This window comes from Ictidomys tridecemlineatus, chromosome Y (genome assembly GCF_052094955.1).
Source record: "Ictidomys tridecemlineatus isolate mIctTri1 chromosome Y, mIctTri1.hap1, whole genome shotgun sequence".
Lineage (NCBI taxonomy): Eukaryota > Metazoa > Chordata > Mammalia > Rodentia > Sciuridae > Ictidomys > Ictidomys tridecemlineatus.
Genome location: NC_135494.1, coordinates 3049505 through 3121193, shown reverse-complemented (window position 1 = coordinate 3121193; position 71689 = coordinate 3049505). Strand labels below are relative to the sequence as shown.

Here is a 71689-nt window from a genome sequence, read left to right as displayed (position 1 = left end):
TGTCAGGCAGATGTAGCCCTCACTCCAAAGTTGCTTAGGGCCTCACTAAGTTGCTGAGGCTGGCCTCCAACTTGCCATCCTCCTATCTCAGCCTCCCAATGGCTGAATCCGTGGGATTCAGATTCCCAGCTGGAAAGTCAAACTCTAATGAAAAGGCACCTTGGGAATCTTCCCCTCAGAGTTTGCTGACTTCTCAGCCAGGTCCTTGGAGGTCATTGGGACTTAATGGGGAGACACCCAGCCAACCTCTTCCCCACCCTACTGATCTCCAATTAAATTGAAATCATCTTCTCCTGCATCCCATTTTTTCTCCTGATCCTCAGCCTGGGCAAATATTTTATTTCCATTTCTGTGTTGCCCTCCACCCTCCGGGATGATGATATGAGACATGATTCCATGGAAATTGGTGACTTTCTCTCCTACTCAGTTCATCACACTTGGGAAGAAGTTGACTGTGTGTCTCCCCATTAAACTCTTTCCACCCCTTTTTGAACTCTCCACGTCTGTGGTTTCTCCATTCCGTCCATGTCTCCTTCTTAAACAACAACGGACGCGTGTTGAGCCCGTCCATATGAAACCAAGATGGCCCTGTGGGGCGCCATATGCATTTTTTTTCTACTTGGATAAAATCGATTCTGAGCTCTTGGATGTGGATTCTGAGCTCATCAAGAGAGCTGAGCTTCCACCCTCAGGTCTCAGGGAACTGCCCTTCTGAGGCCGAGGAGCAGGACACATTCCATCGCTAACGAGAAGCATATGCTAGGATTGGATGACATCAGTCTGATGCTTGTGGGATGATGGGACTTTGAGATTTCAGTGATTTTTTTTTTATTTTTAAGAGGCTTGAAGCTTTTAATTTACACCAAAGGGAACAGATAAACGCGGATCTGAGTTTACTAATGAGAGTCTCTTCCTCTGGAGAGGCGATGACTCATAGGGACAGAGGGGGCTGGGGTGGTGCTGTCATGAGGGGACATAACACGGAGCCACGTTCATCTGAGAGAAAAATGCGATTATCACGTCTCCCTGAGGATCTTCATTTCCAGGGTGTGTGTCCGTCCCTCCCTCCGCCAAGCCGGCTCTTTTCACCCCTTACGGCCTCCCTGTTGGCGCCCCCATTAGTCATGTCTGGACCACAAACATTCCTTGTCCCGTCGCACCCTCGTACCCACCCCTCCTTCCTGTGTGAGGTGGCTCAATGGCATTCTCTTAGTCTCCATCTTCTGCTTTCTTCCAAGAACTCTACGTGAGTCCAGGAGCCCAGATGGCGTGGACATTTTTTAAAGACAAATGAAAGACCTTCTCGGACTCTCCCTAAAATGACCAGGCACGTTCTGGTTTCTCTGTCACCAGCGAATGCTTTCGCACAGGGATGACGTTCATTTCCCTCCAATGCCTATCTCCTGTCGACTGTTCCAGAAACCACCACGGGGTGCTCTCCCTAGAAACATGGTCATCGTCTCATTTCCAACCCAAGGACCATTTTCAACAAGGTTTCTTCTTGGAGTTGCTGCTCACCTGTGTCACCTCTCAGAAATCTATGCCACCCTGGTCCCCACGGTGACAACCTCTGCTCTCTTTCTCGCTCACCTGTTGCCCTTTGCGATCATTATTTTGATTATTGACATCCCTTCAGGTGCCTGTCTTGGTAAGAGCCAAGACTTGAGTCTTTCTTTTTCTTTGAGGGACTTGATTGACTTTCAGACATCTTCCACGCACAAAGGATGCCCACACGTCTCTTGCCCTTCTCCAGTGAGACTCAAATGGCCACTGAGGGGATGATTTAAATCTGACTCTGTCTCCTTGGAGACCCACCAACGTCAACCCATACTGACAAAGCCATTGGTATGATCCCGCCATCTTAGTCTGTTCTGTGACACTATAACAAAACATCAGAGGCTGGGCAACTTATAAAGAACAAAGGTCTTGACTTTTCACTATCCAGTCTTCATAAACTGTTTCCAGTTTATTCCTGCCTGTTTGTTGACTCGATGCTCTCTGAGAACAGTGGCAGGGAACACAGGGAACTGCTCTCCAACCCAATCTCCCCTTTAAGCTTTATGTCACAGAGTCCCCCAGATTCTTGTTGGGACTGTGCTACTTGGAGTTTCTTTCCAAGAATTCCTTGCAGGAAATCTCAGGCTATGACTGTTGTAGCAAAAGACCAGGAGAAGAATGGGACGGGCCTCTAATTCTCCCCCTACACACTTTGTTATAGAGTAGTTCTCACAGGTGCTGGGCTCTGAGCCTGGGAACAGAGATGGCATCCTTTGGCATAGCAACAATGACAGCAAAGTGTGACAAAGTCCCTGTGGAGGTCTCATTCCTTCCCCTTAAGAAAACTCTAGACCCAGTCTCACCAAAGATCGTTTGTCTCAGTGGAGACACGATCATCTAACTCCACCTTAATCACCTCCACCACCATCACCATCATCACCATCATCATTATCACCACCATGACCACCCTCATCATCATTATCATTATTACCACCATCACTGTGTCATTAACACCATCACCATTGCCATCATCATCACCATCATCACCATCACCATCACCACCACCATCACCATCATTATCACCACCACCATCATCATCACCATGAACCTGACCATATTTTCACCACCATCACCATCATCCCCACCATCATTACCATCATCATCATCATCACCATCATCACCATCACCATCACCATCATTATCACCACCACCATCATCTTCACCATCATCACCATAATAATTCCATCACCAACACCATCACCTCCATGATTATCGACTCCACCAACATCATCCTGACCACCAACATCACCATGATGTCCTCACAACCATCACCATCATCACCATCACCACCACCATCATCAACACCACCATCATCACCACCACCTTCACCATCATCTCCATGATCATTCCATCTCTGATACCATCACCTCCATCATCATAGACTCCACCAACATCATCCTAACCACCAACATCATCATGATGTCTTCACCACCATCATCATCATCACCACCATCACTGTGATAATTATCACCATTACCATTGTAACCATCACCACCATCATCATCATCATCACCACCACCATCACCACCACCATCATTATCACCACCACCATCATCATCATCATCATCATCATCATCACCATCATCACAACCACCACCACCTTCACCATCATCACCATGATCATTCCATCACCAACACCATCACCTCCATCATCATCCTGACCACCAGCATCACCATGATGTCCTCACCACCATCACCATCATCACCATCACCACCACCATCATTATTATCACCACCATAACCACCATCATCACCATCACCATTATTACCACCACCATCACCATCATTATCATCAGCACCATCACCATCATCACCATCACCATCACCACCACCACCATCATCACCACCACCTTCACCATCATCACCATGATCATTCCATCTCTGATACCATCACCTCCATCATCATAGACTCCACCAACATCATCCTAACCACCAATATCATCATGATGTCTTCACCACCATCATCATCATCACCACCATCACTGTGATAATTATCACCATTACCATTGTAACCATCACCACCATCATCATCATCATCACCACCACCATCACCACCACCATCATCATCACCACCACCTTCACCATCATCACCATGATCATTCCATCTCTGATACCATCACCTCCATCATCATAGACTCCACCAACATCATCCTAACCACCAACATCATCATGATGTCTTCACCACCATCATCATCACCACCACCATCACCATCACCATCATCACCATCACCATCATCATCATCATCATCATCACCATCATCACGACCACCACCACCTTCACCATCATCACCATGATCATTCCATCACCAACACCATCACCTCCATCATCATCCTAACCACCAACATCACCATGACGTCCTCTCCACCACCATCATCATCTGAATCCTGTAGTTAGCCACAATGTCCAGTTTCTCCATGGGGCCGCCCTCACCACCCCAACATGGCCTTCCAGTCTTCCACTTTTCCTGCCCATGTGCGGCTTCCATCCCAGGTAGGCACAGAGCTTCCTTTGTACCCCCCTCACCCTCCTTGGCCAGGGCTGGTTGTGCTCCTAGCCAGTCCCCATCTTGCTGGCCACCTCCTTGGATGACGGTAACCTCAGCCTCTCGGCTCCCCACTGGCTTTTCTGTTTTCTGCCAAGACCCGACCACGTGGCACTGGTGCGTGTTCTCCGGGGAGCGAGCAGGATGGAGTCAAGGCACAGCGGGGACCCTGGGAGCCCGTCCCTCTGCACGCCTCCATGTTCCCACCCCCTGTTATCCCTTCCAGGAGCCACACGCTGCAGTCTCCACATGGTGACGGATCCTCTGCAGGCCACTGAGGCTCCGCAGCTGCAGCTTGTGCAGAAACTGGCCGGGACGTCCCTCAAACTGTCCCAACTTGCTAATGAAGGTCCACAGGAAATGGACGATGATTCCCAAGACGTCTCGTGATCCCAGTCGCATCCTGTTGGGCATGTGAAAGTGGAACACGTCACTTCTTTTGCTCTTTTGTGGCAGGTGGGGATCGACACCCTGGTGTCCCACATTCCAGGCCAGCCGTCCACCACGGAGCCCCCCACCAGGCTGCCCTTCTGTTTAAGGCTCAGCTTTGCCACAGAAGGGTGACTTGCTCACAGTGGACATCCGAAATCTCGCTCTAGGGATTCTTTTGTGAAACAGGTGACAGTTTCTCTCTGCTCTCCAAACAGGCAAAACCAGGACTGCAGAATTCCCTCATTTCTGCAAAGAGACCTGTGGCTGGTAACTCTGGGGGAGTCTTGATGACAGCCTTCTACCTCACCATGGTACACAAGGCTTTGTGGATCCAGACCCCGTGGCCTTGCCATCCCAGCGGCTCAGGAGACTGAGGCAGGAGGATCACAAGTTGGAGGCCAGCCTCAGCCATTTATCGAGGTCCTAAGCAACTCAGTAAGACCCTGTCTGTAAATAAAATACTAAAAAAGGGCTGAGGTTGTGGCTTCCTGGTAAAGCACCCCAGGTTCAATCCCCAGCACCAGAAAAAAATAATAATAAGCAAAATAATAAATGGCAGGAAGAGCAAAATCTGGATGTCACAACACAATACATAACCAAGCTCATGCACCATGATTTTATTTTATTTTATTTTTTTAATTTAATTTAATTTAATTTAATTTTATTTTATTTTATTTATCAGCCCTTTGGGTGGGTAGCCTCTGAGCAAAACTCGCTCACAGGATCATTTCCTTTCTTTAAAAAAAAAAATAAGTGACTTATTTTCTCGGAGCCTATATTAATCATAGAAGGTGATTTTTTTTAAAAAAAAACAAATGTCCGAAAGAGATTTTTTCAGAAAGTCGTTGAAAATAGCAAGATGCATGAAAAATAGAGCTCAAATGTGTTTATTCTAGAAAAATCAGCAATGGGCGGGGTGATTAATAGCACCTGAATTAACAGGGATCCTGTCCGCAGGTGGAGCGGGCACAGCGCCCCCTAGCGAAGGCTCTGGTCATAGCACCGCGGTGACACGGGATCCTCTTTTTGGGATCCAGGCTCCCTCTGCAACAGATGCTCCCCGACGTGTCCCAGCTGCTCCGGGACCTGCAGATACTCCGGGTGCAAGATGGCTGGCAGCTCTGCAGTTTGAACACCCGTGATTTCCCCTCTTTTTCTGAGGATGCAGCCACACTGGAAGCTGTAGACCAGGGGCAGGGTTTCCTTCCTTCCTCCCTTTCTCTTCTTGGGTGCACAAAGAGGCTCTGCAGTTTGGGGGTCTGTGGCCGTAGTTCCCGTACGGAGCCCCGGGAGCCAGGAGAATGGGAGACCCACGTGGAGGGACAGGGACTTCCCGAAGCTCCGGGAGGGGAACGCTGGCCCCAGCCCAGCCTGGGCTCCTGCAGGCTGACCCTGATGGTACCAGGAGGGACAGCGAAGTGTTGTCTCCGTGTGCATTGGGCCCAGTTGTCCCTGAGGTGCGTGACTGTCCCAGGAGACTTTCAGCAATGTCTGGAGATGTTTGGGGGTGCCACACGGAGGCAGAGGGGGGCTACTAGTGGTGAAGCCCAGAGAGGCTGCTCCACACCCTGCAGCACACAGCACAGCCCACCCAGGAGAACCCCCAGCCCCAGAGGCCCACAGTGCAGAGGAGACCTGCAGGACAGAGTGTCTGTCCGTCCTCTGTCCACCCAGCTGTCACCTGTCTACAGTCTATCTATCTGTCATCTACCAATTCTGTCTGTCTGTCTATCTATCTATCTATCTATCTATCTATCTATCTATCTATCTATCATCTACCCATTCTGTCTGTCTCTCTGTCATCTACCCATTCTGTCTATCTATCTATCCATCTGTCCATCTATCTCTCTGTGTCATCTACCCATTCTGTCTATCTACCTGTCAATCATCCATCTGTCATCTATCTATCTTCTATCATCTATCCATTCTGTCCATCTATGTTTCTGCCATCTACCCATTCTGTCTACCCATTCTATCTATCTGTCTGTCATCTATCTATCTTCTATCATCTATCCATCCTGTCTATCTATCTATCTATCATCATCTATCTGTCATCTACCCATTCTGTCTATCTACCTGTCAATCATCTATTTGTCATCTATCATCTATCTGTCCTGTCCATCTATCTCTCTGTCATCGACCCATCCTGTCTGTCCAGGGGGCTCTCACACCCCGGGTGGGGCTGCTCCTGGCTCCTGGTGTGTGGGGCCCAGAGAGGCTGCTGCAGCTCCTGCAGCGCACAGCACGGCCCACCCCAGAGCACTCCAGCCCCAGAGGGCCCCAGAGGAGACTGCAGGACAGAGTCTCTGTCCATCATGCGTCAACCCAGCTGCTATCTGTCTATCAATCATCTGTCATCTCTCTATGCATTGATCTCATGTGTCTGTGTATCTGTTTATGTGTCTCTATGTGTCTGTCCACCCATCCATCCATCCACCCATTGAATCCATCTGTCCACTCATTCAGCTTCTCATTATCCATTGAATCTGTTTATTCATCCATCAGTCTCTTCGTCTATTCATTAATCCACCCATGGACCCCTCCATCGATTTATTCATCATCTACTAAATCTCTCTCTCTCTCCATCCACTCATCCACTGACCCATTCATTTATTCATCATATACTAAGTCTATGTATTGATCTATCATCCATTCAACTACTCATTCACTCATCCATCCATCTATCCATCTCTCCGTCCATCTACTATCCATCCATCCATCCATCACTCCATAAATCCCTGGGTTGAACTTATCCATTTACCTAATTGCTCCCGGGGGGCATTTCTGGAGACAGCCCCGGTCACTCCCTTCTCCTCTGCGTCTCTGCCCGGCTCCCTGGCCATCAGGCTTCCCCCAGCCCATCCCCCTGTCGGTCCAGCGCCCTGGGTGCCCCACACATCCTATCTGCTGGGTGCTGTGTGTCTTCCCAATTCCCCACACCCTCTCTGAGCCCCTGGAGGCTCTGGCTCCACTTTTCCATCTTTCCCCTCAAACTTGGCACGACGCTGGCAGGTGGTGGTACTCACTAAGTGTTTATCTAACCAAGTCACCACTACCCAGTGTCCTCAAGAACCTCTGAAGACAGAGCGACTCATTCAACGTGCAGATTTCGAATGCATAAGATCCCCTGTCCATCTTGGAGGGAGGCGGAATTCTTAATTCCGGCTCCAGAAAATTCTTCAAATTCCCTGAGCATAGCATGCGCAATCGCACGAAGGTCCCTGGGCCACCTTTGATCGGCCGCCGTCGCAAAGCATGTGGATCTGTTTTGGGGGCCAAAGAAGTCAAGGGTCTGATTATCATGCTTCCTGTGTACATATGTTTCTACGGGGGTCTGTGGTGCTTCGAGGTAAATTTTACTGATTTTTTTCTGGGGTGGTTGGAGCAATTTGTGTGTCTGATCCAATGACTTTTTTCCGATGGCTGCTTAGAAAAATCAAAATAACGTGACTTTCACTGTCTCTGCCAATGCTCCTGGTGATGGGAAGCAACCTACGATTTCCTAAAAAAAAATCATCAATTGAAATAAATCATATTTTTTAAGCATCTCGCATTGGGATAAGGGAGAGTCAAATACTCATATCATAATTTGCCTATTTTTAAAATGTTTGAATATGATTATTCAAACATTTTAAGAAAAAATTATAACATTGAATCTTAAGTGAATTTTTTAAGAAAAAAAAATTAAGAAAATAAAAATAATAAGGACATTTTGTGCAATGCCGGGAAGTCCAAATCTGATTTTTCTCTTAAAAGAAACAAGTCTTGACGACTTTTTTTTTTTTCCTAAGTTTAGAAACCATTCAGAATTCATGAGTTTGCTGTTTTGATCATGATTTTAAATCTCTTCCAGATTTCTATTCTTAGGCAAAAGAAAAAAAAAAAGTACGGCTTTATGCTTTTAGGGAGGAAAGATCAAAATAGTATATTAAATGGTCTCAGAAGAGTTCTCGTACATGTGAAAAAAAAAAGAATATTTTTTTCGAGTGAGTTAATAGAAAATAAATCAGAAACAGACGGCATCTCCCCGAGCTTATGTAAAGCTTCTGGGCTGGAGGAAATACAGGAGATAAACGATGAATGATCAAGGGGAAAAAATAACCATCCACCAGAGGGAAATGTTTCAAAGACCTCGACGTCGAGATCCGCTCGTCCGGACGAAAGTCACAACGTGGTGTTCGGAGAAATGATGCAATTATTATTAATTTTTTTTGCACAGGACTCAATGTGGATTGTGTCAATTTTGGGTGCTTGGTTGGAGAATCCAATGAGGGAGACGGCGACGGTGCAGCCACCATCGTGAACTAGTGAGAAAAACACCATTCAGTGACTCAAAACTCCAGGAATCCAGAGAGGAAGCCGTGTCTGAAACAGACAAATCCCCTTCACAGGGCAGGATCTCCCTTTATTTCATGGGAAATCCCAACGCGTGCTCAAGGTGACCGCTGCCCGGTCCCTCGCGAGGTACCACATAGAAGGAGGACGTCATCGGATTTGAGGTCACCTTGGCGTTACCCTTGGTACCTCAGAGGGGATGCTTTTGGTGCTCTTCGATGTCGGGATCGATGATAAAAAGGAGGACTGAGGGTTTACAGCATTTCACGGCGATCACCTGTCAGCGAAGGGCCGTTTTCTGTTATTGACAGCTGCGTAACAAACATCCCCAAAATATGAACAAGTGTCGGGAGCTCAATCTGATTGAAAGGAATCTGAGAGGTCTGAAAAGCAGATTTGAAATCAAGTCCCTTCCAACGGTGTCTTGCTCCAGTTCCCTGATCTCTCTCCAGAAATTGGTTCCCCTGATGATCAAATGTGGCTGCTCAAAAAAAAATGTCCACGTTTCCCACTGTCCCCGTCACCTACAGGAAAGCGGTCAATGAGCTCAGGCATCCCGTGGTGACAATGAGTGATGGCATTAGGCAGTGGCCTCTGTGCGCGTCATAAATGTGCATGTGTTTCCTGCAATTAAATTAGATTATTTTAATTAATATTGACAGAATGAAAAGACAACCACTTTGCTCAGCTTGCTCCCCAACATGCGGTAGTTTGGGGGGTTTCCTTGTCTGAGATCCTAAAAAAAGGAAGTTTCCCTCGTGATTGTGGGGAACTGGCCATTCAGGCTGGGCTCAGCAAGGTGGTTCTTCCGTAGGCCGGGTCTAGGATTTCTCCTATGCCGTGATGGCTTGCATGGGGAAGGGGGAGTCCAAGCTGGTCTCTCCACCCCTTGTGCCTTCCCATCAGGAATAATTGTCACCTGGGCTTCTCCTTGGTGGCTGGGCATCTCAGGGAAGCTACCTTGGCTTGTGCATGTGGCGATCTCAGGACTCTGAGCTGACGTGTCCGTGAATACACACTAGACCCTCGAATCTCACAGATTAGAAAAAGCTATAGGACCATGAGAGTATCACAAAAGGCATCACCTTGGAGGGGAGAAGCAGCCCTTGCAAGAAAGCAAATCTGCGACACCATTATCTTTGGATAAAACGAGCCACAGGGCAAAAAGACTTGAAAAACAATTGTGTCGACGATATATACATTTATTTAATCCTATATTTTTGCCACATGACAATTTTTACGTTACTTGGGTATTACAAAGGGTCTAGGGAAAATTGGGAGGACACAGGTGGATGTGCATAGATTACGGTTCAGCCACCATTTTCATCTCTGGGACCGAAGGACCTGAAAAGAACAAATTTAGGGGACAAAAAGTTTATTTGGGGCTCATGGTGTCCAAGGTCCAGTCTATGGTGGGCCGACTCCATGGCTCTGGCCCAAGGGGAGCAGAACAAGATGGCGGCAGGGCCTGGAGGAGGAGAGCACCTCAGGACAGGGCACCAGGGAGCAGAGAGAGCTCTGCCCACCAGGGACAGGACAGAGACCCCAAAGGCACAGCCCAGGGACCCCTCCTCCAGCCACACCCCACCTGCTGCAGTCACTACCCAGTGAGTCCATCCAAGTGGATTAATCCACTATTAGTCTACACCCAGTGAGTCCATCCAAGTGGATTAATCCACTATTAGTCTACACCTCTTACAACCCAATCATTTCACAATATGGCGGCAGGGCCTGGAGGAGGAGAGCAGCTCAGGACAGGGCACCAGGGAGCAGAGAGAGCTCTGCTCACCAGGGACAGGACAGAGACCCCAAGGCACAGCCCAGGGACCCCCTCCTCCAGCCACACCCCTACCTGCTGCAGTCACCCCCCAGTGAGCCCATCCAAGTGGATTAATCCACTATGAGTCTACACCCAGTGAGTCCATCCAAGTGGATTAATCCACTATTAGTCTACACCCAGTGAGTCCATCCAAGTGGATTAATCCACTATGAGTCTACACCAGGGAGCAGAGAGAGCTCTGCTCACCAGGAACAGGACAGAGACCCCAAAGGCACAGCCCAGGGACCCTCTCCTCCAGCCACACCCCACCTGCTGTAGTCTCCACCCAGTGAGTCCATCCAAGTGGATTAATCCACTATTAGTCTACACCAGGGAGCAGAGAGAGCTCTGCTCACCAGGGACAGGACAGAGACCCCAAGGCACAGCCCAGGGACCCCTCCTCCAGCCACACCCCACCTGCTGCAGTCACCACCCAAGTGGATTAATCCACCTATCTGGTTACACCTCTGATAATCTAATCCTTTCACATCCTTGCGTTGTCTCACACGTGAGCTTTTGGGGGACACCTTATATCCAAACCTTTACAGAATATAGCAAACACTACCCTATTCTGGATTTTGGAATTATGCCATGCTCTTGAAACCAGCCTCCTCATCTGGGAAAGGCTGACCACCTACGACCGTCTCCCTTTAAATCTATGTTTTCGTCAATTTGCAAAAACAGAGAAAAAAAATCCACAAGACAGAGAAAAGTCCCCAGAATAAACCCAACACAAGATCCAGAGGGCTCTTGATGGAGAAAAAAAAAATGGAATATTTTTCATTTTGCTTAGATCATCCTACATTTTTAGAAACACATCAGTCAGAGGAGGTCAAAGAGGCTCTGTGTGGCCGAGGGAGGTTGGTCTGGGTGCATTCAGAAGAGAATCTCCTCTGTGCACCGCGGAGTCTGCAGATTGGGGCCTGGTGACGAGTGAGCTCATCCCTCCTCGCATCTGAACCCACATTGCTGGCTCCAAGCTGGCTCCCCCCTCCACCGCGGGCTGCAGATGTTGGAAGGCTGATTTCCGCCGTGGTAGCAGATTTTAAAAATGGAAGCTCCGCTGCACATCTGGGCACCGGGTGTGCAGCCTGACCCTTCTTAAAGACGGGGTGCGTCAGCAATGGCTGCTGCTGATTTTTTGCAAAGACTTTCCTGGTTGCCTCAAGTGGAGTTCGGGGTGTCTCGGGGGTTAAGGCAGAGTCGAGTCCTTGATGGTTTTGTTTTTTTTAATTTCATGATGGTGCAAAATGGTACCCGGACTCTTGACTCTGTCTTCCCTTCCAGGAGAGGATCCAGTCGATTTCAGTCCTAGTGGACACTTTGGGACAAAGGAGACTTCTTATCCAGCTCCTGGGTTAATGCGGGAAAGTCCAGAGGTGAAATGATGGGGTTAGGAGAGGTGTAGACTCATAGTGGATTAATCCACTTGGATGGACTCACTGGGTGGTGGCTGCAGCAGGTGGGGTGTGGCTGGAGGAGGGGGTCCCTGGGCTGTGCCTTTGGGGTCTCTGTCCTGTTCCTGGTGAGCAGAGCTCTCTCTGCTCCCTGGTGCCCTGTCCTGAGCTGCTCTCCTCCTCCAGGCCCTGCCGCCATCTTGTTCTGCTCCCCTTGGGCCAGAGCCATGGAGTCGGCCACCAGGGACTGGACCTCGGACACCAGGAGCCCCAGAGAGACTCTTCCTCCTCTAAATGCTCATGTGTGAGATGGTGCAGGAACATTCAGAGGACTGAGTTGTGAGAGGTGTAGACTAATAGTGGATCAATCCACTTGGATGGACTCACTGGGTGGTGACTGCAGCAGGTGGGTGTGGCTGGAGGACGGGGTCCCTGGGCTGTGCCTTTGGGGTCTCTGTCCTGTCCCTGGTGGGCAGAGCTCTCTCTGCTTCCTGGTGCCCTGTCCTGAGCTGCTCTCCTCCTCCAGGCCCTGCCGCCATCTTGTTCTGCTCCCCTTGGGCCAGAGCCATGGGGTCGGCCACCAGGGACTGGACCTGGGACACTGTGAGCCCCAGATCAACTTCTCCTCCTCTAATTGTTCTTGTCAGGTCAATGGAGACCCTTTCTGCAAAGCTGTGCACATAGAGTCCGTGGTGTCATTGGAGAGCAAGGGACATTTCCACTGAGCCGTGCTGGGCTCGGGGACACTTCTAACAGAACTGGGAGGAGGGTTGGGGATGTGGGTGGTGGGAGCTGGTTCCATTCCTCGGGTCTACGAGTCCGTGGGACAGAAAACGGGTCGGGAAACTCACGAGGGTCCACACCACCGTGTGTCCTCCTTCCGCCTAGGAGTCTTGCTCTAGTTAGCTGACCCCTTGGAAGGCGTATCCCAATTTTCTTTTTTTTTTTTTTTTTTTTTTTTTTTTTTTTTTAAATATTTATTTATTTATTTATTTATTTTTTTTTTTTTTTTAAAGAGAGAGTGAGAGAGAGAGGGGGACAGAGAGAGAGAGAGAGAGAGAGAGAATTTTAACATTTATTTATTTTTTCTTAGTTCTTGGCGGACACAACATCTTTGTTGGTATGTGGTGCTGCTGAGGATCGAACCCGGGCCGCACGCATGCTAGGCGAGCGCGCTACCGCTTGAGCCACATCCCCAGCCCCTCCCAATTTTCTTATGTCAGTTCCACCAGTTGGTCATTCCAACTTCCCAAAGTTGGGCTTTTAGGTGGGACGGGGCTGATTGACACGGGCATGGAGAAGGGGCTCCCTGCTCTACCCTGGATCTGGAGCATCCTCCAAAGAGCATTGTGTTCACAGGTCCGTTCCCACCGTGGCCCTACTGGTAGGTGGTGAGACCTTTAAAAAGAGGAGCCTAGTGAGGGAGGAAGTGAGGTCACTGGGGGTGTGGCTGGGATGGGAACATTATGACCTCTGTCTCTTCTTCTTCCTCTCTTTCACCTCCCAGTCATTAGATGAGTGTTTTACCCCACCACCCACCATGATATGTCATCACGAGTCCAATCCAAGGGGACGCACCAGTCATAGGTCACTAGCTCTACAACCGAGAGCCCAAACCAACCTGTGGTATATATACACAATGGAATATTACTCAGCCATGAAGAAGGATGGCATTATGGCATCGGCACGTAAATGGATGCAGGGTGGAGACTGGAGACTACCGTGCTAAGGGTGATGAGCCAATCCCCCCAAAACCTGACACAGTCACCGTGGTTTGCAGGGACAGCTGCTGGAACCAGGTGCCTGTGGTGAAGGGCACGAACACATTTGCACGGGGGCTTCGACTTTTTCTGAGGGCACCTGTCCTCGGGGCTGCGTCCTCCCGTTGGACGGACCACGCTGCTCACGTTCTCCGGCTCCCTGGGGAGACAGAAGGGTGACAGGGTGTCCATCCAAAGACGATTTCTGTCTCCTTCTTTCTTTACAGACGGCATTAGCTGGAGTCATCTCTGTCCGGGATTCTCAGGAGGATCAGCCACTTATGTCCCAGACGGGGCTGGTCACAAACAGGTGGCACTTTCTCCTCAGCTCAAGGGACAAATGAGAGATCTCGAGGGAGCTGGTGGCTGGCCACCGTGGGGTGCTGCTGTAACCCCTGGTGATATGGGAGGCTGAGGCAGGAGGCTTGCAAGTTGGAGGCCAGCCTCAGCAACTTAGTCAGACCTGAGGCAACTTCAGGAGACCCTGTCTCTAGATAAAAAATAATTTTTAAAGGGGGGGATTTAGGGATGTGGCCCATGACCTGGGAAGGATTCAGACACGCAGGGCCCCGAGACGTCCACTAAAGAAACAGAGGATGGCATTCTCAGCTTTCCCAGGAAATACTGGGAACTGCCAAAGCCCAAGACTCACTATGTATTTTTTTTTGGTAACAGGGACCCTCGACCCCTGAGCCCCGTCCCCAGCCCTATTTTGCATTTTATTTAGAGACAGGGTCTTCCTGAGTTGCTCAGAGCCTCCCTTTGGCGGAGGCTGGCTTTGACCTCGCCATCCTCCTGCCTCAGCCTCCCCAGCCCCTGGGAGGACGGGGCACCTGTCACCAAACTGAAAGCCCCGGACATCTGGCTTCCCGCCTGCGGCCAATTTAGGTTTCACTGTCCCCCAGGGAGGGGGGGGGACCTTGTCTGGGGAAACCGCTGGCCCAGAGCCGGTTCCTCATCAGGAGTCGGGATGTGCCCAGAGGAGGCTGCTTCAAATCCACAGGAAAAAAAAAATAAAAAGAAGAAGAAAATCCACTAAAGGCTCAGTTTGGAAAGTGATGTCACTGCACTGAGCGGCCAAAGCTTGACGGAGGAAGTCTGGGTTTTTTTTTGCGATTATCGGATGCTGGGCTGATTTTCTCTGTCCAAGGGCAGGGGAACAAGACAGGCCCCCGCCATATATAAAAAAGCGAAGCCAATGTCCTGGGGCTCTGCATTTGTGTCTGCATTCACGAGCTCATTTTTTTTTATGCAGATCTTTAGTGGGGGGCGGGGATACTGAGAAATGCACGTGGCCTATTTTGCAAAAAGACCCTGAAACACACACATGCACACACACCCCCACCCCTACAGCTAAAGTTGAGCACGCACAGGATGAATCCTTGCAGATCGGCAGGAGCCATCATCCGGGTGCAAATAGTGATGTGGCGTGTAAATTCAGGATTCAGCAAGACACATTCACGTCGGCAAAGGTAGACACACGGTTGCTTGTCTTCCTTGCAACCCCGTTTCCGAGTCTCAATGTCTGTGGCTGGAGAATTCAGGATCTCAGCCGGGCTCCGCGGTGCAGGCCTGCGAGCCCAGTGGCTCGGGAGGCTGAGGCAGGAGGATCGCACGTTGGAGGCCAGCCTCAGCAACTCGGTGGAAACCCTGAATAAATGTCGTAGGGCACTGACTGCTCTTACCCAGGTAAACTGAATCTCAAAGGTCCTTTGTAAAGGGGTGTGGTTCACCCCCTCAAATTTATCATAGCCAACATAGAAACGATGGAGTTTTCTAATTGTTCAATTAATGTGCAGTTTGATTTTAGCCTTGCAGCTTTGACCTCCTTAGATACGATGGCACATTTACTTGCAATGAAAAGAAGAAAAATTCAAGTAGAGCTTGCAAACAAAACCTCCTTTGTGTGCAGGTAGAGACCGGGAGATGGGGACAGGGAGGAAGAGAAGAGAACCGTCCACCCCCAAGACCCCTTGATGGTTTCCGGGACCGTCGCGGTCCTGAGAGGCTGCGGCTGGGGTCAGCTGTCGCCTGCAGGTTTGCAGAGGATCCTGCCCAAGCCCAGGCTCTGGCCACCCCAGGAGCTGGCCCCTCCCGGGGTCAGCCCTGGCTGCTCCTGGGAGGATCTTCTTGCCACCAGGACACCCACTCTGCGGTCCCCTGGGTCCCCTTCAACACAGGAAAGTGGGCCCAGGACACAGCAAGGTCCACCCGCAGGAGGACAGAGCTCAGGTGAGCCGTGGCGTGTCCAGAGGGGCACAGCGGGGACAGCAGGGTCCAGTTCTTCCTGGAAAGCAGGCGCTCAGTCCTCATCCGTGTGGACGCAGAGGGCTGCGGGTGCTCTGGGGTGGGCCGTGCTGTGCGCTGCAGGAGCTGGAGCAGCCTCTCTGGGCCCCAGACACCAGGAGCCAGGAGCAGCCCCACCCGGGGTGGGAGAGGCACCTGGACAGACAGGATGGGTAGATGACAGAGAGATAGATGGACAGGTTGGATAGATGATAAAAGATAGATAGATGACTGACAGGTAGATAGACAGAATGGGTAGATGGCAGAGAGATGGATAGACAAGATGGATAGATGATAGATGATCGATAGATAGACAGGATAGGTAGATGATAGACAGATAGACAGATGGAGACAGATAAGGCAGAATTGGTAGATAACAGAGAGATCGATAGATGATTGATAGATGGCTGCTGGATGCTCACTGGGTAGGTGGATCTAAAGAGATGATAGATGAATGAATAAGTCACAGGTAGGTGATGGACGGGTAGCAGGCGGAGGTGGGTGACAGATGGGTGGGTGACAGATGGGTGGACACACCATGGAGATACACAGAAAGGTAGATATCTAGGTATGACATGAATGACCATATAAATGGGTGACAGATGGAGAGGTGGCTGATATAGATGAATGATGGCGAATGGAGAGATCAGCTACCCCCTCCAGCCACACCCACCTGCCTGCAGTTAATCCACTCAAGTGGATTAATCCACCCAAGTGGATTAATCCACTTGCTTGGCCACACCCCTCGCCATCTCATGATTCCACCTCCGAACCCTCTCCCAGGGTCCCATGCACGAGCTTTGGGGGTCCCCTGCCTTAGGTTAGGCTGGGGACGGAGTGGTCGGCCGTGTGCTGAGAAGGAGTAGATGCTGCACGCGCACGCACATGCACATGCACATGCACACACGCACAGGCACACGCACGCACATGCCGTCATAAAACCAGTGTCATGTGAAGAATCGGGTCCAGATGATTACGCAATGCAAACAAGAGCTCAAGATGGGTAACAGCAGGAGACTAAAAACGGATGGGCCTCCACTCTTGGCTCACAAAAGGCTGAATGGTTATTTTTTTTTTTTCCCCTGTGGTTTCGTGATGTCTTTCCTTAAATAGCGCCCGGCAGATGCGAGGTCTGTTTATCATTTCACCGAGGATCCGGGGCATCCTTTCACAATCCATTTCAGGTCCTGCGGAGGTGTTTCTGACCTGCCCGAAGCGGGAGGGCTTACGTGCTCTCGGCTGGGCACTGTGGTGCGCACCTGACATCCCAGCCACTCCGGGGAGGCTGAGGCAGGAGGATCGGGAGATGGAGGCCAACCTGGGCAACTTGGGAAGACCCTGCCTTCAAATAAAAATAAAATAGTCTGGGGATGTAGCTCAGGGGTGGAGGGCTGGCCAGGCATGCAGGGGTCGGTCCCCAGCCCTGGAGAAAGAAGAAAGAAGAAATTGTTGCAGGAAAACACAGAAAATCCCTCATTAGACATAATGTCTGACTTCCAAAATTGTCCTGTGGAGGCCGATGGTTATTTTCCAGGGCTGTGCGAGCGCAGCACACTATTGTGCTTTCCAGGAAGTGAAACGACCGTAGTTTGAGCTCGTAAAGACAGGGTCCATGGATGAAACGCAGGGAGCCCAGCTGGACCCGAGCTGGGGCTAAATAATAATTTTTTTTAAGTGTTAAGTGTCCCAGGCGGCCTTCGGGTTATCCCTAAATGCCTCACAGCCTGTGTTTGTACCTGTCCAACCGACCCCCATCTACACAGGGCTCTGCTGTCCCTTGTTTGTGGCCGGAGAATAATGTCCTCCTTGTCCTGGGAATGAAAGAGAGGCTGAGGCTGGGCGCGGTGGCCCTCAGCGGCCATTGCAGCCACTCGGGAGGCTAAGGCAGGAGGATGGCAAGGTCAAGGCCAGCCTCAGCCACTGAGTGAGGTCCTGTCTCAGAATGAAAAATGAAATAGAAATGAGTGCAGATGGGGCTCAGGTAAAGTGCCCCTGGGTTCAATCCCTGGTACCAAGAACTGAGTAAGTCAATAAATAAGAATCCTAAATAATGACAGAGGACAGACAGACCTGAGGGGTGGGACACGAGGTCCAGGGGACAGTTCTATCAACAGCCCCCGGTGCTGACCCCACAGCTTCCTTCCCCGAAGCCCTGGACCTGCAGCCCTGCCTGGCCTCCGGGCACAGCCTCCGCCACCGTCCTCACACACCACCTGTGACCTGCAGGGGACATGCAGGCGGGATACCATGTCCCTGAGAGGAGCCAGGGGACCCTGAAGGGGGGACTTGTGGGACCCTGACGCAGACCAGGTCCCGGGACCCAGGGGGTCGAGGCTCCTTCCTCCAACCCTAAAATCTGCAAGAACAGGTTCCACCGAGCACCAGGCAGCAGGGGCCAGGGGGACCCAGAGTGGCCATGGCCGTGGGGACTGGAGGGTCGGAGGTCACCCTGCTGTCGGTCAAAGTCGGGAGGGGACCTGGGCGGGGCTCTCTGGGGACTTCCCTGGGACCCCCATAAAACTGGAGGCCAGGAGGGGCACGCTGTCCCTGTCCTCTCTGAGAGGACCCCTCTGTCCCTCTCCACCCCTTCCATACGCTCCTGCCTGTCACTGTGATTGACAGGTGTGACATTTTTCTGCAGTGACTGCAAATGGCGAGGCTCAGGGTTTGCAGAGGGGCCTTGAAGGGGGGGGGAGTTGGGGGGCAGGGGGTGTTGAGGGGCAGGGCTGTGCTGTGTCGGGAGGCCGCGGAGTTAAGAAGGTAAATCTTGAAAGTTGGAAAACAAAGGTCTCATTCATCGCCGGCAGGAGGCTGCTGTACCGTGACAATGGCTGCTTTGTCCACCTGCCTGGGGGCCTGGGGGTGCTCTGCTCACAAAGGAATATTCTTCTCTGAACGCAGTTTGAGCCTGGAGTTGGGAAACTGCCTCACGTTGGAGAGAGAGAGAGAGAGAGAGAGAGAGAGAGAGAGAGAGAGAGAGAGAGAGAGAGAGAGAGAGAGAGAAAACACACATTAAACTTGTATTTTTCCAGACGTTCTCTGAGCTCATCCTTTGCAGGTTAACAATGCACCACACACACACACCACGGATTAAAAACCGGTGGTGTTTTCCCCCAATGCTGGAGGCCTTGAACACACTGGGAAAGTTCTACCTCTGAGCTACACCGCAGCCCTAAGCCTTACCCTAGTTGTGTTCATTGGGATTCTTACATCCTGAAGTTTCAGAGAAGTGAACTACTGTTTGTTTGTTTGGGGAAACACACACTCGCGCACACACACACACACACACACACACACACACACACACACAAAGCTTCCCCTAATTCTTCACCTTAAGGTCGTATCATAAGAGGTCAGCCACTCGGGACGGCAGATGGAGGATTTGTCCAGGTGGAGCTCACTTCTGTGAGGGAAGGGGAGGCGTCTGAATGAATACGCTCAGTGGTTTTGCGATTTTCTGGGACATTTCCTTTCATTCAACAGTGGCCTCGAGGTCCAGTGTGGCTTGAGTGTGCATCTGGCCAATGGGAGAAAGGCAAATCCACTTTCAATAAAATATCCCTCCCCTGATATGGGCTCGGGAATGGCCAACGGGAGGTACGTGCTGTGACAGAGAGAATGTGGGCGATTCTTGCTTTAGAGACGTCCTGGTTGCAGCAAAAAAAAAAAAAAAAAAAAAGAAAAGAAAAAAAAATGTGTGAATTTACAAGAATTTGGAAAACTCAGTTTTTATTGAGATCTGTTTAAAAAAAAAAAGGAAAGAAAGAGATGGTATGTCTGTGTTGATTGGCATGTGTCTGTCGCTATGATTTTGATCTCAAAAATCCCCCCCGCAGGGCTCGTGTTGAAGGCTTGGTCCCCAAGTTGGAAGGTGGTGGAGCCTTTAAGAGGTGGAGCCTAGTGGGAGTAAGTTAGGTCATTGGGGGCGTGGCCTGCAAGGGGCTATTGGAGACGTGGTGGTGGAAGGTGGTGGAGCCTTTAAGAGGTGGAGCCTGGTGGGAGTAAGTTAGGTCATTGGGGGCGTGGCCTGCAAGGGGCTATTGGAGACGTGGTGGTGGAAGGTGGTGGAGCCTTTAAGAGGTGGAGCCTGGTGGGAGTAAGTTAGGTCCTTGGGGGCGTGGCCTGGAAGGGGCTATGGGGGCGTGGCCTGGAAGGGGCTCCTGGGACCTCTGTCTCTTCTTCTTTCTATCTTTCCATTCCTAGACATTACTTGGACAGGTTTGCTTGAGCACATGTTGTCACCATGATGTGACCCCAAGGTATCGTCTCCATGAAAATGGAACAAAGCCACAGCTAATTCCTGTTCTGATGCTGGTCACAAATGCCCCCTGAATCACCAAACACCAGATTCTGTTGAAGTAGAGAGAAAAGAGAGAGAGAGAGAGAGAGAGAGAGAGAGAGAGAGAGAGAGAGAGAGAGAAACCACAGGCGTCCCTAGCGACCGACACATGTTCCACAGATGTCCCTGGGGATGTGACAACGGCAGGGTGCCAGGAGTGGGGATCCGGGTGCAGGGGGAGAAATAAGTTCATGAGGGGCGAGGCACCCTGTCCAAGCACAGGACTGGGAAGTTACACCCCATGGATGTGGGACATGTCCAAAGGCACTCGACTGTCACGCACAACCGAAGAGAAGAAATTAACAGACTAGAATGGACCAGGTCATTCTATGACAGGGGTGGAGAACACAGGAGGCAGAGACTGGAGTTTAATGTCCTTGAGGTTTCGTCCACCTGCATCGTCCTCTTTGGGGCCAGCGGATTGGCCTGGAGGACCATTTTGGTGGCCCCCCCATCAGGAGGGACCCCACTGCGACACCCGCTCTCTGCTGGGGAGGCTGAGGGAGGAGGTTCAGCCTCAGCAACGTGCTGAGCAACTCAGGGAGACCCTGTCTCTGAATAAAATCCAAAATAGGGCTGGGGATGGGGGGGGGGGGGTCAGTGGCCCTGAGTTCAATCCCTGGTACCAAAAAAGGAAAAAAAAAATTAAAAAAAAGAAAGAAATCATGATTTCTGGTTGTGTTGGGAATGGCTCCACACAGAATGAATAATAAGCAAAAACAAAGCAAAACAAGACTTCTAAAACACGTGTTCGTATTTCCACAAGATTTAAGTCGCTGAAGGTCACTTTCCCAGTAAGAACGCCACACGTGTCTTGATCCATGATGGTGCGGACATTCACCCTGCAATATGGTTACCCCGGCACCGATGAGCTGGGCACGGTGGTGCACCCCAAGAATCCCAGCCACCTGGGAGGCTGAGGTAGGAGGATCGGGAGATCGAGGCCAACCTGGGCAACTTGGGAAGAGCCTGCCTTGAAATAATAAATAGTCTGGGGATGTAGCTCAGGGGTGCAGGGCTGGCCTGGCATCAGGGGTCGATCCCCCAGCCCTGGAGAAAGAATTAAAAAAGAAATCATTGCAGAAGGGGTCACCATGGGTGTGACTCAGGTGGGGGCGTGGCCACAGTGGGGCGTGGCTAAGGCGGGGGTGTGGTTACAGTGGGCATGATTACGATGGGCTGGTTATAAACAAGGCGTGGCCTCTAGGGGTGTGGCCATGGTGGGGGCGTGGGTATGGTTAAGGCGTAGTTACAGTGAGACCTGATTAGGATGGGGCTGTTTATAGCAGGGCGTGGCCATGGTGGGTGTGGCCATGGTGGGGGCGTGGCCTCATTGGGGCGTGGTTATGGTTAAGGTATGGTTACAGTGAGACATGATTAGGATGGGGCTGTTTATAGGAGGGCGTGGCCACTGTGGGGGCGTGGTTTATAGTTAAGGCGTGGTTACAGTGAGACATGATTAGGATGGGGCTGTTTATAGCAGGGCGTGGCCATGGTGGGTGTGGCCATGGTGGGGGCGTGGCCTCATTGGGGGCGTGATTATAGTTAAGGCATGGATACAGTGAGACCTGATTAGGATGGGGCTGTTTATAGCAGGGCGTGGCCATGGTGGGTGTGGCCATGGTGGGGCGTGGCCTCATTGGGGCGTGGTTATGGTTAAGGCATGGTTACAGTGAGACTTGATTAGGACGGGGCTGTTTATAGGAGGGCGTGGCCACTGTGGGGGCGTGGCCTCATTGGGGGCGTGGTTACAGTGAGACATGATTAGGATGGGGCTGTTTATAGCAGGGCGTGGCCATGGTGGGGGCGTGGCTTAATTGGGGCGTGGTTATAGTTAAGGCATGGATACAGTGAGACCTGATTAGGATGGGGCTGTTTATAGCAGGGCGTGGCCATGGTGGGTGTGGCCATGGTGGGGGCGTGGCCTCGTTGGGGCGTGGTTATGGTTAAGGCATGGTTACAGTGAGACATGATTAGGATGGGGCTGTTTATAGGAGGGCGTGGCCACTGTGGGGGCGTGGTTACAGTGAGACATGATTAGGATGGGGCTGTTTATAGGAAGGCGTGGCCACTGTGGGTGTGGCCGTGGTGGGGCGTGGCCTCAGTGGACGTGGTTATGGTTAAGGCGTGGTTACAGTGGAATATGATTAAGATGTGTCTAATTATGCTGGGGCGTGGCCACAGTGGGCGTGGTTACGGGACTGATCACAAAGGTCTCAGTTAAGGGGCGTGGTTATGGGGTCCCTGCTGAGACTGGGGACTTCCCATGTGTCCCCACGATTTGGTTCACGTTGACTTTTTCTGTTGCCTGACTGTTTAAAAAGACTTGGTCATAGAGATAAAGGTGAAGATGGGCACATTCTTTAAATTACAAAGTTTCATTGTCATCAAGAATAGCATCTTTAAACATTTTTCCTGTTCTTTTTTATTTCTCTATTTTTTGAGGGGGTGGGGGGTGGTTGGACCCAGGGGTGCTTAACCACTGAGCCCCATCCCCAGCCCTTTTCATTTTTGAGACAGGGTCTCACCAACTTGCTTAGGGCCTCGCTAAGTTGCTGAGGCTGGCCTCCAACTTGTCATCCTCCTGCCTCAGCCTCCTGAGCCGCTGGGATTATAGTGGTGCACCACTGTTCCCACCCATCTTCATCACTTTTAAGTGCTTAGGCCACTGTGCTTAAGAATATTGTTAACTGTCGTGGGACCGTCCCTACCAGAGATTTATAACTTGTAAAACTGGAACTCCTAATTCTGTATTTTCCCTCTGCCAGCCCCTGTAACTACCCAATTCTAGTTTCTGTGTCTGAGCTGGATGACTCTGCAGACCCCCTATGAGTGGACTCACGCAGGGCTTGTCCTTTTGTGTGAGGCTGGTTTCACTGATCATGAGGTCCTTGGGCTTACCCATCCTGAACCCAGTTTCCAAATTATCTTCCTTTTGAAGGCTGCATAATATTCCATTGCATGGATACACCGCCCTGTATTTATCTGTTCAGTCAGACACAAATGGGTTGCTGTGTCCTTTGGGCTTTTTTTGAACTGCAGCTGTCAATAAAACTTAGCTGGGACCATCCTTTACAAACCACCTACGGTTCCTTTGTGCATCCTACGCAAAAGAGCCACTGTGTCTTGCCAAGATGAAAACAGTTACCAGCTTCTGACCCCTCATTCGACCCCAGCACCGACAGAACATGGTTTCTCAGACAGAAGCAGAGGAGCCGATTCAGATTTCTTAAAAGATACAAAGTTTTTTTATTATTATTATCAAACAAAACCTGGAATCCATAGTATTATTCCATAAATTAGCGGTAAAATTTTCCTAGGGCCTATATATATATATATATATTTACACACACACAAATCACAGTGATTTCCTTTGTGCAATGCATCGGTGGGATGAGAAACAGGCTTTTGGAATTCCTCAGGAGGATCTGGGATCCAGCGCCCTGCAGGGTGCACGCGCCAGATCTGCAAAGGGTGCACCGAGGACCTACGCGGTGGGCACAGGACACAGCGCACACACTCACACACACACACAAAAAAAGACTCAAGCTGTAAGTCGTGCAGGATTGCAAAAAAAAAATAAAATAAAATTAATATCCAATGACAAGATCGGCCTGCGGAAGGGCTTCCCATCCCACCCGTTTAAATGCACGTTGTAGAGTGATTTTTTTTTTTTTAACTTAAATAACAGACCCCTCCACAAAAGGATCGAACTGCACGGTGAACAGAGTTTACAACATGAAAACTTATTAAAAAAAAAAAAAACACCACACACACAGGGCGTCCTCCTGTTCTCAGGAAGGAGGATCCCGGGGGGACACGAGACTCAGTGGTTTTTGCAAAAGCAAATTCGACAGGAAAAAAAAAATGTGGACATGCTCAGAAAAGCACTTTGTCGACCCAGTGACTTTGACAGACGTGGGCTGTGGGGAGGGGGCCCATCTGCAAGTCCTGGGTGTGGTGCCCCCCCCCCCCCCCCCGCCTGGGCCGTGAAGGCTTGGGGTCCACTCTGAACAGTCCTGAGCCGGTTTCACAGTTGAAATGGTCCCAAAGGTTGCAGGCAACGTGGGTGACGCCGGGGGCGTTTTGAAACAGTGAGTTGGGATCACCTGATCCTGCCAGTTCATAAATCACAAAAGAAAAATAAATAAATAAAAAGCAACATCTCCCCTGGGCCTTCTGCAGACACAAAGTTGCACGGGTTTCATTTTGACTCTCGGCACCCGGATGAGGTCGGATGCCCATGGGGAAATTTTGCAAAGAGAAATCCCCCACCGAGTCAGCTCTTTGGGGATGAGATGAAGCAGGGGTTCCGTGCGCGTCACTGGGGTCAACGACATGGGTCTCTACCCCGGTCCTTAGACAAGGCACGTGCCCCTCGGGCTTCTGTCAACGTTGGCGGTAACAGCGTCCCCTGCTGCTGGATTTCCTCTTAGTGTCTAACTTGCTCTGCATCGTTGGGGGCGCTGACTGCAATCTCATGGATCCTGCACATTGGATTTTTTTTTTTTCCCAGTATTAAATGAGTGGATAAAAAAATAAATAAAATAAAAACCTAGACAGGTGCGGAAGCACCCACCTGTCGTCCCAGAGGCTCGGGAGGCTGAGGCAGGAGGATCGTGAGTTCAAAGGCAGCCTCAGCCAAAGGGAGGCCGTAAGCCACTCAGGGAGACCCTGTCTCTAAATAAAATGCAAACTAGGGCTGGGGACGGGGCTCTGTGGTTTAGCACCCCTGAGTTGAATCCCTGGCACAAAAAATGAGGGAGTCCCCAGGACTCATGTGACCAGGTGCCATTTGTTACCGGGTTCACAGGGGACACTCCAGGTACACAGGCAGCTCTGGCTGATTTATTTCTAACAGATTAATTATTAAATGAATCAATAGATTGAGTCTGGGAGGCAAAGGCCAGGGAGGAGACATTATCTTCTAAGTCCGGAACCTTCTCTGATGAACCGTTCAGAGATGGGGGCCGAGCGTGGAGCTCAGGCACAGCGGGTTCAATCCCCCAAAGGCATTTAAAAAAAAAAAAAAAAAAAGGAAAATCGAGATTGCATTCCAAAACTTTAACATATCTCCGGCTGCTCCAATCCGCACCCTCTCCGTTTTGCATTTCCAAAGTCTAAAGCATCCAGAGAGAAAGTCCCATTCGATTTGGAAGAAAAAACTCCATAAATATCTATAAAATGCATAGACGGAATTAAGGGGATTTTTTTTTTTTTTTAAAATGCATCCGTCATAGACTTGAGCTTTGTCTCCGAGGCGACCCATTTGTTTTTCAAAGGATTTTTAAAAGCTGAAAAGAATAGGCTTGGCCAAGGAGAAGCCCTTACACGCGGGCACACACGCACGCACACACGCACGCACACACTCAGGCACGCACAACCTGTGGTTACGAGCCTGCGGGTCTGGTTGCAAGTTCTCGAGTCCAAGAAAACCACCCAACTGCACAGTAGAAGCACAGCTGCTAACAGGTTACGATTAAAAACCCCCACAACCCGTTTCCTGCGGCGCAGGAGAAGGTTCCAGTCGCTTCCATAATTGCCCCGTCCGTGAAATCTCAACTGCCCCCCGACCTCTGTATACAGTTGGGCGTCCATAAGTGCACAAAGTCCTCCTCGCACCAAGAGAGCATTTCTTCGGGGCTGACGGAGGTGCAGTTCTTGGTCCTGGGCAGGCTGACGTGTTCCTGGCAGCAGAGGGACAAGGGATTGAGTTAGGGTTTGAGCACAGCTGGACACGACTCCTAGTTATCGCCTTGAGAATCATAGAAACGTCTCCGTTTCATAGGTAACAAGGCAGGGCCCCCAAGTCCTCTGTCCGGTTTCAGTTACTGTGGTGCAAAGGTAGTAGTGGAAAATTCCACAGAAAAAACGTTCAAATCATCATGTGCCAATCTGGGCAGCGCCCTCTGGTGTTCCACCTTGGAATAGCAACTCCGCCCAGTGTTTCCACGCTGTATGTGCTACCCTCCCTTTAGTTACCTCGTAACTTTCCTGATGACCAGACTGGACGTCACGGTGGTACGACAGTGCAAGTGACCCTCGTTTTAGTTAATAGGGGTCCCAAATTTGATGGTGACACAGGCCATATTACTACAGTATCATGCTGTAACTGATCTGCCTTACTTAGGGTTCGGCACTTTCTGAAGTTGAGCACCAAACGCCAGTCACGGAACATAATCCCGTATGTATGAGCAATGATTGATATTTAAAAAGAAAAAGGAAAAAACAATGACCTTTAGAAGCTCAATGAAATAGATTAGAGATCATTTGGGGGCCATCTCAGAAAAACCTCAAGAATTCCATATGGGGTAGTCGTACTTTAACACACGCACACACACAGAGGAAAGGGACTCAAAGGAGCTGTTATGGTTTGAATACAGGGTGTCCCCCAACAGCTCCTCTGGGAGACAGTATTCATAGGTGAAATGATTGGGTTATGAGAGTTAAAACCTAATCAGTGGATTAATCCACTTGGATGGGCTCACTGGGTGTAGACTAATAAGTGGATTAATCCACTTGGATGAACTCACTGGGTGGAGACTGCAGCAGATGGGGTGTGGCTGGAAGAGGGGGTCCCAGGGCTATGTCTTTGGGGTGTCTGTCCTGTCCCTGGTGAGCAGAGCTCTCTCTGCTCCATGGTGTAGACTAATAGTGGATTAATCCACTTGGATGGACTCACTGGGTGGTGGCTGCAGCAGGTGGGGTGTGGCTGGAGGAGGGGGTCCCTGGGCTGTGTCTTTGGGGTGTCTGTCCTGTCCCTGGTGAGCAGAGCTCTCTCTGCTCCCTGGTGTAGACTAATAGTGGATTAATCCACTTGGATGGACTCACTGGGTGTAACCTAATAGTGGATTAATCCACTTGGATGGACTCACTGGGTGGTGACTGCAGCAGGTGGGGTGTGGCTGGAGGAGGGGATCCCTGGGCTGTGCCTTGGGGGTCTCTGTCCTGTCCCTGGTGGACAGAGCTCTCTCTACTTCCTAGTGTAACCTAATAGTGGATTAATCCACTTGGATGGACTCACTGGGTGCTGGCTGCAGCAGGTGGGGTGTGGCTGGAGGAGGGGGTCCCAGGGCTATGTCTTTGGGGTGTATGTCATGTCCCTGGTGAGCAGAGCTCTCTCTGCTCCATGGTGTAACCTAATAGTGGATTAATCCACTTGGATGGACTCACTGGGTGGTGATTACAGGCAGGATGGGTGTGGCTGGAGGACAATGAGGTCCCTGGACTGTGCCTTGGGGATCTCTGTCCTGTCCCTGGTGAGCAGAGCTCTCTCTGCTCCCTGGTGCCCTGTCCTGAGCTGCTCTCCTCCTCCAGGCCCTGCCGCCATCTTGTTCTGCTCCCCTTGGGCCAGAGCCATGGAGTCGGCCACCAGGGACTGGACCTCGGACACCATGAGCCCCAGAGAGACTCTTCTTCCTTTAATTGTTCTTTTCAAGGGTTTTTGGTCACAGCAGCAAAAAATCCTGACTGAATCCTGTGATCCTGGGGGTCACACAGTCCTGAGCCAAACGCTCTGCCTCAGTCATCATTCTGATGATCCCCAATTAGCCAGCGGAGACACCCATTCCCTAAACCCACAGAGTGAGGGCCAAACCCTGGGTGCACTACGTTTTTCCCCATATACACGTACCTATGAGAAAGTTTGATTTATAAATCAGGCACAGTAAGAGACTGACCATGACTAATAAAATACACCGTCAAACGAACATATTCCAAATAGAACATTCACGATAATGCACCCCAATGCAAGTTTTATTCCTGTCGTCCATTTTTTTCCTAAAATACCCTACTGGACGGTGCTGTCCCGACTTCTTGGGCTGATAAGATGCCTACCCTGTAAGAAAAAGTCGGGGAATGATGCAAATGTTCATTTCTGTCCATCTGAAAACCAATATGGCTGCTAAGTGACTAACGGGCAGGTAGCATATACAGGGTGGATACACGGGACAAAGAGATTTTTCACATTCCAGGAAGTCGGTCCTGAGATTTTTGTCACATGAGCCAAACAGGGTGCAATTTAAAAAAAAAAAAAAAAAAAAAGTGATAATTTATAAATTGTCATTTTCTAGAATTTTCCTTTTTACCTTTTCAGACGGGTGGTCCCCGAAATCTCAGAGGGTGATGTGTCACATGAGGGAGACCCGGTCTGGCTTGGCTTCTTTGCTTGAGCCCCGGCGGATGACGGAGGTAAGCCCCCCCATTGGATAAAGGCTGATTTACCCACAAAAATAAAGACCCACCTTCCGGAAGTGTGCGTTCCTATCCTCAGAAATTCTTGAAGATTTCCAAGTCTTTTTCCGACACCGGCGAAGTCGTCTCACAGTCGTTCTCAGAGTACGTCTCAAAGTTGGAGGTGTCGCCATCGCTGCCTAACTTGGGCACGATGGGGGGCTGCGGGAGGTCAGCCACAGTTAGGTACGGGGACACGGGGACACTGTGCATATCATTTCTCTTTTCCCTTTCTGCTATTTTACATAGAAGTGGGAATGGACGTGAATAAGATGGACAGGTTTCCAATGTTCATGGACAGCAGAGTCGGGTTTCCAATGTTCATGGACACGGACGGCTGGGAAGTAAAGCGAGGCCCTAAGCTGCTCAGGGAGACTCTGTCTCTAAATAAAATACAAAATAGGGCTGGGATGGGGCTCAGGGGTTAAGCACCCCTGGATTCCAGCCAGGGATGAATGCATAAAGAAAATGCGGTACATATGCACAATGGAATATTATGCAGCCAGAAAGAAGAATGGAATGATGTCGCTTGCAGGAAAAAGCAAGGAACCGGAGGGCATTCTATTAAGGGACATGAGCCAGGTATGGAAAGACAAGTGCCCCGTGTTCTCTATCATATGAGGGATCTGGAATAGTCAACCAGAAACCAACAGAGTGGTTTTACAGAGGTTGGGATCACTGCGTTCTGTAAGGAATGTTCAGAAGAGAGTCACCTTCAGCTTCCTCTGGGGGACAGCGTCCCAGTCCACAGCGCGGAACCACCGGTGCTGCTTGACGTCATTGGCGCCATTCTGCAGGAGGAAGGGGCACCGTCAGTGTGTCAAGTGTGCAAACACACACACCTCATTATCCAGAGAGTAAAAGACACAGCGAGGCCCTGAGCCGCTCAGGGAGACCCTGTCTCTAAATAAAACCCTAAATAGGGCTGGGGACAGGGCTCAGGGGTCGGGTGACCCTGAGTTCAATCCTTGGTACCAAACAACAAAAAAAAATATGGAAGAATTGTTGGGGACCTCAAGGTGTAGTGAACAAAGGAGTCTCTTTCTCAAAAAAATTTAAAAAATTAAAAATAAAACCAGCATGTGAGTTTTAATGCAACGATTACTTCACACAAATATCCACATCTATCATGGCCCTGCTCATAGTCGCTAAGAGGTGGTCATGGCAGAAACATCCATGGACCAAAACACTGCTGTCCATCGAGACTGTGGAATAGTACTCAGCCATGAATAAGGAAGACATACTGGGATAAGTAAGGATGAGGCCGAATCCGGAGAACATTGCAATAAAATAGAATAAGACCCAAAAGGTGACGCTTTCTTTCTGCACGTCCACACATTCGAAGGGCCAGAACAGGGAGATGCTACCAACTAAAGTAAAAAAAAAAAAAAAAAAAAAAAAAATCAGGTGTGCAATTGCTTAATGCAAAGAATGATCAGAGATCATGCAGCAGGGTAATGCGGCGCCTCTGTTCAGATGTTCCTAATGATCTAAAGGGGATCTAAAGGCTGCTCCTAATTGGGAATAGTGGAGTCCAGGCACAATGGCGGACGCTTGTCATCCCAGCGACTCGGGAGGCTCAGGCAGGAGGAGCGTAAGTTAGAGGCCGGCCTCAGGAGCTTAGCAAGACCTTGTCAATCTCAAAATTTTTAAAAAGTAATAAATAAATAATAATCAATGAATTAAATGGCTGAGGTTGGGGTCAGTGGTTCCCCTGATTCTAGGGGGGAAAAATGGGCACACGGAACTGGATCAATGGGTACGTTCAATGGGTTTTGGATTCTCTTCCCATCAACTGGACCAGGAAGTCAAAAAGATGAATAATGACAGGAAAGTCGCGATGGCGTGTCCTGGGCCTTGGTGGGTGCCCATTCGTGAGGGAGGTACGGACCTTCATGTTGCCCAGGCGCTTGGTCCTGTCCACCACCAGCAATTTCTTAATGAGGTCTCTGTTTGGGGAACAGAAAACAGAATCAGTCAACACGCACCATCTTAGGGTCACAGAGAGAGCAGCTACCTCAAGCACATGATCATGGGGACCCCATTCTCTGGCAAAATTTGTCACCATTGTCCATTCTTCATGTGCCTAATGATATCCATGTATTTCAGGTGTGACAGAAGTTCCCCCAGGACTGTTGCACACGGTGGAGACTGTGCAATCTTCTAACATTAGCTAGGACACTGGGACTAGGTCAGAAGAGAAATCTCTGCTCTCCAAAGCCCAGAAGGCTTCCGGGTCTAGGCTGCAAATCGCACCTGTCCCTACTGCTGGGAAATGTCAGTGGCAGAAGATCAGAGACACTGGGGGATGGTAATGCTGTGCACCCTCAGGAACCACGGGAGCCCTCTCTGGTTTCAGAACCTGAAACCACAGGCTGATCTCATAGAGCACTTGTGTGCTGTAGGTCTCAGATGCTCTCAAGACATGATTGACAACCTGGAGAAGTATTTAAAACCTTGAAAACTCTGCGTCCATTGGCCTCTAGGTCCTTATTTTTATTCTTCTCTTATTTTTTTAGTGCTGAGGTTTGGACCTAAGGCCCCTCAATCCCTGAGCCCCGTCCCCAGCCTTATTTTGCATTTTATTTAGAGACAGGGTCTCCCTGAGTTGCTTAGGACTTCCCCTGAGCTCAATCCCTGCCAGCAAAATTTTTAAAAAATAAATAAAAATAAGAAGAAACACCCTGTACCGAGTGGGGCGCTGGGTACTTACTTTGTGCTGAAATCCAAATACCTCGGGAAATCTATCCTCCCTGCGAGAATTTTCTGATAGATGCCAAAGGGGTTGTCATCAAAAAACGGGGGGAACCTGTAGGAAAAAGAAGTGTCTAGTTATTTTATTTTATTTTACTTTTTGCACATGGAAATCATGGTGTGTGAAGAGACGATGCAGTCCAGGTGGCTTTTCTCGGACAGAATGCGGGGTGCCCATCTGTCTGGGAAGGTCCCCGGCAGAGGACACCGCCTCCCAGGGAAGGTCCTGTGAACCAACAGCACTTTCTAGATGGCGCTTGCAGGTAGCAGAGATCTGGTTTGCAAGGTGACATGTCCTGGCCCCCAAATCTGGTTTTGCTAATAAAGTTTTATTGGTACCGATATATGCACATTCAGTTAGATAGAGTCTGTGGCCAGGCCCCTTCATGGGTGGGATCCTCTGAATCCATGAGCCAAAAAAAAAAAAAAAAGAAAAAAAAAAAAGAAACCTTTTTTCTTTATAATCATTGTAGGTATTTGTTATAGTAACGGAAAGCTGACAAACACACCAAACAAAGTTGGCTGTTGTGCAGGAAAGCGGCAAGATGCAAATATAAACATGTAAATGTGCTTAATAAGGAATGTACGGCTAGATCTCGGTCATCAGAGGCTCCAGAAGCACAGATTCAGCAACTCTGCACAGAGAAACTGCATCGGGACACCACTGTAAGAGGCAGGTCCTGTGCACATCTTGACCCCAGAACCTGTGAGTGGGACCTGGTGTGGGAACAGGGTCTCTGCAGAGGTCATTAGTGCAGAGTCCTGAGATGGGCTCCTCCTGGGTCAGGGGGCCCTCAGGCCATGGCCGTGTCCTCCCAAGAGACAGAGGAGGGGACACAGACCCAGAGGAGGAGCCCCGTGGAGACGGAGGCAGAGACTGCAGTGAGGGGCCACCCGCCCAGGGCCACCTGGAGCCCAGGAGCTGAAGAGGCAGGAGGAGCCTCCCTGGAGGCTGTGGAGGGAGCTCAGCTGGGGACCCGGGTCCAGCCTCCACCTTGGAGGGTGAGGAGGATCCATTTCTCTTGCTCCTGGGACCCTCGGCTGAGCCAACCTGTTACAGCAGCTGCACAGACTGATACCCACACTGCACCTGCTCAAATCCATTACAGAGAAATGAAATAACAGGGGCTCGGTGCTAAGGAGCCCCTCGGTTCCATCCCTAGTACCACAGTTTAAAACAAAAAAGTCCGTCCTCATGTGGGTGGGTGGTCCCCCAAACAGAAACAGGACTCAGGACCTGGGGACCCCAGTGGGTTGAAAACCCTGGGGGCTGGAGCCTCTCAGGCCACACGGGCCTCAGTGCATTGGTCAGGAGGGACAGTGGGCTGCGGATCTGGGGGAGCTGACCCTCGGGCAGCAGGGAGTCCTGAGTTGTGCTGGGCGGGGACGGCTTGGGCTGGGGTCACTCAGGAAGTCGGAGGAGAGGGCTGGGGAGGACTCAGGGGACCAGAATGATGGCGGGCAGGTAGGTAGGTGACAGATACGCAGGTCACTGATGATGGGCAACCTGTGTGACAGCTGGAGACACCCAGGGGAAAGAGAGATGATGGGGGTGAGAGAGAGACACAGACGTGCAGAGAGGGGACAGGCAGGTGATGACGGTGACAGACAGCAGAGGAGCCACAGGGAGACACACACGGAGGGGAACCTGGGCACAGATTATGTCACTTTCATTCCACGTGATCATGATGTAGACACAGAGACAGAAAGCAGATGACAGTACAGATGGACAGGAGTTGGGCACGGACAGAGTCAGGTGCAGAGATGTGCAGTGGGAGGAGGGGCCCTGCACATGATTGACAGGTGGTGGGTGGGTGGATGGATGGATGGATGGGTGGGTGGGTGGGTGGATGGGTGGACGGATGGACAGATGGTGGATGGATGGATGGGTGGATGGATGGGTGGATGGGTGGATGGATGGATGGATGGGTGGATGGATGGGTGGATGGATGGGTGGATGGGTGGGTGGATGGATGGATGGATGGGTGGATGGGTGGATGGATGGATGGATGGGTGGATGGATGGGTGGATGGATGGATGGGTGGATGGATGGGTGGATGGGTGGGTGGATGGATGGATGGGTGGATGGATGGATGGGTGGATGGATGGGTGGATGGGTGGGTGGATGGATGGATGGATGGGTGGATGGATGGGTGGATGGATGGATGGGTGGATGGATGGGTGGATGGGTGGATGGATGGGTGGATGGATGGGTGGATGGGTGGGTGGGTGGGTGGATGGATGGATGGATGGGTGGATGGGTGGATGGATGGATGGATGGGTGGATGGATGGGTGGATGGATGGATGGGTGGATGGATGGGTGGATGGGTGGGTGGATGGATGGATGGGTGGATGGATGGATGGGTGGATGGATGGGTGGATGGGTGGGTGGATGGATGGATGGATGGGTGGATGGATGGGTGGATGGGTGGATGGGTGGATGGGTGGATGGATGGATGGATGGGTGGATGGATGGATGGGTGGATGGATGGGTGGATGGGTGGGTGGATGGGTGGATGGATGGATGGATGGGTGGGTGAATGGGTGGACGGGTGGACGGATGGACGGATGGATGGATGGATGGGTGGATGGAAGGACAGGTGGATGGGTGGATGGATGGATGGATGGGTGGATGGATGGATGGGTGGGTGGATGGGTGGATGGATGGATGGGTGGATGGTGGATGGGTGGGTGGATGGATGGATGGGTGGGTGGGTGGATGGATGGGTGGATGGGTGGGTGGATGGAAGGACAGGTGGATGGGTGGATGGATGGATGGATGGGTGGATGGGTGGATGGATGGATGGGTGGATGGGTGGGTGGATGGGTGGATGGATGGTGGATGGATGGGTGGATGGGTGGGTGGATGGGTGGGTGGATGGGTGGATGGATGGGTGGATGGATGGTGGATGGGTGGGTGGATGGGTGGGTGGATGGGTGGATGGATGGATGGGTGGATGGGTGGGTGGATGGGTGGATGGATGGATGGATGGGTGGATGGATGGGTGGATGGATGGATGGGTGGATGGATGGGTGGATGGGTGGATGGATGGGTGGATGGGTGGATGGATGGGTGGATGGATGGATGGATGGGTGGGTGAATGGGTGGACGGGTGGACGGATGGACGGATGGATGGATGGATGGGTGGATGGAAGGACAGGTGGATGGGTGGATGGATGGATGGATGGGTGGATGGATGGATGGGTGGGTGGATGGGTGGATGGATGGATGGGTGGATGGTGGATGGGTGGGTGGATGGATGGATGGGTGGGTGGGTGGATGGATGGGTGGATGGGTGGGTGGATGGAAGGACAGGTGGATGGGTGGATGGATGGATGGATGGGTGGATGGGTGGATGGATGGATGGGTGGATGGGTGGGTGGATGGGTGGATGGATGGTGGATGGATGGGTGGATGGGTGGGTGGATGGGTGGGTGGATGGGTGGATGGATGGGTGGATGGATGGTGGATGGGTGGGTGGATGGGTGGGTGGATGGGTGGATGGATGGATGGGTGGATGGGTGGGTGGATGGGTGGATGGATGGTGGATGGGTGGGTGGATGGATGGATGGGTGGGTGGGTGGATGGATGGGTGGATGGATGGGTGGATGCTGGATGGGTGGATGGATGGATGGATGGGTGGGTGGATGAGTGAGTGGGTTGGTGCATGGATGGGTGTGTGCGTGGGCAGTATGTCGCTGGGTAGATTGATTCATAGGTGGATGGACGGGTGTGTGTGGGTGGGTGGGTGGATGTGTGCGTGGGTAGATGGGTGAGTGGATGGTTGGATGGGTTGGTAGATCAGTGGATGGATATTGGATGGGTGGGTGGAAGGATTGGATGATGGATAGGTGGATTTTTGGTGGATGGGTGGGTGCATAGATAGTGGGTGGGTGGGCATGTGGATTCCTGGATTCGTGGTTGAGTGGGTCGATGGGTAAGTGGATAGTTGGATGAGGAGGCAGATGGATGGACAGATGGTGGCTGAAAGGTAGGAGAGTGGACGGACAGTGGGTGACAGGTTGATAGATGATTGACCGGTGACAGGCACCTTCTCCAGGTCGACACCTCAGGTCTCATGTCCTCTCTGTCCTCCCTGCACATTTGCTCCCTAAGTTTTATGCCCTGTTCTTGGGGGGGGGGGGGGAGACTCCTGCTGGTTGGCCTGATCCCGAGGCCCCTCTGGGCTGCGAGGGGTGAAGTTTCCCTGCAGACAGCAGCCAAAGGCACCTGGGCCCCTGACCCCTGTCAGCTTCCAGGGGTAGCCAGGTCCCCAAAGGGAACCAGAGAGATGTGAGAGGGTCTAGCTGTTGCTCCCCTGGTCACCGACCTCGGGAGGCAGCATGGCCAGCTGCTTCCTGCAGGATGCTGGCCACCTTTGGTGGCCGTAGCTGTGTGTGACATGTAGGCTGCTCGGTTCTGCATGTTCATTGTAGGTCAGCCTCGGGCCCCAGGTGGACTCCGTAGTTAAGAAAGCGCTTGTTTCTCAGGACGTCTCCAGGGTGGACGGTCCCCTGTTCACGGGTTTGCCTTTCCCGCCCCCGTGCAGCAGCCTGTCCGTCGTCATAGCACGCATGCATTTTCGAGTTTGGGGACAGCAACGTCCCCTGGACAGATAGACAGCAATGTCTCTTGGACAGATGGACAGTGGGAGGTGCTACGGTGTAATCCGCACTGTCTGCGAGGGGGGCCCACTCACCCTGCCACCATTTCGAAGATGAGGATGCCCAGCGCCCACCAGTCCACGGCCCGCCCGTGGCCTTTGCTCTGGATGACTTCAGGGGCGAGGTATTCGGGGGTCCCGCAGAGGGTCCACGTCCTGGGAAGGCAACAGAGAGGAGCACGGGGAGGTCAGCAGCTGCAGGGACACAGGGCATCCCAATGTCCCCACCCAGCTCCTCACGTATCTGCAAAAGGCGAGAAACCAAGGCTCCGGAGGCTGAGGCAGGAGGATGGCCAGTTGGAGGCCAGCCTCAGCAACTTAGGGAGGCCCTAAGCAACTCGGGGAGACCCTGGGTTCAATCCTTGGGACCAGGGAAAAAAAAAAAAAAAAAAGAAGAAAAGAAAAAAAATATTAGCTTAGCTTCTAGCGCCACCCAGTGGACAAGTGGCGAAAGAGGGGATTGGATTTTTTATCATCCACATGAAGTTCCAGGACTTGGCGTGGCCTTAGGATGCAGGGAGGTCACTCTGCCTGGTTTGCTATTTTTTTTTCCTTTTGTTATGTTTTGTTTTTAATCATCAACGCGTTTGCTGCTGCCCAGACCGTCGCCTTTCTTGCAAGGAAGCTTGATCTTCTGAGCATCTTCCCAGATTCCCAGAGAGTTGGGAATCTGCAGATTTTAGTTAAACACCGAAGCTCTCGTAGAGCATGGAGAGGGCAGATCGGGAGGCTGAGGCAGGAGGATGGCAAGTTGGAGGCCAGCCTCAGCAACTCAAGTGAGGTCCTAAGCAACGGATGAGGCCCTGTCTCTAAATAAAAAAAAAATAAATAAAATAAAATAAAAAGAGCTGGGGATGTGGCTCAGTGCTAAAGCGGGTCTGGTCCAATGCCCAACACCAGATAAATAAATGGTAAAGGGACCATAATATTCGTTTTTTATAATATTCATTTTTAAAATGCAAAATCAAAACCTCAGTGACCTTCAAAAAAATAAGCTTCCGTGGATATTATGACGGATGAACGGGGTAGCCACAGGATCTGTGCAACGGACAGAAAAATGAACACAGGGAGCACTTTCTTTCTGGGTCCCTTTCCATCAGACTTTTAAGGAAAACAACTTTAAGAAAAGAAAAGGGGCGTGGCCCACGGGAGGAGGCCTCGGAACCCGGATATTCATTCAAGGACCTGGGTCTCCACATATACCGCGGGCCGCCAGCAGAGGGCAGCACGAACCCTACAAATTTTTTGGAGGAAAAAAAGTGACCTAATTATTAATTATTCTGGGCAAAAGGAGGGTCATCGTCTCCTTCAATTTGATTTAAAATGAACTTGAAAAACCAACACTTGGGACAGTTACCGAAAAACTTTCAAAAGTCTTTCACAGCAGCTTGGACCGATGAGTCTGGTCTCTCAAGGTTAAACTACAGGAAGACATTTTTTTTTTTCTTTCTTTCTTTTGGGTACCAGGGATTGAACTCAGGGTCACTCGACCCCTGAGCCCCGTCCCCAGCCCTATTTTGCATTTTGTTTAGAGACAGGGTCTCCCTGAGTTGCTTAGGGCCTCCCTTTGGCTGAGGCTGGCTTTGAACTCACGATCCTCCTGCCTCAGCCTCCCCAGCTGCTGGGATGACAGGCGTGGGCCACAGAAGAGGCCACCGTCCAGGACACAGCAGTGCTAGACAGACACACAGATGCGAGGCCGTGTGAGCTCGTCACTGTGTGGGTGCCTACACCTGTTTACACATTGTGCATACGCTGTGAATGTCACCTACGTTCGTCAATGTGTTCAATGGGTTATGAGATATCAGTGGATGACATTGACAGAACTAATACCAATATATTCAACTATGTCCTATGCACATGTGTGTATGTACACACACACACACGTATGCACATTAGAACCACATAATACATGTGTATTAAAATGCCAATGTATTAATTGGCAACATTAATACTAATATATTGATTTATATTATATATGCATGTATATGTACACACATGTACAAATATTAAAACGACATGTATGTGTATTACAATGCTAATGCATTACATCCACATGATTAATACCAATATAATTATAACTTATGTTCATCAACACATGTATGTGCATATATATTACCATGACATACATACACCTGGGTATATGCAATGTGTGATATGGATATAATCTATACATATATGTATATATGCAAATATATGCATGTAGGAGTGTGTGCATACATTAATACAATATGATATATTCACATGCATGTGAATATGAATTAAATATGAATCATTAAATATGTATTAAATACATATCATGAAGTATGTATTACCTTACACCATTATATAATATAAATGCATCATGGATATATTATAGACATAATTAATGCTAATATATTAATATAATGAAATATATATCTACACATGTATATATATGCACATGAATCTATGCATATGTATTAATGGTCTGTGTTTAGATGTGAGTACATTAATATGATACTATATGTATACATGCCCATAAATGCATATTAACATAATATAGTATATAATACATGTATATATGTATATGGTTACGTATGTTCATGAGTAAATATATATGCATACAGAGCACTTTAAGTCTATATCAATTAGGGTTTTTCAGACAGGATTATAAGTGTCCTGGTTTTGCTTCTCTGGTGAACACTAGCATCATATTTGGTACAATATAATACACAATGGGAAAGGTACAATATTTGTTACTGTACTAAGTATTTACATATATAACAAATATTGTACACCGTGTATAATTCTATGTATTTATATCAGTAAGTACTTGGTATATTGTTATATCGTGTTAATATACAATAGATTGACACGATCAGTCCCGTGTGCTAACATAAGCACGTTCACACATGTGCACATGGATGTGCACATATTGACACATGCTGCGTGCATACGTGTGCACAAGAGGACTTTACGGATCAGGGTTTTCCACAGAGGACCCGCCTCTCCTCCTCCTTCCCCTTCTCTGGAGAACACTCACGTCTCCTGTAACCTCGTGCGTAATGGAAAACGTGGGATTCAAAGTGCAATACCAGCCGGGTGCGGTGGCACACGCCTGTCATCCCAGCAGCTCAGGAGGCTGAGGCAGGAGGATCGCGAGTTCAAAGCCAGCCTCAGCCAAAGCGAGGCCCTGAGCAGCTCAGGGAGACCTTGTCTCTAAATAAAATGCAAAATTGGGCTGGGGACGGGGCTCACGGATCGAGGGTCCCTGAGTTCCATCCCTGGTAGAAAATTTAAAATTGCAATTGGATCCGTAACGTCGTGTGCAACCTGGAACGCGGCCCTCTTACCCTGAGCCTTGTGCATCCATGACATGGAAACGCAGCGGGGACGCACGTACGTGTGAGGGACACGCACATGGCAAAGGCCCGTCCAATGGAAACGCAGCGCAGACCCAGCGATAGGAGGGTGAAGGACGCGAGCGCAGGGCGCAGCAGCTTTGGAGCGGGATCTGCACTGTGCTCCCAGCAGGGGCTGTGCATGCGCCTCGGGCACCTTGGACAGTCTCGGGTCAGCACGGCAGGGCCACGCAGGGGTCTCTTCCAGGGTGGACACGAAGGAGCATGACCTGTCCAGGGACCAGCGCGGACCACAGGAAGCCCCAGCTGTGCCCCTGGACCCCCGGCTTCGCACGGGACAGTGGACGCTCTGCGCTTTGGCGGCACCTCGGTGCCTGGCCTCGCCACGCTGCAGGCGCACGCGCGCCCCCGGGGGTTCTCTTACCTGTCCACCAGCTTCTTGGCGAACCCGAAGTCCGTGAGCTTGATGTGGCCGTCCCGATCCAAGAGTATGTTCTCGGGCTTCAGGTCCCTGTAGACGATGTCCCTGCAGTGCAGGTAGTCGATGGCGCACACGATCTCCGTGGCGTAGAAGAGGCCCGTGCTGCACGGGAAGCGGCCGCGGTTGCGCAGGTAGCTGAAGAGCTCGCCGCCCGGCACGTACTCCATCAGCATGTAGAGGAAGCGATCGTCGTGGCTCGTCCAGAACCTGCGGGGACCAGGGAAGGGCGACGCTGGAGCACGGGTGACGTTCCACACTGAGATACGCGCGTCAGGTGGCTGTGGCTCCGGGGGGGATGCGCACGGCCTCGCTCAGCTGCTGAGGCTGGCTTTGAACTCGCGATCCTCCTGCCTCAGCCTCCAGAGCCACGGAGACGACAGGCGTGCGCCAGGCGCCCGGAGGTGGGTGTCAAGATGCACAGGGACTAAAAGGTGCTCGGGGTATGGAGGCGCCACGATGCTTAGGGTGCAGAGGGACGGGTGTGTGCATGGGGCGTGCACACCTGTTAGCAGGTGCAGGTAGAGGCCATGCGGCTATCTTGGGGACGAGGACGTGTCAGGACGCACAGACAGACGGATGCTCAGTGTGCGCACATGCTTAGGACGTATTCAGTGAGATGTCCCAGGACGGGGACACGCAGATGTGAAGAGGGACCCACACACAGGTTTATGGCCTTGGTGAGGACCCGAAAGGAGACACCCGGAGCTCCACGGTGGAACCCAGCTTAGCAGGAGCCACGACGGGAGATCCATCCGCGACACCAAAAGAATAAAAGAAAAATGTGCGTCCAGTTAGGAGCCGGTGATGCATACATGTTCAGATCTCGCTGCACCCAGAGGTTCGAGAGGTGCATACAGACGGGTGTCAGCACATGCGCACAGAGACGGAAATTTGGAGAAATGCATAGGATGTATTTAGAATATGCTCAAGAAACACGCACAGAGACACAGACAACCAGGTGTGCTGTGTTCTCCCTAAGATCAGGCTTGGTTCCTGGTGGGGTGCTGGGCAGGGACCGTGTACTCAAGGGGGGGGGGGTGGCTACTGAAGGTCCCTGGCTCCCTGTCTTGCCATGAAGTCCCATCATGTCCCACATACTCCCAACCATGAGGCCAAGTGCCAGGTTCCAGTGCAGCCCAGGAGGCCACTGTATCTGGCTTTTCCAACGTCTAGACCTAGGAGCTTTAAAAAAAAAAAAAAAAAGACCTTTTTTATATATATACATTATCAACCCTCAGGTTTTTTGTTATAGCAATGAAAAACTGACCAACAGGCATAGAAAGTCATTCGTTAGAAGATTACTGAGAACCCATTAACTGCTTCTCAAAATCCCTGCCTCACAATACGACCCCGTTGGTACAAGCAACTTAGTAACAGTTCGCCAGCTGGATGGTTGGGTGACAGGATCGACACACAGGTCTCACTGTCCTGGTGTGGGAGGAGGGCGAAGACCACCTTCTGTCAAGAAGCCAGGGAATCACTTAGGTCCCTTTCCAAATTCTGCTGCTGCCGCCCTGACCTCAGGACCTTGGGACGTGCCTGTGTGTGGAGACAGGTCTTGGCAGAGGGGATGGAGGTGCAGTGAGGTCCCCAGGATGCCCTGTCCAGCAGGACTAGGGTCCTTGTAGAGGAGGAGATGGGGACACAGACGCACACAGAGGGACGGCCCCAGGAGGACACAGGGAGAAGACAGTGTCAGGAAGCCCAGGGGAGACGGTTAGGAGGAGCCAGCCCTGCCCACACCTGGACCTCGGGCTTCCGTCCTCCAGGACTAGGGAGATAGATCTTTGTGGCTGCAACCACCCAGGAGGGGGAAGGAAAAAAGCAATACTTCATTATCAACTGGTGGGTATTTCAAATGCAAGGGGCAGCTGCCCAGCTGATCAGCAGCAATGCACATCACCTCGTTCCAAGGACACCTGATTTGGAGCCCGAGGGGCAAAGCAAGTTGGGGACCAGGCACAAGACGGAGGAGGGCTACTTGGATGCACACGGACACCTGTCCATTGACTTGAGCCCCAGTGACCTGGAACCGCAGCTCAGCAGACAGCAGGCAGCAGGGTGGGGCCCATCAGCCGAGCAGGTCACTCCCATTAGCTGAGGGCTGCGTCCCTTGGGGACCATCCAAGTGCCAGGGCGGACGAGAGCGGCTTCTGCAAAGTGCATTGCGCGTTTAATGCTTCCTGACCCCCCCACCCCGCCCCGGGGTCCCTTGGGCACGTCTGTCGATAACTCACGAAGTGCATTGTCCCACCCGCACGGAAGCGCCTGGCAGGTATACAGTAGGAGCCAATCCTGTGCGCACCCATGGGCGCTGCAGCTGTGCAGGAATCAGACTCGCCATAAGATGTGTCCCCTCGCGACGGAGCATGTTCAGTCCGAGTCTCCGAAACCCCAAAGGCTATGGGGTCTCCAAAGTCCCCGCAGGACCACGGGGAGCCCGCAGCGTGAGACTCTGCTCCGCGCAGCTGAGCCCGGCTCAGAACCATGACTCGAGGCTGACGCATCCTCCGCGACCTCTGTGCAACACACAGGGACTCTGTGGGTCGACTCGGGTCTCGTCCCCAAGGGGTCCAGGGATCCGTGGGGAGATTCAGAAACGAGAACGATGTGCGATCCTGAAACATGTGGCACCCAGTAGGACAGGTGGGATGAAGCCCAGAGAGATCAGGGTCAAAGGAGGCTGGAAACGGAGGCCCCCATCAAAGGCTGGGCTCCGCGGGCAGAGAGGGTGTGTTCTGAGCTCTGTGTGTGTGTGGTCAGCTGATGGTGCCCTTGGGATGGACAGGGCAGGGCCGGCAACCAGAGGAGAAGTCAACGGAAAGTAATTAAAAATGGCGGCCACATGGGACCCGAGAGATGGGAAGGGCCATTTATAAAATGGGGAAGTTGAAAGAAGGAACAGATGGGGGGTGAGGGCAGGGCAGGGAGGAAGTTCCAAGGTCGCATCTGTGCAGGAAATGACCCTGGGGGGTATCTGAGCTGATTGGCGGGCAGCAGACTGGACGCGCAGGATGGCCAAACTGTGTTCGCAGTGTGGTGTCCTAACACCAAGACCACGTGTGTGTGTATATGTGTGTGTGTGTGTGCGGATTTTTAAGCTCAGAGAAAAGTGTGCAAAGATCCATTCCAACCCATGTCAAATGGTTATCTGGCATTTGGAGACGGCAAGAAAAAAGACAATCCCATGTGGCACCATTTAAAATAAACAGCAAAACGCATATGCCTTCTCTAAGTGGGGGGAAATTTTATACACACCATTAAAAGCAGACAATTGAACACTACGACCAGGTCCATAGCCAAAAAAGCCCAAAGGAGACAGCAACCCATTTGTCTCTATATGGATGAGCAGATAAACACGGGGGTATCCATGTAGCAGAATATTATGCAGCCTTCAAAAGGAAGAGAATTCTGAAGCAGGGTCCAGGGTGGGTGAACCCCAGGGAAATCATACTCCGTGAATTCAGTCACACACAAAAGGACAAGCACTGCATGAGTCCACTCACAGGGGGTCTGCAGAGTCATCAAGCTCAGAGACAGAGACTAGAATCAAGTAGTCACAGGGACTGGCAGAGGGAAAATGGAGAGTTATAAGAGTTCCAATTTCACAAGTTAAAAAATCTCTGGTAGGGATGGTCCCATGACAGTTAAGAATATTCTTAAGGACACTGGACTAAACGCCTCAAAATGATAAAGATGGGGTGGGAGCAGTGGTGCACCACTATAATCCCAGTGGCTCAGGAGGCTGAGGCAGGAGGATGACAAGTTGGAGGCCAGTCTTGGCAACTTAGGGAGGCCCTAAACAACTTAGCGAGACTCTGTCTCAAAATAATAAAAAGGGCTGGGGATGGGGCTCAGTAGTTAAGCACCTCTGGGTTGACACCCCCCCCCAAAAAAAAGAGAGCCAAAGAAAAAAGCCAAGAAAATAAATGTTAAGATGCTACTCTTGATGACAAGGACATTTTTAAATTTAAAGAATGTGTCCATCTTAATTTTTGTCTCTGTGACCAAGTCTTTTTCAAATAGTTAAGCAACAGAGAGAGTCAACCTGAACAGTTAGCAAACTGTGGGGACACACGGATAGTTCCCAGTCTCAGGAGGGACCCCATAACCGCACCCCTTAACTGAGACCCTCATAATCAGTCCCATAACCACGCCCACTGTGGCCACGCCCCAGCATAATTAGACCCATAAATCATATCCCACCATAACCACGCCCATCATAAACCACGCCCACTCAGGCCACACCCCCACCATGGCCACAGCCCATGGTGACCACGCCCTACTATAACCAACCCCATAGTGACCATGTCCCACTGTAACCACACCCTAGTCATAAACCACGCCCAGCTGTGGCCACGCCCCCACCATGACCCACCCCATAGCGACCACACCCACTGCAAGTAGTCCTATACATATCCAGTCCCACTGTAACCACACCCCCCAGCCATAAACCACGCCCCAATGAAGCCACACCCCCACCCATGACCACACCCACAGAGACAATGCCCTGATATAACCAGCCTATTGTAATCATGCCTCAGTGTAACCACGCCTTAGCCATAACCACGCCCACTGTGGCCACGCCCCCACCTCAGTTACACTCCATTGTGGCCACTCCCCCATAACCACACCCACCACAGCCACACCTTACAGATAACCACGCCCCACTGTAACCACGCCTCCACCTCAATTACACCCAATCGGAACACTCCCCACTGTAACCACACCCACCAGGACCACAACTTAGCATAACCACGCCCCACTGTAACCACGCCTCCACCTCAATCACACCCAATCGGAACACTCCCCAGTGTAACCACACCACCAGGACCACACCTTAGCATAACCACGCCCCACGGTAACCACGCCCCGTAGTCAGCACGCCAATAGGCCCCTGTGACCACACCCCTCCGTGGCCACGCCCATGACCACGCCCCTGCAGTAGCTGCCTGACCAGGGCTCTCTCCTCCTGCGTCTCTAGCTCAAGGCAGGGCTATGGCGGAGGCTGCTGTCAGTCTTTCGCCTGCAAAGTGTGCAGCCAAGGCTCCCTCTGCAGGTGCTCCTAATTAAAGCCCAAACCAGGCTGTTTGTGGGTAGTCAGCTGACTTTAAAAAGTTGGTCACAGTTTCCCCACAGCGTGCAAAGCTGCCCTCCAAGGAAGCAAGCGTGACCCCACCCGTTACCTCTGCAGCAACTACTCCCTGCAACCACAAGATCCGAACTGCCTCCAGGGCCACCAGCCCTGCCCCCAGGAGACCAGAGGCTGGCTCTCTGACCCCTGTGGCTCCCCTAAAACAAAGGCCCTGTCCACCTCCTGCTTCTCTTCTGATCCTAGGGGGTCACGAGGGCACCCACCTGTACTCCCAGCAACTCGGGAGGCCGAGTCAGGAGGATGGCAAGTTCAAGGCCAGCCTCAGCAACTTAGCAAGACCCTGTCCTTAAATAAACTGAGAAACAAAGGGCTGAGGATGGGGCTCAGTGGTTAAGCACCCCTGGGATGGATCCTGGGTATTGCAAAAATATTAGTTAAAAAAAAAGGGACTGGGGACATGGCTCAGTGGTGCCCTGCGGTCCCTGCCCAGCACTGAACAAAAACACTAAGCGATTCCTCCTGCAAAATGTGCCCGTTCACCATCTGAACCCCAGCTCCCTCGCCCAACCCCACACAAACACCCCAAACTCACTACACATCTCCTTATATTTGAGGTTTGGGGACAGGGACGGCTGTTCCTGTGCCCAAACTGTTCTTTGTACAGAATGACCCAGGAGGAGAGACCGCTCCTGGCAGGTCTTTGTTTTTCACATTCAAACAGGAAGAGCTCAAAACAGTCCCAACTCGCAGATCTCTTCCTCCTTCCTTCAGGCTCAGAGAAACCGAGTGACTGATTGTCGGGACAGACCTGAGAGGCACTTTGGAGTCCACACCTCCTTCGCTCGAGGTGCCACCCCACGGAAAACACGTGCCTCTTGGGGTTTGCAATCAGGACAATCACAGCGCTGGCCAGACATGGGGTGCTCAGCTGAGTGACCGTGGGGGAACCTCTGAGGGTCTGCAGCACTAGGTGCACCTTGACCCAGTTCTCAGCCTCCCAGCCTCCAGGACCCAGGGGACGCGTCCATTTAGTTATGTCAAAGACATACAGAGCCTGAAGAATGAGCTGTGTTGTGCTTTACCGTTAAAAAAAGAGGGAACAAAAAAAATCCCAAATCGCCAGGCAGAATGGCGCACACCTGGAATCCCAGAGGCTCGGGAGGCTGAGGCAGGAGGATCTCAAGTTCAAAGCCAGCCTCAGTCAAAGCGAGGCCCTGAGCAACTCAGGGAGACCCTGTCTCTCAATAAAATACAAAATAGGGCTGGGGACGGGGCTCAGGGGTCGAGTGCCCCAAATTCAATCCCTGTGACCTCCCCCCAAAAAGAAATATTTTCCAAATTCCAGAAAGGAAGCCCATGGATGTGGGGCAGGGTAGTACCTTCTAGCTATTTCTCTTTTATAAGCAAAAAACTGTGCTTCTGGGCAAGGACATTAGTACATTAGGATTTTCAATCACCAGATTCTAAACAGGATGCAGATTCCTATGGAAGGTGCCATAGCATTTCTCCCCGTGTGGACACAAAGTGTCACGGGCTTTTAACCCAAATCGGAATGTTCCAGACGATTTGCTGAAGGTGATTTTCCCACTAAAAGCTAACACACCTGGCTGGTGCCACCGGGTGGCCCCGAGACCAGGGGCGACGTGTGTATGCCGTGAAGTCAGAGGAGCACGTGGAAAGAGAATCTGCGCAGAAGACCAAGCCCCAGGAGGTTGCCGAAAACAAGAACTCAACCCACTTCGACCTGCTCACCGCCATGAGGCTGAACCAATGGAGCCTCCCAATGTGAGGCTTGCAACCTCCAAACCAATGAATGAAGCAAACCTCTTTTCTTTATAAGGTACCCAGCATCGGGTATTTTGCTACAGTAAGAGAAAAATGGAGCTAAGACAAGTGCGGAGGGTGCCTATCATGTGGGTGTGCAAGTACAACCTTGGGGAGGCATCTGGGAAAAACCATGTGGCCATTATCACGGTCAATCTGAACTGTCCACTTGATTGGATCAAGAGATGCTGAGGGTTAAGAGGCTTATGGGCCGTCAGTGAGGATGGGTCTAGAAATGATTGGCGTGAATCCGGATCCATATAATCCAGGAGAAGGACATTAGCAACATGGCGGATGGAAGACGGGTTGCTGGGTGGAAGGCCCCACGGATGGGGAAAGAGAGACGCGCAGGCAGCCTACACCTTTGGCAAAATCCATGGGAAATACTCTTACCCTGTCCCCATGGTCTGGACGTCCATGTTGGACCCTGATCCGCAATGTGTTAGTAGTAAGAGGTGGGCCTCCAGGAGGTGACTTGGTCACCAGGGTGCCATCATTAATAAGGAAATTAAGCCTTATAAATGACTCCAAGGGAGGTCCTGCCCCCTCTACGCTATGAGGACCCAACAAGGTGGCGCCATCTTGGAAGAGAAGGGGCCCTCAGCAAACACAAGATCAAGGTTGATCTTGGACATCCGGTCCCCAGAACCGAGGTCAATAAATGAATGCATAATGGTGTTTATAAATAACCTATCTCAACCATTTTGTCGTAGCAGCCCATATGGACTAAGCCAAAGAGGAAGGACAGATTCATTGGGTAAAGGCTGGACCCATTCAACAGGAAGGAGGTCCAGGGTACATCTTAATGGAAATCTAAAAGATGACTGGAATTAATAAAGCCATTAAGATTTTTTTTTTTTCCCATTAAGACATAGAATCCAAGGATGCTACATCCCCAGTCCTTCTTTTTTTTTTTTTTATTTTGAGATAGAGTTTTGCTAAGTTTTGCTGAGGCTGGCCTCCAATGTGCCATCCTCCTCCTTCAGCCTCCAGCCTGGGATTATATACGTGTACCACCACGTCCATTTGGGCTCAACCCATTTCTCCTAAGACAAGACCCTGGGGGATCCCAGGGTGGGTGAAGGGGGAAGGGAAGGCGAGGAACTCACAGCTTGACGAGGAAGGGGTGGTTGACCTCCATGAGGACCGACTTCTCGTTGTGAACATGCTGCTCCTGCTTCAAGCGGATGACCTCGGGGATGCTCATGACCTTGAGGGCAAAGTAGTTCTTAGCAGCCTTCTCCTTCACCAGGTGCACGCGCCCGAAGGTCCCCGTCCCTGGAGAGGAGAGAAGGAACATAAGCAGTCAAGTCTGCCCATGATGGTGAAGGCCATCCAAGGAATCATCGAGGGGGATCTGGGACCTCCAAACAAATCCCACTGGGGTTGGAGGCTTGGTATCCTGGCTGATGTACCCAGGTGGTCACTGTCACATAAAATTTGCAGATACATACACATATGACAGGGAGAGAGGGGCAGAATCACCTGCTCCCAAATGGCTCTTTCACTTGGAGGGAAAGTGGGCGCCATTTTGTAAAAATCCACCCTGGAGAAACCACGCCCTCCCCCAGAGAGCCACAGGAGATAACAGCAAATTATTCCTCCAGCGTGGCCGGCTCTCTTTTTCTTTCTTTCAACAATTCTAGACAAATGTCCTCATTCAAAAATCAAAAAAAATGATCTTATTTCAAAATCAGCCACTTTGACCTTGAGGGCAAAGTAATTCTTAGGTTGGTGACCACTGTGTCACCAACTACACCCCCACACTCCAACCAGACGCCCCATCCAGCATCCACCGGTCCCTTCTGGAACTCCCCGTGGCCCACCCCATCCCAAAAGAGAACCCCTCCCCTCCCCCCAGCCCTTGGCATCTTTGAGCATGTCCCCAAGCTTTGCGGGATGAGGAGGACGCGTGGGGTCAGCCTTCCCTGCAGCTTCAACAGGACAATCAGGTGACATAGGGCGGAAGATAGAAACAGGGGTGTCTGGGTAAAGGCAGCAGCTCTAGAAAGGCACCCCCCTCTCCTTTCTCCCAAGGTCTGAGGTGTCCAAAATATTAAGTCTCAAGAAGATTCTAAGAAGATGGGAACAGGAGGCCCAAAGGCCAGCCTCCATCGGAGACAGACTCTCCACCATGCCTCCCTTTCCCAGAAGGAAAGTCAACTGTGGCCAATGAAGTAACCAACCATGCATGGCCTTGAACCTCACTGACCAGAAGTGTCCAGCATCCCACAGAGGGCTGTGTTCCTTAGCAGAACACCGGGGGGAAATGTGACTACAAGGTTCAGCCAGGAAGAATACATGGTCCATGCAACACACCAACTGGCCAAACATTGGTAGCCGCCATGTTTGTTTGGTACACGTTGGAGTCCAATGGGGAGCCAGGGTGGTGTGTTTTTAAGATGGAGATTGGGGCATGATGTGTAGACCTCTGGAACCCCTCGCAGGCATGAGTGGGCTCTCTGTGGGTCAGGGAATCCACTGGGCCGCCATGTTTTTTTGTACACATTGAAATTGAATGGCGAGCCATGGTGGTGTGTCTGTAAGATGGAGGTTGGGGCAGGAAGTATTGGCCCCTCGAATCCCTCGCAGGCCTTGGTGGGGTGTCTGTGTGTCAGGGAGTCCTCTGATGACCAAGCTCAGCTGACCTCAGTAGAAGCAGAATGTCTTGGACCATTGTTGGTGGCCTAGAGGTGTTTCTGCACTTGGGGACAATGTTACTGAGAGTCGCTCCTTGCTCAGGAAGGACCTACAGGGTCCCATCAGGGATGACACCCAGCAAGCAAATTCTGCATGCAGAATGTCCCCGAGTGGGTCACATGACACCTCGTTCCCAGCTATCTCAATGGATCGGCTTCCTCAAACCAAACACAGGGACCAAGATGGCGCCCAACCCTGTGACCTACTTGAATCTACTTAGCTTTCATGCATTATTTTTTCTCGGTGGAAAAAAATGTACATAGAGTGGGATTTACCACCATAACCTTTTCTCGTATGCGGTTGAGTGGTGTTAAATGCATCTATGCCGTGTAGACACCACGCTGTAGACACCAGTTGTCAATCACAAGTGACTGACAGATGTGATAGGTGTGGACGGGTAACTGGTTAATAGACGGATGGCAGATGATAGATTGGTAGACAACTGGTGGACAGATGGGTGGATGGATAGATGGACAGGTAACGGGTTCATAGGTGACAATATGGTACCGTGACTCTTGAGAAAGCATTTGCATTGTATCGGGTGTCCCGTGACACAGAGAGATGACATAAAGCACACAGGAAGATGGGTGCAGGTTCTAGGCACATGGGGTACCATCTTAGAGGGGAACTGAACACCCACAGACTTTGGGATGGTGACAAGTCTTGGGACCAAAGGCCAAGACTGGAAAGAGAAGCCAAGACCTTAATTCAGACTCACACTTCTTCAGAGGGGACAGACAGTCTCTCTGGTCCCTCCATCCAACCCATCCCATCATCCTGAATCCGCCATCTTGCATTCCTCCTTGTGGCCTCGGGTTTCATTAGCCAGAGTGAGACTTCTAAACCAGGAGGACAGCCATCTACACCTGGGTCAATGTCCCCCGCGGATAACCCGCTCTTGAGCTCACGCCTGAATCCACCTGGTTCTCTCTAAAGTCCCCTAAGATGACCGGAGCGTCCTCATTCATGGGGATCCCAAATCACACCCCAGCTGGGCACCTCCCATGAACTCAAAATGCAACCCCTGATCCTGGTGGGCACCAGAATCCATTCCTATGACCTTCATTCAACCTTTTCCAAGGTTTGTTCTGGCTCTCACTACGTGGGACCTTTTTTTTTTTTTGACATCAAAGAACTGGTGTGGTGGCCACTTGGACCCAACGTTCGTGTCCACCATTATGTTGTGAGAAGGGTTGGAAATGTCCTTGGAGACATGTTGGGAAGCCAAGGTGTGACCTGGGTTTCCACACTGGGGAGATGTCCAACAACCCATGACCCCAGTTGGGTACGATGATAAAAACGAAGACCTTAAAAGACAAAGAACAGAAGGAGAGATTGTCACCTAACACTGAGGAATTACTTTTAACTACAGACGTGAGTCAGTCTTGGCCAGCTCAGAATGCCAATTCACAATGGGTTGTGAATTCAAAATGGCGGCTCTCAAATGTGTTGCTCTTGGGATCCTTTGACCCTCCTCAAAAATGCACCAAGGACCCTCTGGAGCATTTGCTCCTTCACGTAGGGGGTAGGTGGAGGTCATCACCGTAGAAAAAGAATTCAAGCAGAAAGAGTTAAGCAAGAGAGGACACCCATTGGCGTTGGAGGGATGACGTCATCGCACTTCAAGGAAGTTCTGGAAAATTCCAACCAACACACATGGAAAAAATGATTCCTGGGGATCCCACACTGGGCTAGTTCACTCTCTACTGATAAAAGCAACTCCATCATGACATCAGTGTGTTCCTGCAAGGGACACTGTGTCCCTAGAGTACTGAGAATACGCTTTCATCTCTGCAAACAGGGCAAACGGGTAGGTTTAGTTGCCTCTGTTCAGAAAGAAAGAGCAATAATCACACCCCCTTGGGTGGCAAGGAAATGTTCCGAGATCCCCAGGGGGTACCTGAAGCCACCAACCATATCAAACGCTATCCCGGCATTTCTTGGAGATATGGCAGGTGAAGATACGGCATGAAAATAAATGTTTTTTTTTTTTTTTCCTATTCACATGAGCCTATAATTAAGTTTAATTTGTCAATCAGGATTGGTAAAAGATCAGGAACAAACGTGAAAAATAAAATAGAACAACTAAATAAAACAAATCAAACATCAGAACAACTTAACAATGAATGAATTCTGAGTTTTTGGAAATTTCCTGTTTTTGGACAGTGGTTAACGTGGGCAACTGTGAAAACTCAGTAAGGGAAACTTTGCCTACCAGGAGGACCACTGTACTTTTAGTTTGCTAGATTTGCAAATCTGCCCTTTCAGTTCTCAGTGGGAAGTGATTTTTGTTGTCATTTAAGATCCCTAAATGCTCAATGGAAGCATCACACAACTCTTGAACAAATACCACGAGTTTTATCTAACAGAGGCTGCATGCATTAGTTCCTTCCATGTCTAATTATTTCTTTTTTTGTTGTTGGGAGGGGACTGGGGATTGAACTCAGGGGCCCTCAACTCCTGAGCCCATCCCCAGCCCTATTTTGCATTTAATTTAGAGACGGGGTCTCCCTGAGCTGCTTAGCATCTCGCTTTTGCTGAGATTGGCTTTGAACTCACGATCCTCCTGCCTCAGCCTCCCCATCCTTGGAGATAACCAATTCCTACACTATGATTCTCCTTCCCCAACTATTAAACAGTTTCGACATCATCCCTAAGTAGAAGCCTGAGGATCCCAGGAAGTTATCTTAATCACATGTCCTGCTCCCCCAAAGTGGATTAAAAGTCCATCACTCTCACCCTCCCAAGAAGTGGGCAAACTACACACAGAAGATTGCACAAAGAAGATTCAGAAGCTTTAAATTACATTCTGAGTGTCATGAGGCTGCTCCACTCCACTGGAGACATGAACCATCCCTTCACCCAGTGTATCCAGGCTGTATATGCTACCCTCTCATTAGTTACTTAGACTGTCTCTGTATATGCTACCCTCTCGTTAGTTACTTAGACCATCTCTGTATATGCTACCCTCTCGTTAGTTACTTAGACCATCTCTGTATATGCTACCCTCTCGTTAGTTACTTAGACTGTCTCTGTATATGCTACCCTCTCGTTAGTTACTTGGACCATCTCTGTTGCTGGACTGTCATAGTATCAGAGTGCTTGTGTTCAACTCAGTGTTACTTTCCTCAATAAGAGTCCCCAAATAAAAGACAAGTAAGGCCGCCAATACAGAAAGCGGAGGAGTCAGAAAGCGCTTCCTTGAAGATAAAAAGTAGAAGGACAATATGACATTTTAAGAGACAGAGACCATATTCGGCTACCTTGTATTACAAGATATGGCTACAAAATCACTCTATTATTCATGTCACGGTTATTGTTTAGATGTGGTGTCCCCTAAAAGCTCGTGTGTGACACAATGCAATAAATTTTAGAGCTGAAAAGATTGGGTTAGGAGAGGTGTGACCTAGTCAGTGGATTAATCCACTGATGTGCATTAACAGGGCAGGGAGGGTAAGAGTGGAGGAGGTAGGTTACTAAGAGTGGCTTTGGGGGACTATATCTTGTCCCTGGATTCTCCCTCTCTCTGCTCCCTGGTGCCCTGTTCTGAGCTGCTCTCCTCCTCCAGGCCCTGCCGCCATTTTGTTCTGCCTCCCCTTGGGCCAGAGCCATGGAGTCGACCCACCATGGACTGGACCTTGGACACCATGAGCCTCAGATCAACTTCTCCTCCTCTAACCTGTTCTTGTCGGGTCCTTTGGTCACAGCAGAGAAAGAGCTGACTTAAACAAGCCATCTTGGTGGCCCAGAGGTCACATGCAGCCTTGTTGAGAGAACAAAGACTCCCCAAGGGATCGATTTGCAGCAGCACGTTTGGGAGCAGAGCCTGGGTCTCCCTGAAAGGACAGCCTGTCCTGCTCACTCAGTGGGAAAGAACATGAGGTGGCCATCTTCAGGGGAGACTCCTCCCCTGGACCGTGGTGCCACTCTCTCTGGGTAGACGGTGGTGGGGCCGTCTCTCAGGTTTCATTTCCCAAAGTTGTCACTGAACAAGCCCCCGAAACTTCAGACGGACACAAGTGTGCGCAAGCCTCTGTGCAGTTGGTTGTGTGTACAGACAGACTAAGTCGTGCAAGTAGGACCAGAAAGGCAAGCTCGGCTCCACAAGGAACTGACCCTCTAAGAAAGCACCAGGTTTCCACGTGGAGAGAGAGATGGAGCCGAAATAAGATTCACAATTTCTAAATCGCATGGTATTCTGAGGGGCATGGTGCTGCTCCGCTCCATAGGAGACATGAATCATCCCTTTACCCAGGGTATCCAGTTGTATATGCTACCCTCTCGTTAGTTACTTAGACCATCTTTGTATATGCTACCCTCTCGTTAGTTACTTAGACCATCTCTATATATGCTACCCTCTCGTTAGTTATTTAGACCATCTCTATATATGCTACCCTCTCATTAGTTACTTAGACCATCTTTGTATATGCTACCCTCTCGTTAGTTACTAAGGAGCCATGTCTGTATATGCTACCCTCTCGTTAGTTACTTGGACCACCTTTGTATATGCTACCCTCTCGTTAGTTACTTAGACCATCTCTATATATGCTACCCTCTCGTTAGTTACTTAGACCACCTTAGTATATGCTACCCTCTCGTTAGTTATTTAGACCATCTCTATATATGCTACCCTCTCATTAGTTACTTAGACCATCTTTGTATATGCTACCCTCTCGTTAGTTACTAAGGAGCCATCTCTGTTGCTGGACTGACTGCCATAGTATCAGAGTGCTTGTGTTTAAGAGAGAGAGACACACCATATTCAGATAGCTTGTTTTCTAGAATATGGTTATAAAATCCATGTTAATCCATATCACTGGATTAATCCACTGACTAGGCTACACCTCTCATAACCCATCGCCAGCTCCACCCTGGCCCGACATCCAAGTTCTTTCACATCCACGTTCTAAATGAGCAGCCTAAAAATTAGCACCTTGCCTGTACCCAGCCCAGGACGCTCCGATCAAATCTGCCCTCTGAAAAGTCCTTGGACCGTACAGAAGGAGACCAGCACCCGGAGCCCACGACAGCTGCAGGGGCATGCTGTGGGGACGCCTCTCGGCCGCAGGTGAAGACCGGGATTATTTTCTTCCTGTGGCTTGTGGGGCGGAGAGGCAGCTGGTGGTGTTGGTTACACAGAGGAGGAAGCCAAGGCTAAAACCCGGGCAGGAGGGAGAGAGAAACTCAGAGCCCTGGACACGCACAGGTCAGTAGGAGGGATCCGTGGTGGGATCTCCAAACCACAGTGGGCAGCTGGCAGGTGGGGGTTTCTTGACCTATTTCTTGCAGGATTCTAAAGTAGCCAAGGGTACAATGGACACCTTGGGGGCTCAGGTTTCAGAGGTCTCAGTGCATGGACAGCTGGCTCCATTCCTCAGGCTCGCGGTGAGGCAGGACATCATGGCGGAAGGGGGTGGTGGCGGACAGCCGCTCAGGACAGGGCTCGGGACAGACAGACCCCACCTTCCAGGAACAAAATATAAGGACAACTCCCACGGCCCACCTCCTCCAGCCACACTACACCTGTCTACAGTGTCCACCCAGCTAATCCATATAAGTGGATTAATCCACTAATGAGGTTAGATCTCTCTCTCATAATCCAAGAGGGTGAATATCATGGCGGAAGCATGTGGCAGAGGGAAGCAGGGAGATTCCGCTCTCCAGATGCAAAATATACACCCCAAAGCCCCGTCCCCAATGCCACTTCCTCCAGCCACACCCCACCTGCTTCCAGTTACCACTCAGTTAATGCCAACAGGGGATTAATTCACTAACCAGGTCAAGACCCTCGCGACAACCCAATCATTTCTCCTCTGGACATTTCGGCCTGTCTCACACGTGAGCTCTTTTTAGGAGACACCTAATATCTGAACCATGACACAGAACAACCTTTCCTCTTTATACGTGGATTATCTCAGGTGCCTTGTCACAGTCCCGGAGAGCTGGCTGGTGCACATTCCAAGCTGGTTCCCGAGCTCTGGGATGATGGGATTTGCTGTTCTCCCCAAGCCCAGGCTGTCCCTGCTCCTTCCTCTTGGGTCCCCTAATTGCAAGTCCCCGATGAAAGCATGCACATGCAGACGCTGGCCAGCTGCAGGGGTGGGGTCACTCCCATCCCGCCAAACACGGGAAGAGCCTAAGCACTCAAGGACTGGAGAGCACTGCTCGCCTGCCCTGCACCTGCAAGGCCCCTTGGGTCTGCAGGGTGACTCCAAGGCACTGATTCAGCCCTGTGAAATCACCACCAGGATGAGTCACCGAGGATTTCCAAAGTGGCCTCCCTGCAGGGTGACCGATATCTCTCTGGGCCTCACCCGTAAACTATCCAAATAACCACCTCAGAGGAGGGCGGTGCGTCATGCACGCGCTGCAATTCACCCCAGGGACCTGTGCACCTTAGCAGGACTTTGGGGACACAATCTCCTTCCTGTGGGTCAGTGAGGGAGGATTTCTCAGTGGGCACCAGGGCTCTCTGGGAAGATGCAGGTCCCATAAAGGATTTAGGGTCCAACATGGAATCCCCCGGGATTCCCAGGATTGGGTCTTTGTGGAGTCCCCGTGTGTGGAGCAGGATGGGACGAGAATGAGTTATGGGAGGGAAGTTGATCTGGGGCTCATGGTGTCCAAGGTCCAGTCCCTGGTGGCCAACTCCATGGCTCTGGCCCAAGGGGAGCAGAACAAGATGGCGGCAGGGCCTGGAGGAGGAGAGCAGCTCAGGACAGGGCACCAGGGAGCAGAGAGAGCTCTGCCCACCAGGGACAGGACAGAGACCCCCAAGGCACAGCCCAGGGACCCCCTCCTCCAGCCACACCCCACCTGCTGCAGTCACCACCCAGTGAGTCCATCCAAGTGGATTAATCCAGTTAGTCTACACCCAGTGAGTCCATCCAAGTGGATTAATCCACTATTAGGTTACACCAGGGAGCAGAGAGAGCTCTGCTCACCAGGGACAGGACAGAGACCCCTAAGGCACAGCCCAGGGACCCCTCCTCCAGCCACACCCCACCTGCTGCAGTCTCCACCCAGTGAGTCCATCCAGGTGGATTAATCCACTATTACGTTGCACCAGGGAGCAGAGAGAGCTCTGCTCACCAGGGACAGGACAGAGACCCCTAAGGCACAGCCCAGGGACCCCTCCTCCAGCCGCACCCACCTGCTGCAGTCTCCACCCAGTGAGTCTATTTAAGTGGATTAATCCACTATGAGTCTACACCTCTCATAACCCAATCATTCCACCTCTGAACCTTCTTGCACCATCTCCCACATGAGTTTTGGGGGGACACCTCACATGCAAACCAACGCGGGGCACAAATGACAAAGCAAAAAAAAAAATTAAAAATTCAATCTCGGCCCCACCCACTCCAACCCAGCATCAGAGAGGCCAGAAAAAGCGTCTCCACTTATGAAATGCACAGGAAAACCGCTCGGGGAACTAGGGCCTTCTCAACAGCGTGTGCAGGACGGGTTGATTGAACATCTGCCAGGAAATATTGGAAGACAGAGGACCCGCCAGGGTGACCCTCACCTCTGCCTGGGACATAATGGCCAGTCCTCAAAGGGTCAAGTGTTAGGTCTCCCGGGGGTGGCGTTGGGGACAGGTAGGTAGCAAGACTTTGAAGAGGTGAGGCGTAGCAGGAGGTGGCAGGTCATTGAGCAGGATTAGGTTCACATGAGTTTGAAATAAATATAGGAAAAAAAAAAAAAAACCAGAAGAAACCTGTTTTCTTTATAAGTAGCCAGCCTCGGGTATTTTGTTATAGCAATGAAAAAAAAGAAACTCATGCACCTATTACCAATCCATTGACATGCTAAAGAATATCTGTGCATGAGGGCTGGGGACAGAGCTCAGGTGGCAGAGGGCTTGCCTGGCATGCACAAAGCCCTGGCTTCAATCCCCAGCACCACCAAGAAAAAAAAAAATTGTGCACAAGCCCCTCTCTGTGACCTCTATCTGTGTCCAATGTCCCCGGAAAAGCCAGGCTCAAATCCCTTGAAGGCGACTGCATTTTACCTTGGAGCAGTCGTGAAATGTGCGAGAGCTTCTTCGTGTCTAGCAGCAGCTAAGAGCTTGGGAGAGGGGGCCATTAGGTCGGGCATACCTTTCCACTGAGGCCGATGGGTTCCAAAGCATCAATTAAGTCAAATAACCCCTTGCACACCCACACGCGTGCACCCACACCTAAGCCATGATTTACAGTCGCGTGGGTGGCTCCTGGGAGCCGGCCCTTCCCCTCCTGGGCAGCAACCACAGAGCCTCTTATTGTCACCTCGTGTTCTTGGTTTATGTGCATTAACCTCCTGGGACAAGGGCGGAGGCCAGGCTGCAGTGCGGCCTCCCTCGGGGCCTCCGTCTCCCATAGGAGAACAGCGCATTGAGCACAGGTTGCCTTTCAGAAGACCAATGGGGGGACCCTCCCTGGACCCTCCTGTGTCTGTCCAAGTGCACACAGTGGTGGGCGGAACGAAGCTGCAGGTGTTAAAGATGCCGGCAGCTGGCCTTCAGTGCGGAGATCTCCTGTGTGACCAGGGACGGAGACAGAGCAATGGGTGGCCTCCTGCCCTGGGTCCCTGGTTTAAGACTGGATGCTCTTGGACCCTCGTGGTGCAAGCGATGGAAAGACCAACCCCCCATGCATGTCCAGACCACTGCTGTCCACCCCAGAGAACGAGCCTCGCCCACCCTGGACCTCGGGCCTCCAGCCTCCAAGAATGTTAGAGAAAACCTCTCCTCTCTTGTCTGTTCCAAGCGCCCTGGGGGAGGAACAGCGGGGCGGGTGCGTTCCTTCCTGCAAGGACCCCCACTCACAACCTGGGGACCCACGGTCCCTCACCACCGCCCCAAATGGCCATCTCTGTCCTTTATCCATCGTCACCAGCCAAACCAGGGCCTCCAAAGGGGTTCTAGAAGCTCACAAAGGACCAGGAACGCGGGGGTCCCTTTGAAGCCTCAGAGAAATGCACACTCTCGGGTGCCACCTGCCCTTCCAATGATACTCGCGGGAGCTCCTGGATCAAACCCTACCTGAAGCTAACATTATGCCTGAGCATCTCAAAAAACCCTCCCACAATACACTTGTTTTTTTTTCCTTAAGCTGGGGTCCAGGTTTGCACAGTCCCCATGCACGGGACTCTAAGGTCACCCAAGGCTGAGCACACCAGCCCCAGTTGCTCTTCCGCCCAGCGCTCTCAGGTGCACGATCCCCAGGGTCACGTCCCCCCTGTCCTCCTCAGCTCCGCGTGAGATCAAGGTTCCCAGTTCCTCTTCCAGTGGCTGCCACAGTCCCGCCCCCTCTGACGTGCTGTCACCCGGGTCCCCATGTGACCCTATTACCCGTCCCTCCCCTATAATGTGGTGACCCTCGGCAGAACCTTCTGACTCCCTGCTCATGCCCAGGGCTCACTGGGTGCTACCCCATGGGACAGGAAGTGCAGGAAGCCACAGGCTGGTGCACAACTGTCATGCCAGCAGCTGGGGAGGCTGAGGCAGGAGGATCGCGAGGTCAAAGCCAGCCTCCACCAAAGGGAGGCTGTAAGCAACTCAGGGAGACCCTGTCTCTAAATAAAATGCAAAATAGGGCTGGGGACGGGGCTCAGGGGTCGAGGGACCCTGAGTTCAATCCCTGGTACCCCCAAATTTTTTTAAAAAATCCCCCCCAACCCACTCCCCATACAGAGAGCCATAATGTGAGAAATCAAGGGACCTGATTGAGCGCTGCCCACCAGATCCAGCCTGTCACCGAGGTTCCCTGCAGGGATGGGTGTGGCTCAGGGGTGGACAGCTGGCCCAGCCTGGGGACAGCACCGGTTTCCATCCCCAGGAGGGAGACAATCAATAAATAAGAGCTCGGGGGGAAACTCAGAGAAAATTCCCCAGGTCCTCCCCAAGAAAGCGAAAGGGCTTGGGTCGAGGTGGGAATGCATCTCAAGAAAACCAGGGCGTGGCCGGCGCTTCCTCCGGGTGGGGAAGTCCACCGCTGAGGCCCTCCGCAGGGCACCTCGTCCCCAGGAATGTCCTCCTGAGGGCCTCTCTAGTCAGCCTCCACTATGGACGGGTCCACCCTGGAGCCCACAGAGAGCCTGGTCCCATCCCCATGGGGGGCCCCAGCTCCCTGTCCGCATTTGGGGGAAGGAAGTGTCTAGTCCTGGGGATTTCAGGATGCGTCCGGCGGAGCCTGGGCCTGGGGACAGACTGCCCACCTGACTTCCAAGGCTGGGGTTCAGGAGGCACAAAGAGGAGGCCATCGAGGTTGGAACGGATCCAAGAGGGCGCCCCATGGCTCGGCCACTTGAGATGCCAGCGGTCGCGGTGGGTGCCTCAGCAGATCCCACCTGGAGCTTGACCCTGGACTTCACCCTCCAGAGCTATGAGCAGGAGCTGTCAATCAATGCAGGTGCCTGGTCTCCGTTAGTCTGTTACAGGGATGGGGTGACTCAAGCCTGGACACAGGGAACGTGTTCCTCGCGGGGACTGTGGTGGCCGCACGAGGTCCTCGTGACGCGCATCTTTCGCATAAGCAAATGGGGAGAGAGGGACATTGGCCGGTGAGCGAGCGAGCGTGGTGGGGCTCAGGAGGCTGAGGCTGGAGGATCTGCGAGCTGGGAGGCCGGCCTCAGCAGCTCAGGCAAGCCCTAAGCAACGGAGTGAGACCCTGTTTCCAAACAAAAAAAAAATAAAAATGTGAGCTGGGGAGGTGGCTCAGTGGGTAAGCAGCCCTGGGTTCCATCCCTAGAATGGAAAAAAAAAAAAAAAAGAGGAAAGACAAAGAAAAAAACAGAGAAAAAGGAATGTGAAGAAAAATGGAATTTGGGCCTCGGAACTCACAGGAGAAGGGACTCCAGAGCAAATGAGCACTGACTTGACGGCCCTGAGATGTGCCCCACAATCTCGGGGTCCTCACGGGGGTCAAAGGGAAAGAGGAGACCCTCAAGGAGGTCAAGATGCTCTCGCTGGTGACGAAGAGCGTCGTCACCCACAAGAGGGACCGGGGGACACGGTGCAAACCCAGCACACCTGTGTGTGACAGGGATCTCAGGGATCCCGCCCAACGCACCCCGGAGTTCTCAGCTAGCTCCTTGCAAAGTCATTCTGGAAGGTTCCGAGGGACGGGGTCTGGGATGAGGAAAGAATGTTTCAGTGTGGGGAGGGTTTTGCTGGGGGCCTGTTCCTCCCGCCTGCCCAACACCTGGAAAACACGGTGATCCTAGGTCCACCAGGAACACCGGATCGTCCTTCTTTGTGGACAAACACAAACACCTGCAGCAAAAATCAGCTTCGCAACTCCTGCCCAGCCCCGTCGGTCCCTAGGGGTGGTCCCCAGAGGCAGCCACGTTCTGTTTGTAAGGATGTTACTCACTAGCGGGGGCCACCTGGAGCCACCCGTGATGTCAAACACGGTGGCTGCACACACCAAATCCGGCACCTCTGGGGACCTCGCCTGCAGACCCCCAGCCTTTCCCCAACTGACCTTGTCTGCAAGTGCACCGTGTTGTGTGACAGGGACAGGGTGCCGTTCCCATTGTTGCCCTGGGTGCACGGCCACCACTGTTGGATCAGAGCTGGGGCAGCCCCGCCCCGCCCTTCTCTCCGCCAGCAAAACAGCTCGGAGATGCGCCCTGCCCGGCCTCCGGGGGGAGAGAGGGGGAGGGGGGAGAGAGGGGGAGGGGGGAGGGACAGACACCCAGGGGACAGGGAGACACGGGAAGGCGGGGAGGTGGAGGCAGAGGACACAGTGCGGCTGTCACCCTGCGCCCCTCCGCCTGGCTCTTGTTGGCCAAGAAACCCAACCAGCGCCCGCAGGAGCAGCCCTTGCCCCGTGGACACACACAGGACGCCCTGTCCCCTCCTCCGCTCATCTTCCTGGCAAGCGACAAGCCTCGGTGACACCCTTAGCAACCCAGTGTCGCTAGGAAGCCACGGGCCGGCGGGTGGGTGCCAAGAGTCGAAACGGGGCGCCCACGTCCGTCTTCGGATCCGCCAGCCCCTGCCCAGGACCTCGGGGCCCCCGGAGAACCGGAACCCCACCTTTCCAGCTGCCCCGTCGGGTCCGGTTCCGAGGCCAGGGCGCAGCCAAGGCAAAAGAGTCCAATAACAGAACCCCAAGTGTCGCACGCACGGGACAGAAAGGCGCACTGGGTATGGAGCCAGGGCCCCGACTCAGCCCCAAGCCGCACCCCGGTCCCCAGGCGCTGCAGGACACCTGTGCACCCCACCCCAAGCCCTGCGCTTCGGCCACCCGGGGAGGGACCTGTCCACTCCACGCGGGGCTAGTCTCCCACCCAGCTCGGCGACAGGCGGCCCTGGGGCAGCTCCGCAGGTGCCTCCGGAGCCGCCGCCTGCCCCTGGGGGTCGCAGCCTGAGCACTGCGCGCCAGGCCCCCAGTGTTTGGTGGCTCCCAGTAACTTCTGTGACGCTCAGCCGCCCAGTCGCCTGGGTGGCGTTGCTATGGGGGCGGGGGGAGGGGAGAGGACACCATCAGAAACTTCGGGAGGGAAACCCGGGCGCGGGGAGTGGGGGGGGGGGAGCCTGGCGACACGGAGGAGCCTCGGTGCAGGGGCAGCGGGGCCAAGCTCCGGGGGCCCTTTGTCTGACCTCCGCGTCCCGGGCGCACGGGGGTCGCGCGTGCTACTCACCCACGGTGGCCAGGATGTCGAAGTCCTGCAGGGAGTAGCTCGGCGGCTCGGGCGAGGGCGCCTCGGGGCTGGGGCTGGGCGCGGGCGCCCCGTCGGGAGTGCGCCCCGCGGCCGCCGGAGGCTCGGGGTCCGCTGCGGCCGCCGCGGCCAGCCCCGGCGCCTCCATGGGGGCCCCGCGTTGCCGGCCGCGGGCCGCGGGCCGCCGGGCTTCCCGGGACTCAGCCTCCGAGGGCGGCGCGGCGGCGGCGGCGGCATCAGCGGAGGCCACCCATGCCCGCCCGGCGCCTCCGGGTGCGCGGCCCGGCGCGGCGGGGACAAAGGCGCAGCGCGGGGCGGCGCTCAGTGCAGGAGCAGCAGCAGCAGCTGGTGGGAGTAGCCGGCGGCCTCCGGGGCGCGGCGCGAGCCGGGCGGTGGCGAGGGCGGTGGAGGCGGTGGAGGCGGAGGAGGCGGTGGAGATGGTGGAGGCGGTGGCGTGGCCGGGGCGCAGGGCGAGGCGGGGTCCGGGCCGCGGGCGCCCGGCTCCCTGTTCATTCCTCGGCTCGCGCACCAGCCACGGGCAGCGCTGGCCCCTCACCGGCGAGAGAGGGGGCCCGGGCGGAAGCGGCCTGGGCGGGGCGATCCCCGGAGCGCGAGCGCGGCCAGGCGCGCGGGGACCGCCCGGGGGCGGTGTCGGGTCCGCGCTCCGCCCCGCGCGCAGCCCCGCCCCGAGCCGCGCGGCCAGGGCTCCCGGAGCTGCCGCGGCCCGTCTGCGCCCAGGGCGCGCCCGCGCGGGGTCCCCACCCTGCTCCCCGGCGACGCGCACGGCCACCACCCAGGTCGCCGCGCCCCAGCCCCCCCCGCCCCCCGGGGAGGAGAGGCGGGAAGCGGGCGGGGCCGGGCGGGCGGGGCCGCGACCCGAGTAAAGTTTTAAAAAACAGAAGTGAAAATGGAGCTCGCCAACCCCAGGGTCCCCAAGCGCGCTGTGCCCAGCGAACCCCGCGAAGGCTCGCTCGGTGCATCGGGTGGACAGGCCAGAGGCCCCGCCCCAGGGGGCTTCCTGCTTCTGCCCCCTCCCCCCCCGGACTCCGGGGATTGAGAGATCTCGATGTGGGGACAGAGGAGGGACACAGGGACCTGCCTGGGCGCTCTCGGCAGCTTCCTGTGAGTCTATGATTATTTCAAAATAAACATTTTACTAAAAAAAAAAAAAGAGAGAGAGAGAGATAGAGAGAGAGAGAAGCATTCAAGCGCTACAGCGACGGCACACAGGGCGGGCGGGCCGACGGGCCACCGTTCCTACCCAGGGACAGTCTCTGACCACTCGGGAACCGCTGCAGACATTTTAGTTTCAGATGCACCACGGTCGTTTGCCTTTGGCCGGTGCAAACCTGCCCCCCGCTCCCCCCACACACACACACACACTCGGCCACAGGCTTTAAAAGGGCTCTCGTGTGCGTGCACTTCAAGTGCAACTGGACGCCGGGCCAGTGGCCACCCCGTTCCCTGGGGATCTGGTTAAAAGCAGCCTGGGTTGGGCGGGAGCGGCCTCGATGTCACCCGCTGGTTGACCCTCAGGTCGGAGCGGGGATTTGAGTGGCAGGAGGGCAGAAGTACATTGTTTTGAGGGACGCCAGGTAGTCTGTGACTTCAGGGACTGTCCCCAGCCCCGGGGCCTCCTGGGTAAGCCACCGAAGAGCATTTTGAAGGAAATCAGGCCGTGCCACCCGGCACAGCCAGCAGCGAGGGGGCGACAGGAAGTCTAACCCGGGGCTCTGGGTGTGGCTTTGTGGGCCCTGGCTACCATCCCCCACCTGCATCTTGTGGGTGGCAGGTTCCTGGGGGGCGGGGCGGGGAGAATGGAATGCAGAAAATGTGCACCGCCTGGTGACACTCTGGGCGCCTGGTTGGGCCCGGGACCCGCGCCCCTGCTGAAGGGACTGGGGGGCCAGCCGAGGTCTGGCAGATGGAGGCCCCCAAACCCACGTCCTCCGCACTCGGATCTGCGGTGCGTCCAGCGAATCAAGTCTTTGCCTACCGAGGCCCGGAATGCACGCAGGCACGCACATGTTTTTGCTTGCAGAGTGCATTCGGGTAGACGCAACGCGGGGAACGTGCAGGTCCAAACCCTTCTCGGTGGCTGCCCCCCGGTGGCTGTGATGGGACCTCGCCCACCCTGGGCTGGCCCGCATCCCCACCCCGGCCCCCATGCCCACCCCTTCCTATCCACAGCACCAGTGTGTTTTGCAACAAAGCCGCTTGCATCTGGGCGGATCTTAAAAAGGGGAGAAAAAAAAAAATTCTTTGGAAACCACATCCCAGTGGTTGACAGACTAGAAAAAAGCAAAATCCCCCGAAGCTGGGCATGAGCAGGATTGTTTTCTCGGGGTGAGGGAGCTCTGTCACAGCCAAGGAATGAGTCCCTCCCTGCCCCTAAGCCACTGAACACTTCTTACGGGGGATTAGGATACTCGGTGTCTTTGCAGGTGCGTGCACCTAAGCAATAATTGATAAACCAAGTTAAATGCACGCGCCAGTATGCGTATGTGTATTTTGCACATATAGGATGTATGCAATACGTACTGTTTTATATATGTGCAGAATATATGTAGTATTTTTTAAAAAAACAAGAGTTGATATATGCCGGGCGCGGTGCCACATGCCTGTCATCCCAGCGGCTGGGGAGGCTGAGGCAGGAGGATCGCGAGTTCAAAGCCAGCCTCCGCCAAAGCGAGGCCCTGAGCAACTCAGGGAGACCCTGTCTCTCAATAAAATGCAAAATAGGGCTGGGGACGGGGCTCAGGGGTCGAAGGCCCCTGAGGTCAATCCCTGGTACCCCAAAGAAAAAAAATCCCAAAAGACATTACAAGAAAAAGAAAAGTAAAATAATCATCTTGAAATGGGGGTATCAAGCTTAAGAAGAGGGCTACTTATTCTCTATACAAATGGAAGGGTCTTCTACATTTCCTAGAAATGGAACCACCGGAGGAGATCCCACAGAATAGGAAAAATGTCAAGAAGTTGGTTGTTGAAATAGAAAGGAAGGATTGAAAATGAAAATCCAGCCGGGGGTCATTCATATGTAAAGTTGATTTATAATAAATAAGAGTTGGCTGGGGATGTGGCTAGGTGGGAGATTTTCCGCAGGATGGAGGTCTCAGGTTCGAAGCCAGCGCCATCAAACAAATAAATGCATTTTAAAGGAACGCAGCGGAGGCCAAAAGTGGAACTCAGCCACTTTCTCTGGACCCTCAGAACAAACCCTTGCCACCTGCTTGGGGCCCCTGTGTGAATAAGCACAGAAACCTTGGTGGGATACCCAGGATGGCACAGTTGGGGTTCTCCGGATTCTCCTCGGAGCGATTTATTTTTTCAAAGTCCAACTTGCAGAATGCAGAGGAGAAGAAATAAAAATGCGTGGGCAAAGTGACCCCATTTTTTAAGGCAGTTTTGAGCATAAAGGCAACAGACCTTTTGCATCTAAAGACAAGGTGCACGCACACTGCCCAGCTGCAGATTCTGCACCAGGGTCTCCAAAATGGGAAGCTTCCGGTTGCATTTTGGGACACACACAGGGACGTGTGCAAATCCCCCCCCCCCCAATCCTTAGGAGAATGGCCCCCGTCTGCCCTGCGGGTGGAGAATGCCGACATTTTTCATTTCATTCCCGTTTAAATTTTTATTCTCATTTTTTTTTTTCTTCCTGGCAGCGGGTCAACTTTTATTGAAACCCAGAGACACTTCAGAACAGGCTCGAACTGGTTTTATGGAGGATTGGGAAACCTGACCCCTACCCTGGCTATAAAGCTGTGCTGGGTATTTAGCTTAATTTCTTGCTTAATTTCTTTTTTTTTGAGGCTAGTGGAGGGTCCTGGGATGGAACCCAGGGGCCTCGACCCCTGAGCCCCGTCCCCAGCCCTATTTTGCATTTTATTTAGAGACAGGGTCTCCCTGAGTTGCTTAGGGGCCTCCCTTTGGCGGAGGCTGGCTTGGAACTCACGATCCTCCTGCCTCAGCCTCCCCAGCTGCTGGGATGACAGGCGTGTGTCACTGCTGTGCCTGGCTCTTAATGTGTAAAGAGAGGATCAAACAGTTTTTAGGGACCCCCGGAGCAAGCTCACTTGCCAGCCACGCCCCCCGGGGGAGACAGTCTGCAGCATGGACCAGCCCGAGGTGACCAAGGAGGAAACCCGGTTTGCCTGGGAGCCAGGGAGACGAGATAAATAAAAAAACCCCATAAGCACCGTGACCTTGGAGATGAACTTGGGCCTCTCCGTGGAGGATGACTCAGCGCCCTAGTATCTCCAGCAGAGGGTGGGGTTTGGAGGCAGTCGGGAGGGAGGGCTGGGATTGAGAAGTTGGATTTGATCAGTGCACCTCCTGTGCGTGTGTACAGTTACCACACTGAACCTCATCCACTCTGTACAAGGAATATCTGTTAATCAAAAATATTTTAAAAAATGAAAATAATGTTGGGGAGAACGCAGCCGATGACAGATGCTGTTCAGACTACTGCCTAGTGATTAATTAAAAAAAAAAAAATGGTTGTAAGCTACTTCCTTCTTGGGTGCTGGTACTAAAATAAACTGCTGATGTGTCAAAATCTGTGTTGGAGGTCAGGCCCCGAGACACACGTCTGTCATCTCAGAGGTTCAAGAGGCTGAGAGAGGAGGATGGCAAATTCAAAACCAGCGGGGCTGGGATGTGGCTCAAGCGGTAGCGCGCTCGCCTAGCATGCGTGCGGCCCGGGTTCGATCCTCAGCAGCACCACATACCAACAAAGATGTTGTGTCCGCCGAGAACTAAGAAAAAATAAATAAATGTTAAAATTCTCTCTCTCTCTCTCTCTCTCTCTCTCTCTCTCTCTCTCTGTCCCCCTCTCTCACTTTCTCTTTAAAAAAAAAAAAAAAAAAAAAAAAAAAATTCAAAACCAGCCTCAGCAACTTAGTGAGGCCTAAGCAACCTGGTAAGACCCTGCCTCAAAAATAAATAAATTGATTAATAATAGTAATAAATACAGGACTTGGGATGTGGCTCAGTGGTTAAGCACCCCTGGGTTCAATCCCTGATATAAGAAAAAAAAAAAATCTATGTTGGAAAATAAAAGCATCAAAGATCAGATAAAAAATATGAAGGTTTAAAATATAATAATAAGCATTTATTTACGTTATTATGTGACCGTAGATCTTAGGAAAAATAAAAGTACTTCTACGTAATTAATATAAAATAATGTCACTTGGAATAAGGACACTTACCTAAGGAATTATAAAAAAGGCACATTTCTGTTTACATTGTCTAGAAAAATATGCATGTTTTTATGTACGTGCACAAACTCACACACATATATATATATAGATATCTATATAGACACACACACATATGAAAAAATGGATTTAGACCCACAGATACATGTATAGACAAATGTAAATTTATAAACTCATTTTTATGTCTGTTTGCAAACTTTTCTCTGTGTGTGTGTATATATATAAAATCATCTTTCACTATCTGTAGGGGTTTGGTTCCGAGATTCCCATACGCTCAAGGACTGTGTGACTGAGCTTTATGTTTCTGTGACCAAGATACCTGGATCAATTTTAAAAATGGGGACCTTTTATTTGGGCTCACAGTGTCCCAGGTCCAGTCCCTGGTGGCCGACTCCATGGCTCTGGCCCAAGGGGGGGGGCAGAACAAGATGGCGGCAGGGCCTGGAGGAGGAGAGCAGCTCAGGACAGGGCACCAGGGAGCAGAGAGAGCTCTGCCCACCAGGGACAGGACAGAGACCCCAAAGGCACAGCCCAGGGACCCCCTCCTCCAGCCACACCCCACCTGCTGCAGTCACCACCCAGTGAGTCCATCCAAGTGGATTAATCCACTATTAGTCTACACCAGGGAGCAGAGAGAGCTCTGCTCACCAGGGACAGGACAGAGACCCCCAAGGCACAGCCCAGGGACCCCCTCCTCCAGCCACACCCCACCTGCTGCAGCCACCACCCAGTGAGTCCATCCAAGTGGATTAATCCACTATGAGTCTACACCCAGTGAATCCATCAAAGTGGATTAATCCACTTATTAGTCTACACCCAGTGAGTCCATCCAAGTGGATTAATCCACTATTAGGTTACACCAGGGAGCAGAGAGAGCTCTGCCCACCAGGGACAGGACAGAGACCCCCAAGGCACAGCCCAGGGACCCCCTCCTCCAGCCACACCCCACCTGCTGCAGCCACCACCCAATGAGTCCATCCAAGTGGATTAATCCACTATTCGTCTACACCTCTCATAACAAGATGGATGGGTGGATGGATGGGTGCATGGGTGGGTGGATGGATGGGTGCATGGGTGGGTGGGTGGATGATGAATGGATGCTGGATGAATCCATGGATGGATCCTTCCTTAGCTGGAAATTGCGATGGGGCTGGAGAGAGAAGTCACCAAAGAAAGAGGAAGAGCCGGTCGTCCGGGTGACCCACAGACCTCGAATTGATGGTGCGTCTGGAAAACAGCCCCAGGGCGGGAAGCCTTGAGTCAGAGCTTCTCGGGAAACACAGGGCCCTTGTTTGTGAGCAGGTGCTGCCCGTCCTTGGGCGGCTGAGGTGGGACGGTGACTTCAAGAGCTGTCTGCCGGGTCCCCTGAGCCGGGGGGCAGGGGGAGCCGCAGAAAGAGCAGGACCCCAGGTGAACCTTAGCTTCCTGCAAAATGAGGCAGATATTCCCAGTGTGCTGGGTGTCAACAGGCTGATCCACCATCCGTGTGCATGCAGCTACTTCTCTCCACACCAACCCGGTGACACAAGCTGCATGCTACGTGGCACGTGCCTAGTGCATGTAAATATGGTGCATGTGACTCTATAGATAACAGGTGTACTTAAATATATAATGAACCCTAGAGGTGCTTGACCCCTGAGCCCCCTCCTCAGCCCTATGTTGCATTTTATTTAAAGACAGGGTCTCTCTGAGTTGCTAAGACCTTTGCTGCCTTGCTGAGGCTGGCCTCCAACTCACCATCCTCCTGCCTCAGCCTCCCGATCTCCCAGGATGAACAGGCGTGGGCCCCGCGCCCTGCAAGGGACAATTCTTCTATTCAATAAAATTATTCCTTCTTTATCCAACATCTCAATTCAACCCGCATTCTTTTTTTTTTATAAGGAGTTTGACTCTTTTGGGACTGGAGGTGGGACTCGGGCGCTCTTCACCACGGAGACCAAAACATATTTTTTTTTTTTTTTAACGAAGGCGATTTCTAGGTGTTTGTGACATCATCTCGGAGTTGGGTTGGAAAGCAGAGGCTCAGGGCCCAGGGTTGGTGGGCGCCACCCTGGAGCGCCTTCCATCCCGCGGTCGGGAGCAGGTCTGCGCACTTGGCTGTGGAGGTCGCCCAGGTCCGCAGTGGGTGGGGACCCGACAGAGGGACTTATTATTCTTATTTTTCTTTCTCTGTCTCAGCTTTTTTTCTAGGCTGTTCGCATCTCCCACTTGGAAAGGCTGCGGAGAGCATTTTTCTAAAGACCTTGGAGCGTTGACGCGCGTTGGAGACCCGAGCCCGGCCTCCCGGCTCCCTGCGCCCCCGGGGTCACCCGGGGAGACCGCGCTGCGCCCGCGGGAGGGCGGGTCCCTGGCCCGGCTGGGCGCGGGGTGGTTTTTCCTGCGGAGATAACATCAGGTTCTCAGGGCCCAGCGCGGGAGCCGAGTGCCCAGACGGAGCGCAGGGCGCCCCCGGGCCTCGCAGATCGGATTTCTGTTCCCTGTTGCTCAACTTCTTTCTGCACCTCTGAATCCCGGTGGAGGCAAAAGGAACTCAACACGCGGCTGGAAAAGTGGGTGCCCCATGGAGACGGAGAAGGACATCTAACGCCTTTCATTTCTATTTTATTTTATTTTTTGGGACACGGTCTTGCTAAGTTGCTGAGGCTGGCCTCCAACTTGCAATCCTCCCTCCTCAGCCTCCTGAGTTGCGGGGATGGGAGGCGCGCACTACCACGCCTGGCTTCCCCTCTAATTTTTTTTTTCTTTCTTCTTCTTTCTTTTGGTGGCTGCTTTGGTATAATTAGAACAGCCCATGAGACTAAAAACGGCCTGTGTGTGACTCTGCCTGCTAATGACTTCTCCTTTTTTTTTTTTTTTTTAAACTTATTTATAAGAACACTTCTGTGTCCTAAGATGCTTGGAGATGCGTCCGGGAAAAGGAAACTCAAAACATGTGCTTTTCAAGGGAAATGTTTGACAGGTTTCTATATTTATGAAAGGATCCTCGGGTTCTATTTTTTTTTTAAATAGCTTATATGAGAGTTCCTCTGTGTGACAGAAAAGCAATTAAAATCTTCTCAGCTGGGGACACTTGGGTTATCAATCCTGTGGCGGCTCCCTGCAGGGAGGGACAGCTCCCTGGGACTGGTTTCCATAGCAACAGGCTGGAGCAGGGTCAGGTTCCTGATAAGGGTGGGGGAAGGGCTCTTTCAATCTCTCCAGAGGCAGCCTCCAACGTCCCCCGGACTCCTCTCAGAACGGGCCTCCTGGATCCGACCTGACTCCATCCTACCTCCACGCTCACGGCCTCCCTAATGCTGGCCTCACTGGGGTCAAAAGATCCGTCTTCAGAACCAGCCTGCCCGTTTGGGGAGGTTGTCCCTGAGACCCTTGGGTGGCTGAGTTGAGGCTGGACTCTAAGTTACCGTCCTCCTGCCTCAGCCTCCCCGATTCCTGGGATTACAGGCAGCGGCCCGAGTTGCATTTCCTCCACCCTCATGAAGAAACGGTCCAGACTTCAGACAAGGCCACCACCTTCCTGTTTGGGTGTGGGTGGGGGGACTGCGGTGACCCAGGGGCTCCGCAGACCAGGTCCTGTGTTGAAATGGAAACAAACAGGTCCCCAGGGAACAAGGTCCTCTCTGTGGGTAGACCTGGTCCTGCAGCCAGGGGAAGGGGGATGTGTGTGTGGGGGGGTGCCCACTGGGCCAGCCGTGGACGAAGAGGGTTTTGCAGCCTCTATTTCCTTCCCCCGTAGAGCAGGAGGATCGTGAGTTACAGCCAGCCTCCACCAAAGGGAGGCCGTAAGCAACTCAGGGAGACCCTGTCTCTAAATAAAATGCAAAATGGGGCTGGGGACGGGGCTCAGGGGTCGAGGGCGCCTGAGTTCAACCCCGGGTACCCAGAGGTAGGTTGCTCGGTGAGTGCATGATATCAGCACCATCTACGATGCTGTGACGGTCGCTTAGACAACCATCATCCCTTTGCAGTGTATCCGTGCTGTATATGCTACACTCCTGTTGGGTACCCACCAGGAGTGTAGCCTATACACCTTGGACACACTGCACCCAAGGGATGATTCCTGCAGGGGGCGCTGTGGGAGGTGAACCTGCAAGATGGCATGAGCTGCTCCGAAGGAACGACGGGTGCTTTTAAGTCCTACTGTTGTCATTTCTGGAAACTTCCATCCTGTTATTTTTAGACCGGGAGCTGGCCACGTGGAACTGAGGTCCTATCGGCGCAGGAAATCGTCTTGCAAATGTGGGATTTGCTTGGAGGTAGCCTCACCCCAGGAGGGG

At 52.1% G+C, this 71689-nt stretch overlaps 1 protein-coding gene across 1 annotated transcript; it reads right to left on the bottom strand.

The window, feature by feature from the left end:
• Positions 1-23687: 23687 nt before the first annotated feature.
• On the bottom strand, positions 23688-62808 carry Prkx (protein kinase cAMP-dependent X-linked catalytic subunit). Its single transcript, XM_078035371.1, has 9 exons — positions 62173-62808; positions 47952-48120; positions 39867-40130; positions 36156-36275; positions 31414-31509; positions 30592-30649; positions 29414-29491; positions 28712-28862; positions 23688-26155 (listed from the first exon to the last, which is right to left on the bottom strand). Exons 1-8 carry the CDS (start codon positions 62336-62338, stop codon positions 28737-28739), a joined length of 1077 nt encoding a protein of 358 aa, XP_077891497.1. The 5' UTR covers positions 62339-62808; the 3' UTR covers positions 23688-26155; positions 28712-28736.
• Positions 62809-71689: the final 8881 nt, after the last annotated feature.

What these genes read in the sequence shown, in the direction of transcription:
- Prkx (XM_078035371.1), bottom strand. Translation starts at nt 62,338, where the DNA reads ATGGAGGCGCCGGGGCTGGCCGCGGCGGCCGCAGCGGACCCCGAGCCT. An exon ending in CGACATCCTGGCCACCGTGG is followed by an intron (nt 48,121 to 62,172) that starts GTGAGTAGCACG and finishes TCTCCTCTCCAG; the next exon opens with GGACGGGGACCTTCGGGCGC. An exon ending in TCCCCCAGAGGAAGCTGAAG is followed by an intron (nt 28,863 to 29,413) that starts GTGACTCTCTTC and finishes GACCTCCCGCAG; the next exon opens with CCCCCCATCGTGCCCAAGTT.